The following is a 71,327-nucleotide window of genomic DNA, read 5'->3' as shown; positions in this document are numbered from 1 at the left end:
GGGTTTTGCAGTATTTAAAGAAAAAAAATTTTTTCCCCTCTCTGGGGCCCTTCTAACAGAACTCACAGTGTCTGTCCATATGCCGTCCCATGAGGGAGCCCGGCTCTTCTTGTCCCCTCTGCTCTCCTAGGTGATGGGGAGGGAGAGAGAGGTGGCAGGCCTGATGGAGCCGCTGAAGAGCTTGCAAGGCCTGCCTGCCCTGTGGGGATGACTCAGGCTTTTCTCCACAGCCAGTCTGGCACTGGCATCCCCCCCCCCGCCCCCCCTTTACCCCTCAGCTCTGCCCAGAGGCGGCAGGCTTCTTTGAACTTTATAATCAGGCCCCTGTTACTCTAGGGCCTATAGCAAAAAGGAAAGGGGAAAGCCACCACTGCAAGATGCCATGTCTCCGCTGTGGGCACATGCGCTAGAGCACACCGATTCCAGAGCCTTCTTCAACGGGACCAAGGGCAGGGCAGCCTGATGGGCCTCCTCTGTGGTATGCAGGGCTGGCAGGCGTCCAGAACTACAGCTGCCCAGTGTAAACGTGCCTTTCCTCTGTGGTTCCCTCTTCTCTTGAGGGTGGTTGTTGAGCCCACCTCAAAGCCACCCAGCCCAATCTGCCAAGTGGGCCAGTCTCCAAATCAAGCAGACAAAAAAAAAAAAAAAAGGTAGAGCACTTTTAAGCGTTGCAGTTAGTCAGATCCTGGTTCAAGTCTTGTCCAATTTTGCTACTTGCTAAATTAGGACTCTTGGGAAAATCACATCAGATGCTATCTCATCCAAGAACGAGCTTAATAGTCCACCTCACGGGGCTGTGGTAGGTAAAGACAGGGTTGTAAAGAGCCTTGCACAAGCCCAACAAATCACATGTACTCCAGGGGCTTTGCTCTTCCTGGCTTCCTGGCCAGGCTCTTGGGGCAGAGGAAGACTCCGGACTCATCTTTAGGAGCTGGCCTCTTTGGGGACAGCCATGCTGACTCTGGCTGGCTTCTCAGCCGTTCCTACTTCTTGGGATTATGTGTGTTGTTGGCCCTGGGGGTGTGTTACCTCTTTACCATCATGACCAAGTGTCTGACAGAAACAAGAAAGGAAGGGAGGGATTACTTGTTTTATGGTTTTTGATTCTAAAATTTAGAGAGTTCAGCCTATGGTCATGTGGTCCCATGTGCATGGTGAGACTGGGCAGCACAAGAGCGGTCTACCTCCTGTCCAGGTAGGAAGCAGAGAAAAGGGACAGGAAGTTGGGGACCAAGGATTCAAAACCTACCTCTGAGGGACATTTTGTACTCCCTCGGGAGGGAAGTGCATCCTTTCCTAGGGAGGGGAACTTGTTGGTTTTTTTGTTTTGTTTTTTTGTTTGTTTGAGACAGGGTTTTTCTGTGTAGCCTTGACGATACTGGACTCAGGCTGCCTTCAAACTCACAGCGATCCACCTGCCTCTGCCTCCCGAGCGCTGGCATTAAAGGCGTGCACCACCACCACCCTGCCGTGAACTTGCTCTTTCCCGGGTGAGGGTTCTGATACCGTCCCACTGACCCTCTCTTTTGGCCTCTTGTGGTCAAAAGAGTAAATGTTGAGCATTTCACCTCACCTCAGGTCTAGGAGCCAGACTCCAGGCTGGAGGACCTGGTGGCATTTCTCTGAAACACGCAGACAAGCTTGGCAGCATACTTCCAGGGTACAATGGCTACTTTTATAGACTCGAACAACACATTGATGATAACAACAAAAATAATGATAATAATTTTTGCCGTGTGGCACTCCACAGTTTGGAGGGCACATTCTCGTGCTTTTATTTACTCCTGGCGACAGCAACCCTCTGAGTGATACTATCTCTGTTTGACAAATGACGCCACTTAGTTTCAAAAGGGTGAATGATGAAACAACCGCGGAGCGATTAAACCGTGTCACTTAGCCCCAAATGCTGAAATTAAGTGTGAGACTGTGGGGGTGTAGCTCAGTGGTATAGTGCTTGTCCAGCGTGTATGACACCCTGAGTTTCCATCGTCGGCACTGAAATAAAATCAACCAAAATGAGACGATGTAGTCAGGCATGACGTCACATCCCTGGCACCGGGAGCCGGAAGTCCCTCTACACACTGCCAGCAGTGCCCAAGGCTTTTAGTGGGGCAAGTGAGCTTTTGACAGGAACAGAACTGGGTAGTTTTGACATGGGCTGGGTGCGAGTTGGAGAGGCCTCCGTGCCAAGGGAGGTGGCATGAAAGGGTGGTTGCTTTTCCTGGCTCCACACCTGCACTGTTAGGTTGTTTTCAGCAGGACACAATCCAGTCCTCTCCAAAAGCCAGCCTCAACCTTCGGGACAGAAAACCAAGTCCCTCACCTCATTTCTCTTTGATGTAGCCCAGTCACGGTGAGACAGGGGGAAGAAATCTCAGGAAAGGTTTTTCCGGAAGCAAGATACCGGTTCCAGCCACCTACGCGCAGGAGCACGGGAAGGGAACTCGCTCTTCTGCGTCGAGGCTAAGCCAAGGGACTTTGTTAGCTCCCTGACTAAATGGGAGGCACAGGTGCAGGCTGGCTAAAATCAGAGGGGCTGATGGCCCCCAACTACATATCTCTATGATCCTACCTCAGGGAGCAGTGGCTCAGGACCGCCTGCTTGGGTAGGGGATGGGAGACGGGGAGGGTAGGGAGAAGCAAGGCCAGTGCTGAAAACTTGTTTCAAGAGCTTTTGATTTCCAAATTGTTACGGGGAGGAGTAGCAGGGGGGTGGGGGGGTGGGGTGAGGCGGGGCGGGGCGGGGCGGGGTAGGGTAGGGGTGGGTGTAACCCAACTGTGTGTCCTGAAGCCACCATCAGTTAAATTTTGCCACTGCCCTCCCCTTTGCCTAGAGACCAGCTGTGCAGAGGCACTATTTTCAGCACAAGTGGCAGCAACGCAAATGTCCAGCAGAGCCAGGAAGCTTCCTAATGTGAAACCCTAGCTCCAGGTCTCCTGGGCCCCCAGGGTGCAGCAGGCAGACCCCTCACACAAGCTGCTGAACCGCGGAGCGGACAGCGCTCTCTCTCTCTCTCTCTCTCTCTCTCTCTCTCTCTCTCTTTCTCTCTCTCTCTCTTCCCCCCCTCCCTCTCTCTGCTGGTTCCTATCCTAGCATTACTCCAGTTATAAAATAAATGAACTGCCAGGCACTGTGCAAGGCATGGTAGGGACCTTGCCTTATTAGTTGCCACAGGAGAGGTGTGCTTGTGTAGGGAACAGACAAGTTGCTGAAAACATTAGTTCCTCAAAAACCTTGCTTTCGTGGGGGAGGAGAAATGGATTTTACTTACATGCTTTACAGGGAAACTTGCAGACACCTCAGTCTGAGTCAAGTCTAAGGCAGCCATGTCTACGGTGGCTATAGTGTCTTCAGATTGGCCATCTCTAACTCACAAGTGTCTTTCTGTTGAGCTGTTTTCCCTGTCGAGAATGCTGTGTTTTTATTTTTACTTACTATTTATTTATTTTTATTTTTTGGTTTTTTTGAGACAAGGTTTCTCTTTGTAGCCTTGGCTGTCCTGGACTCACTTTGTAGACCAGGCGGCCTTTGAACTTACAGCGATCCGCCTGCCTCTGCTTCCTGAGTGCTGGGATTACAGGCCTGCGCTACCACGTCCAGCCAATGCTGTGTTTTTAGATGCCTGCTTCCTGGCTTTTCTCTTGCTTGTTCAACTGAGGTCTTTCTTGCCAGGGCCGGAGGGCCGGAGATTTGGGACCAGCTATGGACTGGCTAGCCACCAAAGGCCTGGCAAACATCCCTTCCAGCCAGGGGCTCTGGGCTGTGGGTCCTAGAAGGAGCTGCCAGCAGAGTGCAGGGTTTCGGGGAAGGACCACTGGTGCCAGCAGGGAGGCAGGAGCTGGCTGGCCAGAGGCCTTCTTCACGGCTCAGTGCTGCGCGGTTCTCCCGTTTATGAGCTTTGTGAGATTTCAATCACTTGGTATTAGCCACAGGTTTTGGGGGTCACAGCAGAGGTTAGAAAGAGTTCTTTCTCCATGAATCACACTTCCCCACAATGTAAAACCCCCCAGAGGAGTCAGCTTACTTTATAGAGCTGGCAGCAAGGCAGGGGACAGTGAGAGCTCATAGGGAGCTTTCCTGAAGAAACTTCTGGAAGGATGGACAAAGGAATTTGTGGGTAGGAGAGGAGCCAGAAGACAAAGAGTCTCTGGGACAAGTTAGGTGGACTGGAGCCGGCAAGTAGGCTGCTGCAAGGAGGCTTACAGATTCTGCCGGCCTAGAGGGCAGGGCACGCTGGTTTCCGTAGTACGGGAACCGCCCTGGTGGAGTTTGTTCTTCGACCTTCATTTCTCACTCACCAGCCCTTCGGTCAGCTCCAGAGGATGCCCACAGTCCTGACCAGGCAACACTCTTCCTGGTGGCCTTTAGAATGATGGTATCACGAGGGCTCAGTGCCCTGGAGGGAGCTGCTCACTTCACAGAGGGAATGGCAGAGGAGGTCTGAACAGGGCTAACCTGGGAATGGCAGAACAGGTCTGAACATGGCTAACCTGGGAATGGCCCTCTGTCCCTACCCCTACATTAGATTCTTTTGTTGTTGTTGTTGTTGTTGTTTTGTTGTTTTTCTAGACAGGGTTTCTCTGTGTAGCCTTGGCTGTCGTGGACTCACTTTGTAGACCAGGCTAGCCTCGAACTCACAGCGATCTGCCTGCCTCTGCCTCCCGAGTGCTAGGATTAAAGGCATGCGCCACTACTGCCTGGCTACATTTGATTCTTAAACAGAGCAAGGGTAAGTGCCTACCCCAAGGCCACCCAGCCAGTAATAGACCCCATAACCTCATTTCTCAGATCTCTTTCTGCACCTTAAAGTCAAACCCCTTAAAAAAAAGATTTGTCTATTTCTTTTATGTGCGTTGGCTTTTTTGCCTGTGTGTACGTCTGTGTGAGGTGTCTGTGTGCTCTGCTGAGCTCCTCTCTGGTGCCCTAGGGCTGAAGTAAATTATGACCCTAGGGTGGTTATAAGCCATTGCACCCCCCAGGCTCTTGATTGGCCATTCTAGCCTCTGGGCTGTCACAGACCCTGAGGGCTTTAGTTCTTTCAGGACTAGGCCAGCTCACTACAAGCCTCCTGCTCTGCCTGGGGCCCAAGTAAAGTCCTCTCCTCCTGCAGCCAGTGTCTGTGTACAGTCTCCTCTGCCAGGATGCTTAGACACACCCCCATACTGGGCTCGCCCATCCCTGCCCACTGGGCTAAACTGCCCATTTGACTATGTCCACATAGCCACATGGTTCAACTCCTCTGCCTGGCAGTTCTCAGAGTCCCTTAACCTTCTGCTTACTTTGCTCACCTCAAAAATGATGGCGGTGCTTAAGTTCCTGAGGTAGGCGCTCCAGTGTGGTGAGCACAGACCCCATTCTGCATGTGCACCTTGGCTCTGAAGGGGAGTGGTGTAGTTTAAGTTGCAGCTTTCCCACAGCTAACACCATTTCTGTGAGCCCGAAGTGCCCAGGAAAAGCACAATGTGTTCCCTTTCCCTTCAGGGGAGCAGGGACCCAAAGAACGGCCTGTTCAACTCCGTCCTGAGGCCTGGAGAATCAAACCTGTCCTGTCTTCTTGCTGTTTGCCCAGCTCTAATCTGAAAACCCACCCCCATCACCCACGTGCTGGGGCAGACAGCATCATGCTTGCTGGGCCACAAGAGACCTTTAAGTGAACCGTGCGGAGAACCCTCCAGGCCAGCTGTGTGGACACTGAGGCTCCAACCGCCTTGCTGAACCCCACTTCCCTAGCCTTCTGGGTGCTGCAGAATGCCCTGTGTGGATCTCTGGGAAGGAGGATGCGGGCAGTGGAGATCTTTAGCCTTCAGTCAGTCCGGGTCTGTTCTACCCACAGCCCAGCCCTGGCTGGGGCAGCCCTGTGGCCAGTTGGTGGCGCCACCCAGCCCCTGCCTCAGGCTGCCAAGGTTGGCAGCCTTATGGCCACGCTGCACAACTCCGCGCCTCTCCTCCTCGGTTTATTCCTTCCAGATACACAGTCGCTGCTTTTTATTTGGATCACTTTTCTGTGTTATGGTATTTCGGTTGTTTTTCCATCCCTCCCAGCCCCCGCGGCAGAGTCCTAAGAAGACTAGTTTTTGGAGCCGGCTTTGAGCACATCTGCTCTCTGGCTGTGGCATTCCAGGAGGATCCTGTCAGGGGTCGTAGGTCCCAGGGCTACATATGATGGGCTGTGGAGGCTGTGGGCGGGGTCCAGTGCCTTTGGTGGTGAGGCCTGCCATGGACGTGCTCACCATGGCAGCCAGGGCTAAGCCTCATGGGCCTGAAGGTTGCCAGCCCCCCCCCCCCCCCGCCGCCCCCACGATGCTATTTGCCAAGTCCCTGGCCCTGCTGGCTGTGGCTACTGGCTCTGAGCTCACATATGTGTAGGACAGACTTTGGGCATAGGAGAGGCCAAGGCCCTCTCCAAACACTGTCTCAGTCTCCTTACTGGTGAGATGCTGTGTGTGGCAGGTTCAGAAGTTCCAAGACCTACGTTCCATTCCTGACTTTCCCACTAGTCCTTCACAGGACTGTTTTTATGAGTTAAAACAATTGAATACGAGAAAGTACTTCCTGTGGTGTAGTAAGTGCTCAATAAATGTTTTAATGTGTGTGTGTGTGTGTGTGTGTGTGTGTGTGTGTGTATGAAGGTGTGGAGTCTTAGTTTGGGGTGGGGCTTCTTGGACTCTGGAGTGTGAGAACTGCTCATTGAAAGTGTTGGCTTCCGAACCTCAGCCACAGAAATTGTGACTCAGCATATCTTGGTGGGCTTAGGAATTGGTATTTGAATACAGAATCCTTAGGGATGTTGACAGACAGGTCCAGTCTGATAGGAGTCATCAGAGTTGTGGTGGCAGCTCATGCCTGCATAAGTGAGTGGGTGCTTGCATGCATGGCCTGGAGGAAGGTGGTAGGTGTTTGAATAACCAGGGCTGGGAAGGCCTGAGTTACTTCCTGGACTCTGGTATATCCTTGAGAATTGGCTTTACAAACAGGCTAGAGACATGAAGGGTAGAGTGGCTTAAGGCCAAAAGGGTAGGCAGGAGAGGCTGCTCCAGGCATAGTTTGGGACGGGATGACAGTGAAGAGAGGCTCAAAATTAAAGGACCGATGGGCGCGGTGCAGCTGAGCAGTCCAGGCTGGAGCAGCAGGGTGTCCACACTGAAGGCTCGGTAGATGGCAATACAGACTGGCAGTTAGTGCAAGGCCAGAAAGGCAGAAGGCCTATGCTCTGAGAGCAAGCAGCAGAATCAGGGTCTGGAAGAAACGAGGCCACTCCCAGATAGGGCAGCTGTGCCAGGCCCCAAAGTACCCGACTCAGAGCCTGGCTCAGCCAGATTCAAGGGTTAGGAGCCGGCTCTAGAGATACCCGCCAAGCAGGAGCTGGGAATCACCTGGTTTGTTTTTCTCTGCTTTCTCTCTCGATGAAGGCCTTTTAGAAGCTTTCTTTGTTTTGACTGAGCCACAGAGAGAAGGAAGCACGCTGCACGAAGGTTCGGAGAAGGGCTAGTAGGCCAGTCCTGGCTGCTTGGGAAGGAGAGGCCACATGGGGCTGTTAGCACCAGGTCATCTCCCGGTGGGGACAGCATTGGGAGTGCCCTTCAGGCAGGTTAGATCTACACACGAGTGCATGCAGATGTCCACAGGTGGGGATGAATGCCTCCCCGTGTGCACTCAATGCACTAAGCAAGAACAGTGTTCCAAGCATGTACTGTACACCAGGCCCTGTTTTAGCAGTGTGGGATGCACTCATAAAGAAAACGAAAACCCCAGGGCCTTCTGTTCTGCAGAGGTTTTGCATCGGGAGGGGATGGACATGTGTTTGCACGCGTGGGTCCACTGTACACGCACACACACAGCATGAAGGGGAACATGGGTGTGAACATGCAGACCTGGCTTAGGGACCATCTATCAGCAATCTTCCAGACAGGTGATCTTCGGCAAAGCATCTGCCGAGCGTCAGTAAGCCCTATAGTCAGAAAACAGTCTCCTACTCTCACAAATGTGCAAACATTTAGACACCTCCCAGAAAAATCCCCCGGCTACGGTCATATTTCTTCAGGGTTCCGTCAGAGTCACAGGGGGTACTGTTCTGTGTCTGGGTGAGGTGCCACACAGGTCCAGCAGGTCAGAACGTGTGCACTGTTCTCCAGTGAGAATTTCCTCTCCTCGGGCTACGTATCTTGTGCTGGGGTAATCTCCAAAGTCTGGTTAGGGCTTCCATCCCAAGCAGTGATGGTGGCCGAGGGGCTGGGAAACCACTTACTTCCACTCCCCAGAATGGACCCATTAAAGCCTGGTAAGGGCCTTTGAAGTCCTTCCGGCTGCAAGGAAACTCTGTGACTACCAGTTCTGGTTTTCATTCCCTCAATCGTCCTTGACCACCCCCTCATGGGTTTTTTTTTTTTTTTTTTGGTTGTTGTTGTTGTTTGGTTAGGTTTGGTTTGGTTTTTTGAGACAGGGTCTCTCTCTGTAGCCTTGGCTGTCCTAGACTCACTTTGTAGACCAGGCTGGCCTCGAACTCACATCAATCCGCCTGCCTCTGCCTCCTGAGTGCTGGGATGAAAGGCGTGTGCCACCACCCCCCTGCTGACCACCTCCTTGTTGACGCCTCGCTTTGCCCACTTGTGCAATGGCCTGCCCATGCTGTTGCCTTCTCAGACCTTCTAACCAACTCCCCACCCCCAGCATTTGTAGCTGTGGATCTAGAAGGTGATCTCAGCAGGCAGGGGGCTAGGACCACACTGCTTGATGAGCACCCTGATGTCCCCAAGACCCTTTCTTTCCTCGAGAGCCACAAAGAGAATGGGCCCAGGTCCTCTTCTCCAGCCTCTCGCTCCCTAAGACAGCCATGCTTTGGGCTGTGTCCCCTGGTAAGATGGCTCTGAGCGGTCCCCAGCCCTTAACATCCTTCTTGTCTTATTTATTTATTTATTTATTGGTTCTGTTTTAGGTTTTTCGAGACAGGGTTTCTCTGTGTAGCCTTGGCTGTCCTGGAACTCTCTTTGTAGACCAGGTTGGCCTCGAACTCACAGCGATCCGCCTGCCTCTGCCTCCCGAGTGCTGGGACTAAAGGCATGTGCCACCAAGCCCCGCGTCTTGTCTTATTTCTAAGTGGTCGCTAAATGTCCAGCTGAGCAAGTGAGAGTCGGTGTGCTACAGCTATAGCCACCTCCTTGCCCCCCCCCCCCAAGTTAGCCCTCCCTGGGCGCCGCCTCTTATTAATAACAGCCGCATCCTCACAGTCACCCCGGCTAGGGAATGTTGGGCAGTTACCTCACAGCTCCTCATTTCACTTCCTACACTTGACCAGTTATCAAATCATCTCAAGTAATCTGCAAACCCCTCCTTCCCACATACCAGTCACCCTGGTAATGCTGTCATCTACTTTCCTCTGGACTGCTGCAAAGGTCTCTAGTTGACCTCCAGCCCATCCCTTAGCACATCGACTTCCCTACAGCACCATCAAGTGCCCAGTGCTCTCTTCCTCCACTGCCTCCCAGCTGCTCTCTCCAGCCACAGGCTTGAGGCTCAATCCCGAGGGGTGTCTTCATTGTTTCCAGGACACCAAAAACCCCTGCACCCTAGCTTTAATAGAGAAAGTTGCTTCTCTTGCCTAGAATCTCTTTCCCCCATCTCAGTCTTTTATCTAAATTCTTAGTCTTTAAGCTGCATTTCAGCCCGGACTGAGCCATATCCTGTGGCTTTTTACAGCTTTAGCATTTAGGATGAGGAGCTGCTCCAAGTTGCTAGCAGTATGCTAGAAGTAGCAAGTTCGTTTGCCAGTGAGTTCAGCTCTGAGGCGGGTTGCTTTGTTGTGGGAAAATCGTCCCAAACCCATGACTGAATAGTTACTGTTGGCCTGAACAGACGCTAACTGTTCTGGTTCAGCAAAGCACACAGCCGTGCCTGGGGAGAGGACACTGCCTTCTCTTTTCTTTCCTCTCTCTGAAGTTTGAGAACTGGGAAAGAACCAAACTCTGTCTCCATCAAAATGGCTGTTTTCTGCACAAGTTGAGGGAGTTGCTGCAAGAGACAGCAGGCAGGGACAAGTGGCCTTCCTGAGGAGGTTGGAAGGACCCCAGCACCATTACCTTGGGATCTAGGTGACACACTGTGGCATGGGGTGGGGGTGTGGAGAATACTGTATTCATCTCTGCACAGAACCTAAAATGTCTTTGAATCTTGAATCAGGCACCAAAATCCTAGAAGAGCTTCGTGGTGCCACCAAGGAGGTATCGCCCATAAATGCTGGAGCCTCCTCAAGTGGCGCCCCCAAATCAGAGTGCAGCGCACAGATGATTTTTCGGCACCAAGCAAGCTACGCCATTTGCGAGCTCTGAGAAATCCTGAAAGAATCACCAGTCATGCTAGTCTTAGCACTGAGCAGGTGGAGACAGGTGGCTTAGGAGTTCAAGGTCAGCCTTAGCTACACACACGTTAGAGCCTGGGCTAGGCTATGTGAGACCCTATCTCAAAACCTAAAGAAACAAACCAAACGATAAGCATCAAGAAATCTTGAGAGAATATTCCATGAGGTGACGCTGTGAGCTGGAGCTCATAATTAATACCTCAAATCAAGAGCTGTTGAGATAAGGGACAGTTAAGAGCATTTGTTGCTCTTGAAAGGGACCTGGGTTTGATTCTCAGCACCCGCACAGCAGCTCATGAGAACCTGTGACTCCAGTTCCAGGGGATCCAGTGCCCTCTTCTGGCCTCTGAAGGTACAGCATGCATGTGGTGCACATACAGGCAAAACATTCATATACACAAAATTAAAAATAAGTAAATCTAGGCAGGTGTGATGGCACATGCCTTTAATCCCCAGAACTCGGGAGGCAGAGGCAGGAGGACTGACATGAGTTTGAGGCCAGCCTGGTCTACAAAGTGAGTCCAGGACAGCCAAGGCTACACAGAGAAACCCTGTCTTGGGGGAAAAAAGAAAAGTAAGTCTAAAACACAAACATAAACAAAACAAACCCTACAGGTCATTTATAATCTAGGCAAGTGAAAATAAAGTATATTGGACATGGAAAAGCAGCACATATTGCTAACCATAGCTGTTTCCCACTGCTAGCAGTGGAAATAAACACACACACACACACACCACTACCACTGCTTTCTTTTTGTATTTTTATAAAACCTTCCGATTTTCCCATGATCAATTTTTTATACAACACTGAGACAGGAGATGCTTCAATAGTGCTGACAATGCCCAAATGTCCCCACCGCAACCGGACTGGTTTCTCTGAGCACAGAAATTAGCATCTGAATACACAGTGCACAAACCCAGCCCCCGACACAGAATTGGGAAAGTCTACGCTATAGAGAATACAGCTTCATGACATTCCTCGTAGAGAGAGAGAGTATCTTGTATTGTATGGATGCATCACCTGTCAATGAAAAAAACCTATGGCCTATAGGAAAAGATGGAATAGAAGGTGGGACATCTAGTAGGCAGAAAGGATTCTGGGATAGAGTTGGGTGCAGGAGATTCGGCTGGAAGATGTGAGGACAGACAGACACACGGTACCTGAGCAGAGGTAACCAGCCACGTGGTAAAAATGTAGATTAGCACAAATGGTTATTTTAAGTTATGAGCTAGTCAGAGAAGAATCTAGCTATATGGCCTCAGTATTTGCAAATATATTTTGAGTCTCATGAGTCATTATTCCGGGAGCTTGGGGCAAGGAGTTAAAACACACACACCTTACTGCAATCCCATCCTCTCCAGGCTCAGCAGAAGCTGTGCCTTTAAGGTGGGTCCTACAAGCGCTCTGGGGTCCAAGCTTGGGCCAGCAGTCAGTGCAGACTATTATGCGTCAGCCTTGTCCCCCCTTTAGCTAGAAAACGTCTCCCACCCAATTTTCCCTCTGTTTCCAGACACACCTGGCCTGCTGCTGCCTGGGCCTTCAGGCTTGGTATTTATTCCCTCTGCCAGGGACCCCCACCCCCACCCCCACCCCCTCCTGTAGTTGGCTGCTGCCCCTCCTGCTTGATTTGTGGCCACTTATTGGTGAAGGATTCTCTGACTGAGTTCCCTGAGACTGTGCATCTTCCCTACAACCTCCCAAAGTCCTTACTTCCTCCCGCTCCTTACAACACAGGCCACTGTCGTGCATGCTGTGTAAGCCTCCTGGTTTATTTTCCTTGCTCTAGCACACTAGCTCTCTGAGGGCAAGGATGTTTATCCACTCTGCTCTCTGTTGCAATCTCATCACCTGTGTTGTGTATGCTTGGCCACCTAGAGGTTGCTCAATACATATCTGTCCAGTGAGTGATACAAGCCACGGTAACAGTATTTGCCAGGTAGCAGATACGGGCGGAGCTCCGGTAGCTCCTTCGTAGGTCTAGTCTTCCAGGTAGGTAGCAATGTCTTGGCAAAGACTCCAAAGAGGGAGAAGTTAAAGACCCAGCAGGGGGCCATCTTGTTATCTATAGAAAAAAGTGGGTTTGGGGTTGTCAAGAGCTCCAGGGGCCGGGTCTGCCTTATATTTTGGTTTCCAGTATGGCTCAGGTACTGGATGCTCTCCCCCCCCCCACCGGAACACAGGCTCCAACAGCAGGTCTGGGGATGTCAGGGTGGGGTTAGGGGGGGTGCATCATCCCTCAAAAGTGGGCTTCCCTCTCCAAGTCCTCAACCAGAGAAGCCAACTTGCCAGGTCCCTCATCACCACCCACTGCTTCTGTTTCTCAGCCCAGTCAGGATGCTCAAGTGGAGCTTTAAGATTTCCTTCCCTCTCAGCCCCATTTTGCTTTTTTTCCTTTCTCTTCTTTAGGCAGAGCTATGAAGCCCAGGCATTTAGCTTGAGTATCGAAGAGAGAGAAGGGCAGAAATACTTTGCCGTGGTAGTCTTATGGGATTTTGATGTTGACACTGTGGAATCTGCCTCACAGGGGCTGTTGCGCAGATGCACGAGACCCATGTGGTTATCATTCTCAGCCCCGTGCCTGGCACTTAGCAAATGCTGGCGGCTGTAGCGATGGCTGGGGAGGTGACCAGGCTCTGATTTCAGCTGGTAGACTGGAGTGTGGGGTTTGGATTTCACTGATTCCTACTCCAATGCCCCACTAGACTACTTCCTGGATCCGCACTGAGAACAGGAATCCTTGTCCAAGGTCACATAGCCATGACTCTGAAAAGGCCTTGATCAGGGTGCTTTTCAGGATACCCCACTTCCTTATTATGCTCCTTTCTGCCGGGAGGTAACTGTTGCCATCTTTTTGCTGGGCTGCACAATTTGAGGTATAATTTACATAACTATCAATTGCCACCATGACCAAGGCATGAAAAATAATTACCTCAGGTGGAAACTGGGGTTGGGCCCACGAAGTGAGGCCTGCCTTGTATGAGTTACAAACAAGCTGCCACCTCTGGAGCACTTCGTGGCCTGCTGGATCTCGGGATGGCTGCAATCCACAGGACGCTGTTTCCAAACAAACACCTGCTATCCAAGTTCCTGTCGGTCATGAGTCCTGACTCTGGCATCCAAATCCCTGAAGAGCTGGGTGTTGCACCACATCTGTAAGCCCGTCACGGAGGAGGAGTTTGTGGCCAGCATGGGCTACATAGTAAACTTCAGGCCAGGCTAGGCTGCATATCCGGATACTGTCTCTGTGGGCTGGGAATGTGGTTCAGTGATAGCGTATTTACCCGGCATCCCTAAGATTCTGGGTTCAATCCCCAACACCACTAAATAAATCCCCGTTAAGAGTTCTTACAGTTGGGGCTGGAGAGATGCCTCAGAGGCTAAGAGCACTGCATGCTCTTCCAAAGGTCCTGAGTTCAATTCCCAGCAACCACATGGTGGCTCACAACCATCTGTAATGAAATCTGGTGCCCTCTTCTGGTGTGCAGGCACACATGCAGGCAAGATACTGTATACTTAATACATAAATAAATCTTAAAAAAAAAAAAGGAGTTCTTACAGTTGAGATATCATCCCACTGTCCAACATGAAAGTCTCTGTCTTCACTGCAGGCTTTTTCTTCCCATGCGTGTGAATGAGCTCAAACAGATCTCGCCTCCCGCCCTGATCACGGCTGTGTCTGCTCTGCCCACTGACCCAGAGGCCATACTCAGTACATCTTTAAACTCAACGATGGCATCGATGACATGCGAAGTCTTTCGTCCTGAGGCCAGGGTTCTATCATCTGGAAACAACACTTGGGGATCACATGCGCAGGTCACAAATATTACCTGGGTTGTTCAGTGGCATGAGAGATTAATTTGGGCCAGCTAGAAACGGGAGACTAAAGACTGAGGAAACATGGCCTGCAAGGGCAAAGCCGAGTCTCAGCAAAGCTACACATTCTAAGTGTGATCAACGCTGTTAGAACACTCAAAGTGTCCACAGCTGGGGTCCCCGGGGTCGAAGTTCACCAATAATAACCCAACCTCATAGTGCCTGCTTTTAATCCTCTGTGGACCAGTGTCTTACCGTAATTACCTTTGCTGCAGAGTCTGAAGAGGAATGAATCTGGTGACAAAGACACTCCGAAGACTGGAAGGAGTTTTAAGAAGAAAAGCTACAATGCAAAGGGCAAACTCTTGACCCAGTAAGACTTAGGCTCTAATGCTGTTCTGTCAGGCTACCTGTGAGAGCTCTGTAGTCTCCACATTAATTTGCTTAGTAAAATGGAAGATCCTATCTTCCCTTTAAGATGGTTACAAACATGTAGAACATAGAAGAGCTGGCTCCTTTGCGGGAATTGTGTAAGTGGTATTACCGTCACTAGTGTATCTAAAATGTAGATATTTAGTAATGCTTTGCAGTGTGCTTGTACAAAGTAGAGGAAAACGCCTCCGGCCGGTAACAAACGATTAATGAATGGTGCTTCTGTTAGTCTTGCCTCTGCCATGCCTTTACACGTTTGACCTTGAGCAAAGCCATTTTCTGTCACCAGTGAAGTTCAGAGTGCTTTTATTCTTTCTCAGTCCTTTAAAGACCGAGTGATGACTGAAGGTAATTACACATGACTCACTTGTTCTTGGAGATTTGATAACTGAAATCACTCGCTGCCAGGAACGGGGACACTGTGCTGGAACGGAACACTCTGGAACCGGTGCAAGAGACTTGGGTTCTGTCTTGATACTTTAACTGAGTGACTGAGGCAAAATCAAGTAATCCGACCCTACTCATGCCTCATGCTTCTGCCCTCTGCCTGAGAGGAAGTATTGCTCCCTACCGCAAAGGCATCCCTCCCATTTTAATTAACTTGGTACCCAGCAAGGTCATCTCTGCATACATTACAAACTACCCAGGAGCCATTTTTAATCATTAGTAAACTGCGTATTGACTGACAGATTCTGTTCTGATTTCCGGGACCTGAATTATTGAATCCCTCAGTTTGTATCCTAAATTACGTTCCCTGACAGCCTTACCATACTAAGAAATGTGACTTGAACCTAACTGGTGGCAGGAAAGTCTCGATAAATAGAAAACAGCTTTCCTATTATGGCCACTCTAAGGACACAGTTCCCTAATGCCCATCTCCAGTGGGTTCCACTCTTTTCAGGTGCTCTCTTTATAAAGCATTCCCGCATTGAAGGACAATGGTTCATACTGCAGAGGCCAGGAGCTCATCTCCGTGGGTACTGAGACTGTGACGGTGTCTATGTGTCTTCACCAAGTGAGAAAGCAGCAGACTGAGCCTTGGAACACAAGCTCTGGGCTTCCTGGTGCCGGGGATGGATTTTGAAGTGGCACTTCCTGTCGGTAAGAGAGAATGTGTTCCCACCACCATCTATGTATTTCAAGCTCTATTTGGCTTCTGAAGGCCTTGATAGAAAAAGGACCCTTATAGAGGTTGAGAGAAGGAAGGTAGTGAGGGCCGAACCGATCGTGGTCACAACCATTGTGCAGTGCAACACACTACTGTGAAACAAGAGCTCCCAGTGGCTATTACGGTATTGAATAGGATCAGTGTTACCACATTTTTTTAGTACCACCCCTAATTCCTCCATCTCCTTTTTCCTTCCCCTTGCTTCCCCCAAAGTCTGAGGGGATTTATTAAAGGTAACCTCAAGCCAGCCACATCCAACCACCTCAGCTAGAGGTGGCCCTTTGTGGCCTTTCATTCATTCTACTGCGATTTCCGGTTTATTTACTATTCCTGTCAAACATGAGACATAATCTAATCCCAAATGTCTTTAACCGTGCAGCACAAAACGTAAGCTGCTCAACAAGTTTAAATTTATTACGTGTACCAGGACATGACTACATTTTAACTTTCGTTTGTTTGCTTTTAATTTTTATTTTCTGCATATATTGATATTATTACACATATATACAATAAGAACCACGAAACCACCAGGAATTATATAAATGTTACAGTCATAGTGTTTTGGCTATTTGTGTTTGGCAGCCTTGAAGAATACATCTTCCCCATCGTGGTGTGTCTAAAATTCTGAATGTAAATCAATATCTATAATATTCATCATTAACAACTTAAAACATCTATCTGGACCTAAAAAAAAAAATCTTAATCCCCAAACAACTAAGCTTAATTGTGAAACTAAACTATTTGGTCTTCAACCCCATCAGAGACTTGAGAAGGAATAAAATTAATGATCTGAGTATACAGAAGTACAGGTTAGCATTTTAACTTTTTCTAGATCACTCTAATTGAAGTACATAGTGTGTGTGTGTGTGTGTGTTTTAAATAAAACACACACACAAAAAAAATCAGAAGCTTGGCATCAAATAAGTTTTTCCTCCACCCTCCTGGTACCTGATCAACCTATCGAGTTCCTTCCAGGCAATCAAGGACCAGCAGTACAGTGCTGCACAACGCAGGATCACAGAATAAAATGCAAGGTTTTCCAACTCATTGTACAAAATCAGCAAAAGTCTACAACAAAACTCTGTAGAAAAAATGAATGGTCTCATTTATAAACAGCAATTTTAATATATTAAAAGTAACAAAACCTAACAAGATACAAGATCTAAAAACTAAAGTCCCACAATCTTCTCAGAAAATGAAACTACTTACACCTCAAGACAGTAAGATACCAGCCCGCTAGACCCTCCCTGGCCACTTTTCCTCCCGCCCTCACCAACAGGGGAAGACGGCCCTAGCACTGGCCCCACATAGCCTCAGCTGTGGCTGTTGGCTTCGTACTGCTCAGGACAATACTATGGGTTTTCTTCTGAAGCCTGGCCACGAACCTCAAGACTTTCATCTTGGTGAATTCCAAGTTGCTTTGGGAACTCCAAGAGAATTACTATTCCGATGGATTGGTGAGAGGTGCCTGTCTGTAACTAAGGCATCGCTGCTGAACACAAACTTCCATAATAAGCCTTTTCGGTTATCCAAATAGGATCCTTTGATGGAAGCACCCCACAACCGACTCGACGTCTCCCAGAACTGGTGCTATTACTATTCATGTAGATAAGACCTCTATGATCATCACTAAGCGACCTAATCTGGGGCTATCTCTTCCTTTCCTCCTACAAATGTAACCAGTCGGTCAGGATGTAAGCGCGGTGCTTGCGGTGAAGCTGTCTCAGCTGGAAAGCAAACACGTACCGATGTTCTGCGGCCCTTGGAGGTGATCTTCCGGGGCAGATCCTTCACGTCTCCGGTAGCACGTTTAAAGGACCTGGATGGAGCGTGTGATGAGACCATTTTTCCTGCCTTTCACCAGTAGAATCTGCACCGAATCGCCGATCAGATGGCGCTGGGAGGCGCCGGGGCCTGGGCTCGCCTTTCTGCTCGCCCTCAGCCAGAGGCGGCAAGGGCTGTCCCACTCGCAGGCTCCTGCCACATGCCTTCGGGCAGGCGGTGCCCGGCGCGCCACCCCCGAGACGGTGCAAACAGGCCAGGGAGGACGCCGATGGGAGCATCAGGAGGTCGCAGCGAGCCCCACGCCCGCCCACGGCCGCGCAGCCGCAGTCCGCGCTCGCCGCTTCCGGCCTCCTGGGCCAAGATGGCGGCCGCGGCGTCTCCCGCAGCCCTTCCGGTTCTCCCCAGGCCGCCTGCTGGCCCCGGCTTCTGCAGGTGCGGGCGCCGCAGGGTGTGTGTGTGTTTGTATATGTGCGTGCGTGTCTGTGCCTCGGGGTAAAGGCTGTAAGCATCCACTCAGGGTGAGGAAGGTTCTCTGTGCAAGAAATAGCACAGAAACCGAATTCGGGCACATTCTTTCAGTAAGTGCTTATGTCAGGCTTAAGTGCCGAGTGCATAGAGACAAGGCCGGGATGCTGAGTTAGGGAAGGGCTCCAGCAGGATACCAGGGAACTTAAATTTATCTGGACACCCGGGGAAAGACAGCAGTCTTTGTCTGCGGCCTCGGGCGTGTGGAGAGGACGCTTATTACAGTGCGGAACAGGTTCTTGGCGGCAGTCCGAGATGCTGCTCGGTGGTTAATTGCAAGGTGAGGACAGCTCTTCGTGCGGTGATAAGGGATGCTCTCTCTGAGGAAGCACCCAGCGCGCACGCGGTTCCGCGGTGGTGGGAAGGAAACATTTCCCCCTGATCAAAATTACTCTCCTTCCCCGCCCCCTGCCACCTTTAACCCCTTCTGCCTCCCGTTTCATACTCCTCCTGCTGACTCTAAAATTCCCTCTCTTACCAAGATCCTCATCTTCTCAAATCCTATCCACTCTCTGGGCTAAGCTTAAATGTCACCTTTCCAAAGTCTTACTTGGCGGTCACGCACAGAATTTATTTACTGTTACTTCTGAATCACCACAGCAATTATCTTTATTTAACACCCGAGCATTTGATATTTACTGTTACTTCTGAATCACCATAGCAATTATGTTTATTTAACATCCACGTGCCAGGTTTTGTTCTGAAATGATTTTCTCATATTTCTTTGATTCTCAACACACATTTTACAAATGGTTGCATTTTTCCTGTGGCGTTCGCTATTTGCCAGCTACATAATCGGGTTAACTAAAACTCTTTGCTCTTCCGCTGCATTATTGGTAAAAATGGTTATAATAGTTGGCACAGCATTGTGGAGGTTAAGTAATGCTCATGAACGTTTAACGTTGCGCTTGGCGCACACTGACTATTCAGGACTTTAGCTGTTAATCACTGATTTTTTTTTTCTTTAATGTGATGATACTGGGTCCCTGCTGGGTAAGTGGGCATTATTGTCCACATTAAAAAGTGAGAGCGCTCGCGCTCTCTCTCTCTCTCTCTCTCTCTCTCTCTCTCTCTCTCTCTCTCTCTCTCTCTCTCTCTCTCTCACACACACACACACACACACACACACACACGGGAGTTAAGGAAACCTGCCAAACATTGCACAGCTGGGATTTGAACTTGCATACCACAACTTTAGGGTCCACACTCTTTACTGCATTGATGTATATGTTGCTTTTTATTACGATTATTTTTGGTTTTGCCCTCTCACTCTCCACCAAGAAAACATCCTAAAGGAGGGCTGGTTTTAGTTCTGAAGTTTCTTGAGTTGGCAGTCCATATCTAAAGGACAGACCATGGAAGGCTTTTTCCTCCCCACCTCCTTTAGGAAATAACAGTTACTTATTTAAAGTAGAAATCAGCCAGTCTTATCTAGGCTTAAGTATAAAATGTTTCTTCTAACATTTTTCAAAAATAAAGCCATCTGTAGTGGCTTATGCCTGTAATGCCAGCACATGGGAGCTGAGCAAGGAGGATTAAGAATTCCAATCTATCCTGGGCTACATAGTGGGACCCTGTGTAAAACAAACAAAACAAAAACTTTGAAAAATATACACTCAGTAATATCCTATGACTTACAAGAACTGAAGTGTGTGAATAAGGCAGGAAGATGTTTATTACAGTCTAGCTGGAGGCAATTGTTAGCTAGCATTGCGCCAAACGTTTTATGTACAATATAATTTAGTCCTCCCAAATCCCTATTAGCAAAGTATTATTATCCTCATTTTACAAATGGGAAAACAGTCACAGAGAGGTTAAATTACCTGCCTCAAACCACTCCTGTTCTGTGCTGGACTGGAAACACAAAGCCAACTCCCTGAAGCCTTTCAGTGTTCTTAAGCACTGACTGGATTGCCCTGCTAGTGCCCTTCCTAAAAGGACAGTTGATGAAGCTGGGCGTGGTATTGCTCCCCTTCAATTCCAACACTCTGGGAGGCAGAGGCAGGCGGATCTCTGTGAGTTCGAGGCCAGCCTGGTCTACAAAGAGAGTCCAGGACAGCCAAGGCTACACAGAGAAAATTTGTCTCGAAAAACAACAGCAGCAACAAAAGGACATTGATGACGATAAAATGATCCGCGTGTTACAGCAAGATTGGTCAAGGAAAGATTCGTGAAAATGAGTGTAGAAAGGAGAGTGCAGGAGATAGGGTGAATGGAAAGTACTTTAAAGAGACAAATTAGCAATAATTTCAGATGGCTTAAAAAACAACAATAACAACAACAGCAACAAAACCTAACAAGCTGGGTGAGGTAGCACAAGCCTGTAATCTCACCAAGGCTACACAGAGAAACCCTGTCTCAAACAAACAAACAAACAAACAACCCCCCCAAAAAACAAAAAAACTAACAATACTTATTTTAAGTGAACTATTATTTTTATTAAAATATCAACTAGTTTAAATCTACTTTATGCAAAGCTTCCCAAAGCTCCCCCCTCCACTTTCCAGATTAATATACTGCATCTCTGTGAGTGTTATCCTTGTTGTCTCTCTCAAGTCATTAAAAAAAAATTACTCTTTGAGAATTTCACACTTACATACAGTGAACTATGGTCACGCCCACCTCCCACTTACTTCTTCCGCCTCCCTCTGGATCCCCCTCACTTTCCTCCTCTTCCTCCTTTCCCTCTCTCCTTCCCTTATTAAATAATCACTAAGTCCAATTAGTGTTGCTGTGTGTGTGTGTATGTGTGTGTGTGTGTGCGTGCGTGTGTGCGCACGCGTGCATGGGAATGGGGTTATTCACTAGAACATGGGCAGCCTGCCACTGCCCACACCCCAAAGAACGACTCCCCCTCCTGCAGCAGTTAACAGCTGTCAATAGCAACTCAGGGCTGGGGGCCTCTGAAGTGCCTCCCCATGCATGCTGGGATTGCAGATAACCACAGGTGCTGTAAGTTCACGAATGTACCAGTGTTGCCAAAATTCCTTACCTGTGGGGAGACATAAACACAGTCTCCCCTTTGCCCTAAGATCTCAGCGGTAAACTTAATTCCACAGAGTTCACTCTGGGAAACCCATGAGTTTATTAGGCTTACCTACAGAGCGACACCGCACTGCCACATGTGCATACAACACGGATGATGACTCTTCCACGGTGCCATAATGGAGCGCTCCCTTCCTTCTTCTTCCCATCCTGTGACCGACTAGCCTGTCCCTGAGGCCACATTCAATTAGGGCAGAACTTGTACAGGATAATCCTGTACATGAAATAGAAGTCATGTTCAAGCCGGGCGTGGTGGCGCACGCCTTTAATCCCAGCACTCGGGAAGCAGAGGCAGGTGGATCACTGTGAGTTCCAGGCCAGCTTGGTTTATAAAGCAAGTCCAGGACAGCCAAGGCTACACAGAGAAACCCTGTCTCAAAAAAGCAAGCAAACAAAGAAGTCACGTCCAGAAGTCTGCCCTTCACAGTGCTCTTCCCCATCTTTTGCCTCTTAGCTTCCCCCCACCCTCCTCTTCTGTGCCGCCCTGACTCTTGGGGCTCTCCACTGACTACTGCCCACTGTAAAAAGAAGAGTCACTGATCAGGGGTGAGGGCAGCAAAGGTCTGTGAATAGAGACACAAGTATTCAAAAGTCAGTTTGACAGCAAGACAATTTAGCAAAATAATAACAGCCTACAACCTCTGTAGCCATGGCCTTCTTCTGGCCAGAGTTACAGTAGCAGATACGAACTCTCTCCTGCAGAACAGGCCTCAAGTCCAATTAAAAAAAAAAAATTTCAGGCTGGGGTGGTAGTGGCGCACGCCTTTAATGCCAGCACTTGGGAGGCAGAGGCAGGCGGATCGATGTGAGTTCAAGGCCAGCCTGGTCTACAAAAGCAGTCCAGGAAACTCAAGACTGTTACACAGAGAACCCCTGTCTCAAAAAACTAAAAAAAAAAAAAAAAAAAAAAAATATATATATATATATATATATATATATGGTGAGGGTCCATATACATATATATATATATATATATTTTTTTTTTTTTTTAGTTAGGCTGGGCATGGTGGCCCATGCCTTTAATCCTGGAGACAGAGGCAGGAGGATGTCTGTGAGTTTGAGGCCAGCCTGGTCTACATAGCCACTACCATGTAGAGAGAGACCCTGTCTCAAACATAAAAACAACCAAACCAAACCAAAACAAAACAAAACAAAGCAGTCACCCCATAACAGTCATCCCACCATTGTACCCGTGGCCATATTTTGTCTGGCAAATTGGAATTACAGCGTGCACAGTCTGCTGCTAAAACCATTGATGTCTTTTTTCCTCCAGCAGCCTGCAAAGCCCCTTCCAGCACTGTGAGAGCTGGTCAGCAAGGAGGACGGATCCTGGTTGGTTTGAGATTGATGCTATGTCCTATAGCTACGTATGTTGTGTCTCCAGACAGTAGGGTCTTAGCATATAGTTACTATGGTAATCAAGAGGAAGGCAATAGCTTAAGTTTTTTGTCTTTTTTATTTGTTTTGTTTTGCTGTTGTTTTGTTTTCAAGACCTCTGGGGTCTCCCTGACCAACACCTTCTAGAGAGGTATTTCATGTCCCTTGAATTGCAATTTATATTTAATAGCCCATGGAGTCTGAGAGCAATATTCTCCATCTATGCAGGGTACTTACATCCAAACAGCTTTGTTTGTTTGTTTTGTTTTTTTGTTTTTCAAGACAGGGTTTCTCTATGATAGCCTTGGCTATCCTAGACTCGCTTTGTAGACCAGGCTGGCCTCGAACTCTCAGAGATCCGCCTGCCTCTGCCTCCCAAGTGCTGGGACCAAACAGCTTTCTTAAAATGTATTTTTAAATTAACTTAATATACTAATGGGTTTTCCCAAAGCTTTCCCATACATCCTTAGTTTTGGTTAGCCTCTGTTCTCTCCCTGCACCCCGCCATGTCCTAGTTCAAACCTTAGCCCCTGCTGACACCTCCTATTCTCTCTCCCGTTACATGTGTTCTACTGTCCCCTCCAATTTTAATTGGCTGTGAGATAGTAGGGCTCCACATGGCTTTCTCAAACCCCTTTCCTTTGGGGTACCTGCTCCCAGTCCCCTGATCCACTCCCTGCCTGATCCCTCCCGTCCCCCCAGTATTCCACTCCTCTGCTTTTGTTTTATTTGTAATCTCCCCTTTCCCCCTAAAGCACGCCCAGCGTCCCTGTCTAGTTTCCCAGCTTCTGCGTGTGCCCCGAGTTAGACACACAGGACCGATGACTTGAGACTGGGATCAGCCTATGAGAGAGAATGTGCAGCGTGATTGGTTTGTCTTCCCGGCCTTGGTGACCTCACTCAGTGTAATTTTTTCCAGTTCTGTCCACTTAACCAGAAAATTTCATGATTTCATTTTTTTCAATACTTAACTTTTCGAAAAAGAAGAAACTACTGACACTACCCGGGTGAACTTGGCAGACTTGATGCTAAAGGAAAGCTAGAGAAAGTAGAGATGGTGGGACCCCGTGCACTCAGCCCTGTGGCGGGCCTCTGTGTGTCTAAGGCAGGGTAAACTGACCTGTGTGATATCATTAGGAAAATGGCGGCCAGGGGTGGGTCTGACTGGAAAGGGACGGCAGGAACCTTCTGAGCCAATGAAAATTCTCTGTATTTCCAGTATAGGAATACATTTCTTACAACTTGCCAAACTACATACTTATTACCTATGAGTTTCACAGCTTATAAATTTACACTCCAAAATTATAAAAACAAAGGCTCTCAAAAGTGACATGACTAGGCCTCGAGGTGTGGGCGGCGGAGGGAGCATGGTAAGGTGCAGACTTGGTCTTATCCTTGCCAGCCCCTAGACACTACAGTGTTGTGCGGAAGGGGACATAGCAGCAATCCCGCCCCCCCCCCCCCCAGTTCTTACTGTATCTACTGTGTCAGGCAAACTTTTCAAACTATCTTTATCTGAGCTATGGAAAGAGAGGAAAGGGCTTTCTCTGTGGAAGGGAGGGTGGTGGCAAAGCAAGCATTGGTTACTGCAGAGCAGAATCTTCTTGAGGTCCCATCGTAGCCCTGGGTGCTTAGTGCAGCCCGGTGGGGTGGGGGGGGCGGGGTAAGGAGTCACAGCGGAAGCTGGGCCAGGGCGGTGTCTTCTGGAATATGCCTGGCACTTTGTGGAGGTGTGGGAAAGGTGTCAGTCTGGACTGAGCCAGGTTCTTATCCAGCGTCCTGTGACCTTGTACAGGCCACTGGACGGGAGGCCTGTGTGTTGTGTGTCCCCATCACTGGGCTTGGTGACCCTTGCTTTGTCTACCCCATGGGGTCATTTTGAGGTAAAGATTTTTTTTTTTAAAGAGAAGAAGTAGAAAAATCCCAAGGATGATTGTGTAACTGGCCTCTCATACAGACATTTCCGAATGAGTTTACACATTCCTGGTTCAAAAAAAAAAAAAAATGTCTGGCCAAAAGAGATTAAACAAAGAAATGTCAAGTGCAGACACTGCATCAGGGGCCAGGGAATACTTTGGTGGAGAGCCAGGCTTATCTGGTTGGCCGCCTCCTAAACTCGGGCACAGGAGTCTCGGCCCTCGATTCACACAGGTGCTCGGTGGTAAGTAGCCGCTGAGTGGGACCCCCTGGTGAGCGTGCCTCCCTTGCTCCTCCTGATAGTCTGGACAGCCCTGCAGCAGCTCCAGCACAAATAAAGGTGAGGAAGAGCTTTGTCCGTCCTCAGAGCCCAGGGCAGGACGAAGCCCAGTGCTTTGAGAACGGACCCAGGCAAAGCGTGAGGCTGCGGGCCTGTTTGTGCGGCTGTGATGGAGGCGGGATGGCCAGGCGAATGATTTGATCTGACTTGGGTAATGAAAATTGTTTGTTGCTGTTTGAAGAGCAATTGTGTAAGCAACAGTACTTCTGTGTTTGGCTGCCCGTGACTCACCACTGAGTGTAACATAACCCTGAACTCAGAGGAGGCACGGACTGTGGGTAGGGAGGAGGAGGGGAGAGGAGGGATGCAGGGCAGAGGGCCCCTTCTCATTCACCCCCTCCCTCCCCCGCCCCACCCCCACCCCACCCCCACCCCACTGTCCCGGTCCCTCTCCAAACCTCTCAGGAGCGTTGATGAGAAGGCATTTGCCACCTGGATACAATGAGGCCTAGCTGGAGGGACAGGCTAGAAGCTGGCTGGGAGCCAGCGCGCCCCGGGTTGAATGGCTGTTGCCAAGGGGCTGCCAACAGTCCTGCTCAACCCCCAAGAGGCTGACCCAGGAGGGGGGTGGGGCCACCCCACCACCACCACCTCGGAGGCCACAACTCACACCATTTGTGGGCCAGGCTGTGATCAGAATGTGCAGGACGGGGTGGCTTTGAGTGGCTGAGCAGAGCCTCGCCCCTGCGCTGGCTGTGGGCGCCCTTGGATTGGAGCCTGCTCTGGGAGTCCCGTTGTCGGCTGCTTGTTATTCCGCATGCACCGAGCACTGCGCATTCATCTTTATTAGTTCTAATTGCTTCCCCATTCTAATGGGATCTTGATATTCCCATACAATTGAAAGGAAATGTATTCATTAAAATAATTCTTCTAACTGCCGCTTCCAGCTGCTCCTCTATAGTGACATTGTCTCTCCACACAGCCTGCTGAAGGCTCTTATTAAGACTCTAGTCAAAAGCCAACTTTGGGCAGCAAACTTTCCTTGCAGGAGTTTCCAGACACTGGAAGAGGGTGCTTTTTAATCGGCTCACACAGAAGTTGGAGGCCAGCTGGTGTAATTGGGGCCACTGGTCCTAGCGGATGGGAGAAGGGCTTGCCTCTAGCTCTCTGCGGCCTGTAACAATGACCCTTTCTGCCTAACGGCTCATTTGGAGAGGGCTGTCCCGCCCTCCCCTCCACTTCGGCCCCTCCCCACCCACATCATATCTGTGAAGCTTTTGTTTATAGCACAAGCAGTTACTAGGTGTGTTCTAGGCACAAGGCTGAGTAAGGTGCCATGGGAGGGGGGGGATGGGGCAGCACTCTCAAGGTGTTTATGGCCTTGGTGGGTGGTTCCCTGCCAGCTTCTGCAGAGCTGCTTGTCAGAGCAATGGCTGGGAACACCCTGGATATTGGAAGAGAAATAAGAACCCATGAGGCTCAGTGGGGTAAACGCGTGAGGACCTGAGTTCAGATTCCCAGCGCCCATGTGTAAGGAGTAGATAGCACTGTGTTCCAGTGCCAGAGGAGGCAGAGATTGGCAAGTCCCAGGCAGCTTGCTGGCCAGCCGTTCTGGTTGAAACCTGGAGCCCCCCTCTCTCTCTCTGAAAAGAAAAAAAAAAAAAGAATGATTGAGGAAGACACCTAAAGCTGACCTCTGACCTCTGACCTCTGACTTCCATACATGCATGCAAAGGCAAGTGCACCTGTATATGCATGCATATGCCACACACACTAAATTGATCGATTTTTTTTTCAAGGTCAGTTTTTGCTTTAATTATTTGTTTGTTGGGGAAGGGGACTTCAGGTCACCTGGAGCTGGAGTTACAGGCAGTGGTAAGTAGCCCAAGGTGGGTGCTGAGCTCTGAACTGTGGAAGTGTAGGAGGCACTCTTAACTAGTGGACTATCCCTTCAGCCCCCACGATTAATTGATTATTCTTAAGAGAACGAAAACATTAGTACGGGAAGCTGTTATTTAAAGTTTATCTCATGGCCTGGCATGATGGCGCACACTTTTAATCCCAGCACTCAGGAGGCAGAGGCAGGCAGATCTCTTCAAGCTTCAGGCCAGCCTGTCTACACAGCAAGTTCTAAGATGGTCAGCCAGGGCTACCTAATAGAGAGACCCTGTCTCAAACTACACAGAACCAAACAGACAAAACAAACAAAAAAACAACAAAAAAAAACCAGTCATACAAGTTTATTCCATAATATCCAGATCATGAGATCATAGGTAAAAGTACAAGGAGCTCCTGAGATGAAAGAAGCCACTGATCTATTTGGAGAAAATGTTGGCAGTTGTGGAAGAGTGGCCTAGTGAATACACGTTCAGCATGCATTTGTACATAGAGTGCAACAAGAGCTGGGAGAAGGGTAAAGGAGTCAGCTCACACAATGGACTGCTTGAACCCTACGTCACTCTTGTAACGGCCCTGTGAGGATGTGATGGAGACTTGAGGCAAACATGTCTGGTGTGGAGAATGGCGTCAGGATGCGAACACCAGGCTTCTGTTTCTACAGCACAGGCAGAGCATGGAAGTTGATCGTTGGTTTCCCTCAAGGCTTTTGGGATACTGGGTTGGTTGTCAATAGGTAGACAGTGTCCCCTCAGGACTAGGAGGAAGATGGCATGTCAGAAAAGCGTGAGAGTTCAGGTGGCCCAGTAATGAGTGATAGAAAAAAAAAAAGAAAGAAAAAGAAAGAAAGAAAGAAACAAAAACAGTCCAGGAAGCATTGTAAGGGTCAAACCATAAAAAGCCTTGCTTGGCAGAGCTTGAATTTTACCCCACTGGTGGTCTCCCAAGAGGACACTTGAAGCCTCTGTATTAACACAATTTTCCTTCAGAAGCATTGATTTTCCTGGAGGTGAATAATTTTTAAATGACTTCATATAAAAAAAGAAAGAAATTCAGATATACTGTGCCACAGAATGCAAACATCTCATGAATCCTTAACAGAACATAGGCGTCTTCCAAGAGTGCATGGGCCTGCAGGCTAGAGTCCCCTGGGAGAACTGAGGGGATTTCTTTCTTCTTTTTTGTCTGCTGTGTGGTGGGCATTAGTGGCAGAGGTGCAGAAATACTGTTTTGGACCATATGTTTTGAGCCCATGAGTAAACGAATTAGCTGTATTTCCAGGAGGGTGCTGGGGCTTGGAGAATGATCTGGACAGAGTGGGTGGCATGGAGGGAAGAGGCCAGTTTAGAGGCTGTTGCCATAAAAATCTCAGGAGCAGTGGGGAGCCTGGGAGTTTCGCGGACCTCAGGGCTCACCCCTGGCCTGGTCTTTTTGCCAGGGCTGTGTGGTGGGGGATGGGGATCGGGGGGGTTGTGGATGTCTTACCTTGAGCTGCATTTTCCCCACATTTTTTATTTGTTTGTGTGGGAGGGGGTATGCATGTGTGCAGAAACCGCACTACTAGAGTTCAGAAGACAGGATTTGAGGGTTGGACCCCCTCTTTCTACCATGTTGATCCCAAGAATCAGTTCACCAGTCTTGGTGGCAATCACCTTTATCCTCTGAGCCACTTCTCAGGCTAAACACCCCACCCCACCCCACCCCACCCCAGCCCACCCCCAACTCCAGGCTTTCTTTTAATAAGTTCAGTATAAGACCAGGATGACGAAGCGGGCTGCTGCAGAAGCTGCCAGGGAGCGGCTGGTGGAGGAATGGGTCCTCACAGACAACCTTCGCTGCCTTGGCCCACTCGCTCTCCATGCTCTCCTGGACCCGGCTCCTGGGCCAGCAGGTCTGTAACCTTCCTACCGCCTGGCAAATGGCTGAGCACCTGGCTTTCATGTCCAGGTAGTTTTGCTATATTCAGCATGGTAGCTGATACCCTGGCATTCAGGGCTACTCAAGGAAACAAAAGAGAAGCTGAGCCTGTCCGCTAAGGCTCGTGGCCGTGCTTAGACCAGTGGGTGCAGACAGCACACAGTTAGCCCGTACTTTATGCACACACAGCAGCCTAGGATGGGCAAGTTACAAAGTTTAAAATGTTTATGAGGGATTTAAAAAAATTTTTTTTTAAAGACAATATTGCTTATTGTTGAGACGAGAGATACTTCTGGGAAAGAAAGAAAGAAAGAAAGAGAGAAAGAAAGAGAGAAAGAAAGAAAGAAAGAGGGAGGGCTGGAGAGATGGCTCAGAGGTTAAGAGCACTGGCTGCTCTTCCAAAGGTCCTGAGTTCAATTCCCAGCAACCACATAGCAGCTCACAACCATCTACAGTGAGATCTGGTGCCCTCTTCTGGCAGGCAGGCACACATGCGAGCAGAATATGTATAAATAAATATTTTTTAAAAATAAAAAGAAAGAAAGAAAGAGAAACAAAGACCCATACGGGCACTGACAGGGCACACACAGAGAACAAATACTTAGTAACATACTTCCTGAAATCTTAGTACATCTATTTATCTTAAATTTTAAATTTTTGGTTTTTTGAGACAGTGTTTCTCTGTGTAGTCCTGGCTGTCCTATAACTCACTCTGTAGACCAGATTGGTCTTGAACTCATGGAGATCTACCACCCTCTGCCTCCTGTGTGCTAGGATTAAAAGTGTCCACGACCACCACCCAGCTATTTGCTATTTATTAATATATGTGAGTAAAAGCATATAATATGGTATTTTAATTTGGGGGGAGTTTTGAGACAGGGCCTTTTGTTGCCCATGCTGGCCTGGAACTTGCTGTATAGCCAACACTGACCTGAGCCTTTGATCTTCCTGCCTCTGTGGTGTCCCAGTGCTGGGGCTATAACAGGGTGTGGCCCCATTCCTGGTTTCCGGTGGTGATGGGGAGGGACCGTGAACAGTCTACCAACTCAGCTGCATCCTCAGCCATAAATGCAAAACTTCAAAAGGCAAAATTGGGATTATTTGACGTATAGTTCTGTTCCTGTGACCTACTTTATGCACTAAATGAATCTTGAAAAGCTTCCTGCGGTGACACAAAAGAAGCTGTAGTAATATATTAAATTGATTTTACTTTAAAAAGGCAAAATACTTTCACATAGTTCAAAATTAAAACTCATAAAAGGAAAAAAAAAAAAGCAGGCCTTGACAGCGCTTGCCTTTACTCATGTCCACTTTCCCCTGGCTCTCTCCCCTCAGGCCACCACTTCTCATGGCCCTGGAGCTCCTCTTGGAGAGTACACTCAAAAGCAGACATCTGCTCCCTGTTGGCTTCCTGCCTCCAGGCCTGACTGTCAGAAACCAGAGCCTGGATTTCAGGCGGACACAAAGGACCCAAACCTGTAAAATGCAGCAAGCATTTACAAACTGAGCAGAGCTTGGCTGCTCTCCCTCCCTTCCTCCCTCCCTCTCTCCCTCCCTCCTGCCTTCTTTCCTCCCTCCCTTTCTGACTGGATCACACATATCCCCGTCTGGAAGTTTTGTTTGTTTCACTAAGTTTTGTTTGTTACCTAAGGTGGCCTCAGGCTCAAAGCCCTCTTGCCTTTCCATCTCAAATGTTAGATCACAGGGTTCATTCATTTATTTATTTTTATTTATTGTTTTTTTATTTTTGTTTTTGTTTTTGCTTTTTTTTTTTTTGCCAAGAAAGAATTTTAATATTTTCCTGTAGATGTATCTGTCAGCCTTTTATTTCATCATGTGAATGTCGAATCACTTAGAAATGTCCTCAGTACTAAAGGAATTCTAGGATTCTTCTGGTAATTTTATGGTTTTGTTTTCTGCATTTCTAGCTTTGATTTAGTTGAAGGTTAGCCTTTGTCCTGTTTGAAATATGGGCCCAGGTTTTTCCCAGCTAGCCAAGCTCTGTTTATTTAAAAAGCTGCCTTTGCCTCACTGGTTTATATTTATTGAAAATGAAGAGTCTCAGGCTGGGCATGGTGGCGCACGCCTTTAATCTCAGCACTTGGGAGGCATAGGCAGGTGGATCTCTGTGAGTTCGAGGCCAGGCTGGTCTACAAAGTGAGTCCAGGACAGGCAAGATAGCCAGGGCTGTTACACAGAGAAACCCTGTCTCAAAAAAACAAAAAGGAAAAAAAGAAAATGAGAGTATCAGCTGTATTTGGGTTGCTCAGGGCTGTCTATTCTATCCCATTGGTCTGTCCATCTCACCAGCATCACGTTTGATTGATAACTTCTGTTGGGTGGTATATCACAGTTTACTCAACTAATTCAGCTTTGTCAAACAAACATCCAGCTTCCAGAGTCTTAGGATTCTAAAAAAGATTTCTTGGGGGACTGTTTTGATCGTACATGTGTAGTGGGTCAAATTTGTTCATGGAATACATTTTTTTTAATATGTAGAATTACTACGTCAAAGGTGTATGCCTTCTTGGGCTCTTTTCATACTTTGAGTCAAAATGTCTCCCAGAAACACTGCGGTGACTCCCCTGCCTCCGCTCCTGTGAGAGTGCTAGCTGCCTCCCTCTCTCAGCATTATCATTCTTTTTAATCATTGCCAATCTGATCAGCAAAGAAAAAAAAAATAGTCCCTCATTGCTGTTTTAATTTGCCTTTCTTTGAATGCTAGTGAGGTTGAGTATTTTTTCAATTTATGCTGGTTTTTGATGTACATAAGTTTTTAATTTTTTATGTAGTCAAATCTATCAATCTTTTCCTCTATGGTTTCTGCTTTTGTTGACATGTTTAGAAAGTCCTTCCCCATCCTAAGATTATAAAATATTCACTTATAGTTTCTTCTGGTACCTTGATGGTTTCATTTCCGCCTTTAGCCATCTGGTATCCATTTTTGATGAATGGTGTGAGCTGGGAAATAACTTGTATTATTTATTTATTTCCCAAATGGATACCCAGTTCTCTCATCGCTGTTGAGAAGCACATGTTTATACATGTGTGCTCATGTGCACATGTGTAGCTGTTCTTCAAGTGAACATAGTGTGGGATGGGCATGGAGGATAACTCAGGCCTGGACACTGGGCTGGCGGGAAGGATGTCAGTAACTGCCCAAGACAGACAGGCACATTCAAACAAGTGTGAGCACTGCGCTGAACTAACAGGCTTTCAAACCAGACGGGCCCACGCTTGACATTTTAGCCTCAGATTTGTGCCCTCCATGGTGGCACATCCTGTAAGCCCAGCAAGTCGGGAGCTGGAGGAGGATTGGGAGTTTGGGGCCAGCTTGGGGTATGTTTTGAAACCCTGTTTGAAAAACAATAAAACCAAATGGTATATACTCACTTATATCTGCATACTAGCCCAAGGGGCATGTCCCACGAAAGTCTTCACTTACCAGGAAACTGGGACAGAGGGGAAGACATCCTATTGGGACTCTAGATGAGAGAAGCATGGGAGAATAGCAAAGTAGAAGGATCCAGAGGGTCCAAGACACCTACAAGAAGAACATTATGATAGGCAGGTTTGGGGCCAGGGGTCCCGCTCAAACTAAGGCACCAGCCAAGGTCAATACAGGCCATAAACTTCAAACCCCTACCCAGATCTAGCCAACGGACAGGACATTTTCCACAGTTGAGTGGAGAGCGGGGTATGACTTTCACACATACTCTGGTGCCTCATATTTGACCATGTCCCCTGGATGAGGAGGCCTGGTGGCACTCAGAGGAAGGATAGCAGGCTACCAAGAAGAGACTTGATACCCTATGGGCATATAAAGGGGGAGGAATTCCCCCTCAGTCACAGTCATAGGGGAGGGGAGTAAGGGGAAAATGGGAGGGAGGGAGGAATGGGAGGATACAAGGGATGGGATAACCATTGAGATGTAACAAGAATAAATTAATAAAATAAAAAAAGAAAAACAATAAAACAACAAATTCTGGCTTTAAAGTTCACTGCTGGTTCAAATTTGATCAAGTCAAGGATTCCTTTTAGTTCCTTCACCTGTAAAATATGCTAATATGTGTCTAGGAAGGGTTGTGATGATCAAGAGACGTCTTCTTGGTAGCACCTGTCTATACATGCCTTGCACAGCGCAGACTGTGTGTCACTTGCCCAAGACACTATAATGCTGGCTCTCCTAGCCTCTCCTTGAATGATCTCCTCAGACCCTCCTATAAATAGGCTATACTGGAGTGTGGGTGCTGGGGGCGCTGAATGCTCTGTTTGCTTTTTATGGTTTTCTATCTTTACCTTGTAGTTGGATCCTGCTGTGTTCTGCAGCCTTTCTCTCCTGAATGTACAGCTTTCAGTCTCACAGCAGCTAGAAAGCCAGACAACTAGACTGTTAGGAATATGTTCAAAATGAACGGTAGCCGAGATCTGAACGTGAGGCCGAGGCCGTCTCCTATTGTGATCAAGTGGTTCTCGGCCGTGGCACATAGTAGCATCTCATGGGGGAACTTTAAAGCACACCTGTGCCCTGGGCCTGGCCCAGACCAATTAAACCAAAGTCTCTGGCAGTGGGACCAAGTGTGGGTGTGTAAGTTCTTGGCAGGTGAGTCTCACGTGCATGGAGGGCCTACAGCCACCCGGGAGCACACTGGTTCTGTGAGCTTGATTCACTATGGAGAGGCCTGCCCCTCAGGGTCTCTCTAGAAGTGTGCCACTTGGGGAGGTCACTGTGCAGAGCAGAAGGCCAGCTGGTGGATGTGTTGTGGCTGCTGCTGACTTCGCTGAAGAAAGCAGCCCCTTATCCTTCTGAAAGGCATCTTCCTGGGCCCATTTGGCAATGTCGGTTCCTCTTCAAAAGCTACGACAGTCCTGGGCGCTCTCCTGCTGCCCTTCTTCCTGCCTCCAGGGGCTTGCTGAGACCATGGTGGTGTTGGCTCCTCAGAGAACAGGCCTCAGTGAGAAGTGATGCAGAGTAGACGTCCTCAGCGTTCCTGCTTTGTTTCTTCTGCATTTGTTCTCTCTCTCTCTCTCTCTCTCTCTCTCTCTCTCTCTCTCTCTCTCTCTCTCTCTCTCTCTCTCTCACACACACACACACACACACACCCCTTCCCAACTCCCTAGACACATGCAGGTTGACACACGCCAAGCCTGCTTTACGCCCAGCCTCACCTGATGCGTGGATGGAGCCACTTGCTCCCAAAGACAGGGCTGCCCACACTAGCTGCTGGTGGACCACTTTGCTTCTTGACAAAATGGATACAAAATGTGCTCTGCGGGGCAGTGTGGGATCAGTAAGTCTTCTGAGTTTGGCTCTCATATTCCTCTCAAGGGAGCTTTTAATCCATGAGCCTCAGATTTCTTCTCCATGTCGTTCCTGATTCATCTGAGACTACAGCCTCCCTAGTTAGCTGTGGAGGGCAGAGCCACCTAATTTTACCTAAAGAATTAAACCTGCCTCCACCAAGCAGAACAGAGAAGGGAGAACCTGTGCAAGAGGCCTGATGTGATCTCTCACCCATCATTCCCATCTGACCGCCCCCCCCCCGCCCCACCCCAAACACACAGGGCAGCTAAGTCCAGGCTGGACCCATCAGCCCACCCTTTACCACTGTTGGGGAGAACAAAAGAGCCACAGAGTGAAGGAGAGAGGCAGCCTTATCAGATCTCCTTTACAAGCCATGGCATGGTCCTCATACTCAGGATTGCCCTGCCAGTGTGGGGGCTTGCCCCTGTGTGGTCAGGCTAGCAGCAACCAGGGCCCAGCAATAGAAACTGGGACCCTTAGGGTCAGATAGACCTGCATTTAGTAAACGAATCAAGTGGTAGAGCCTAGAGTTCCCCTGTGGGTGCCAACATTGGCATTCGTTTCCTGTCAAGTGTGTGCCCTTTTCTGGGGTGATTAGGAATGATTGCTCCTTTCTGTGGGAAATAAGATCTGAAATGTAAGCAAGATTTAGTGGATTATTGGGCTGGGTGCCCACCATCTGACCTCTCCACCCAGTGCCTTGACTGGTACTGTCAGAGGTGCACTTTATCTCTACAGAAGACAATAACGTTCCTGCAGATACATTCAGCTGGGAAGGCAGATGCTCTGGCGTTGTGGGATAGCTGGTGCTGTAGGTTTCCAACTGGGAAATTAATGCGGAAAGGGTACTTGCTGTTGGCAGTCCTCTCAAAGGGGTCAGCAACTGCCGAGGGGATCTCCATAGGACCTGCCATTTCTCAGGTGATGCTTTTTTGTATATGTAGGGGAACGGGTCCCAGCTTTGCAGCCAGGGGAGGAGGCTCTTGGACACATTCCCCTCCTCCAGAGACCTCACTAAAAATGTAGCAGGATATATATAAGAAAGAGTGGGAACTTGGAGTGATGTGCTGACAGGTCTCCTAATGCTGACCCCGGGCTGTGTTCCTGGAGGCTGCGTGACTCTCTTAGTATTCTGCCCATGGGAAACCTCTTGAACTCTCTCTTGATGATTATAGTGGGGGCAGTACTGTCCCCTAGAGGCAGCACATCTAGAAGCATGTGGCATATTTACCTTTGAGGCTGGTTGAGGGACCACTTGAGGAGAGAGAGGTAGAGGGGTGTCATAAATGGGACAGTCTCGAGCTGGCTGTGGTGGCACATGCTTTTAATTCCTGTACTCTGGAGACAGAGGCAGAAGGATCTCTACGAATTTGCAGCCATCCTGCTTAATAAAGGGAGTTCCAGGCCAGCCAAGGCTATATAGTGAGACCCTGTCTCAAAAGAACAAACAAAAACCAAAATAAATATATAAAGTGGGGTGACTCTTGCCTTGCACTTCACATGGCATCTTGGTACCTCATCAGTTGTTGAGTAGTTGTTTTATATTGGTCTGTGCCTGGAACCTAATGCCGTTTTGTATGTAAACACACATACTCTTCGTAATTTAAGAGTACACTGACTTTTTATGACTGGAAGTACCTTATAAATCAAGAGAGCACCGTATTGCCAGGCATGGTGGTGCACGCCTTTAATCCCAGCACTCAGGAGGCATAGGCAGTTGAATCACTGTGAGTTCGAGGCCAGCCTGGTCTACAAAGTGAGTCCAAGACAACCAGGGTTACACAGAGAAACCCTATCTCGGGGGGGGGGGGGAGAGAGAGAGAGAGAGAGAGAGAGAGAGAGAGAGAGAGAGAGAGAGAGAGAGAACTGCATTTTGTCTTTACCAGGGTTTGTTCATCATTTCAGAAGACAACACTAACAAAACAAAATGTTCACAGTATTTGTTTCCAAACACCACAACTGCTATCCCTCCATGTGTGGTGAGTAGTAAGGTAACTATCTTTACAAATATACAGTGTTTATGTAGTCTTATTTCAGAGCATAGCCTTGGCTATCCTGGACTCGCTTTGTAGACCAGGCTGGCCTCAAACTCACAACAATCTGCCTGCCTCTGCCTCCCGAGTGCTGGGATTAAAGGTGAGCACCACCATGCCTGGCTTTGTTTCACTCTTATTTTCCTTTTAGTTATTTATGTCCCAGTTGTAATAGTATGTCGATTTTGTAAAGTGTGTATTATGGCACATATATATTTCATTTCTAAATAGTAAAGATGGAGTGTTTGTTTGTTTGTTTGTTTTGTTTTCTGAGACAGGGTTTCTCTGTGTAACAGCCCTGTCCTGGAACTCTCTTTGTAAATCAGGCTGGCCTCGAACTCACAGGGATCCTCCTGCCTCTACCTCCCAAGTGCTGGGATTAAAGGTGTGCACCTGTGAAGGATTCTGAGAAGAAGAGGAGGAGGAGAAAGAGGAGGAGGATGAAGAAGAAGAAGAAGAAGAAGAAGAAGAAGAAGAAGAAGAAGAAGAAGAAGAAGAAGAAGAAGAAGAAGAAGAAGAGAAGAGGGTTCTGTATAAAGGGTCTGGCCTAGCATCGTTGGGACACACTTCTCTAGGTGACCTCCTGGAGAAGATTTTGTTTCATTTGTTTTTACAACTTCCTGAACTGGTCTTATGGTTACCAGCATTTCTCAAAGAAGGAAACTGAGTGTCAGCAGTGTGGTAACTTGCCCAGGCTTCCACCTGTAGAACAGGAGGAAGCCGGCACTCTGGAACCCTCTTGACCCACTGGTGTGTGGTTCTGTTTCCCACCATCACATCTATCTCTTGTGCTGGTTAGTTTTATGTCAACTTGACACAAGCTAGAGTCGTTTTGTAAGAGAAAGCCCCCACCAGATTGACCTGTGGTAAGATTTCTTGATCAGTGATTGACATGGGTGGGCCTGGCTCACCTCTGGGCTGTTGGTCCTGGGTGCTTTAGACAGCAGGCTGAGCAATCCATGAGAGGAAGCAGCATCCTCCATGGCCTCTGCTTCAGTTCCTGTCTCCGGTTCCTGCTGAAGTTCCTGCCCTGCCTTCCTTCAGTGATGGACTGTGATGTGGAAGGGTAAGCAGAGCAAACCCTTTTCTCTCCTGTGATCATGGTGTTCCATCGCAGCCATAGAAACCTAAATAAGACACCTATATGTCCATCTCCCAAGACTTGCCTAGATGCCCCAGAGCCTTCCTGTTGGAAGCCTCTCTACTCTTCTTCAGGGTTCTTTTAGGGCTTGTAGGGAACACAGCTTGGAAAGAGGGAAATAGCCATTTCCTTTTAGACAGAATTTCAATAGAATAAATCAAAGAGAAGTTCTTTGCACAGAGCAGACCCCCAGATAAATTTAGTTGTGTGGATGAATGGGGTTTGGTGGGGCATCGAGCAAAGCTGTTGCTGGGGCCTTCGGAACGGCTCCCGGCCTTTCAGTAATTTGTTTCAATAAGTGAGCTGTTTGCCAGAGTTGAAGCTCAAGGTGGGGCCCTTCCACTATCTCCCCCCTAGCTAAGGGAGGGTGGCCCCATCTCCCAAGAAGCAGTGGTCTTGGAAAAGGGAGTAAAACAGCCCTCTCTACCTCTTCGTCCTTCCTTGTGCCCTGTGGCATGGAAGTGCGCCAAGGCAACAGGCTTCCTCTAGCGCAGCGGCTCTCAACCTTCCTAATGCTGCACCCCTTTAATACAGCCCCTCATGTTGTGATGGCCCCCAACCATACAAGTATTGCTGTTGCTACTACATCACTATTATGAATTGCAGTGTAAATATGATATGCAGGACATCTGACATGTGACCTCTGTGAAAGGGTCGCTCAACCCCCAAAGGGGTCACAACCCACAGGCTGAGAACCTCTGCTCTAGCACTTGCTGAGGGACCTAACAGAATCCCTGCTCTGGGAACACCAGTTTTTCCCACCACCACAAAGGGAGGGTGCAGTGTGCCTCGTGGACCTCCAGCCTCGGCAGGTCCCCCGAAACACAGCTGCCTCTGCTTCCTTTTAGGGCTCTGCTGCACTGGGACCTGGGCCTCTGGTCCTCTCACATGGACTGGAGATGTGTTTTCTTATATTGCTCCTCATTTCAGGAGCAGATGAAGTCCCGCTGAGGAGAGAGCACCAGCAATGACAGCAGAGCAGGGCTCTGCAGGCTGGGGCGAGCCAGAGGCCCGTCCACCCAGCCTCGCTTTCAGCCTCTCTGAAGTAACTTGTTGTAGTAACAGGTTTCCTTCTGGGGAACTCTCTGCCTATAAACCTGCGATACTTTTATTTTTGTATTACGAGGAAATGCTGAGGTAGTTCCTGCTTGTCTTAAGAAGTTGGGTTGTCATGGTAACCCACAGGGTGGAGTGGGTTACCTCTCCACTGTCAGATTACAGAAAGAGAGTCGCTTCGGAGTTTGCCTTATTAAGATGTAGTGGGCGCAGGTTTGGAGGGCTATACTCAGGCTGCCTGCTGCACAGTGCGTTGCCTGCATCCTCCGAGGCTTCCTGAGACTTTCAGCTCAACTGGTGATGATTTTTTTTATGTTCCCATTGGGGACCACATCCTTTCAGCCAAGGGCCAGGGCAAGCCCATTTCTGGCTCCGATGGTGGAATTCTAGGAGCTTGGACAACTTCTGTCTAGGAAGATATTGGAGATAATAAACTGAAACCATTTAACCTAGATCGTGACCTCAAATGCTGTCCCAAAACCGAGTCACATGTATCTCTTGCTTGGGTGATGGGGGCCTCCTCCTCCACAGGAGCTGGCTCCCCCTACCTCCCAGGGCAGCGAGATGCGCAGAGGATTCACTCAACCTTGTTAATGGTACCCACCTGTCAACTCAGATCTTTCCCAAATCCTGTCATTCCTTCCAACTCTCTGCGGTGATTGTTCTTATTAATAATAGCTACCGTGTATAGGACATTTGTTGAGAGGACAAATTCTCACGTGTCACTTAATAGTCTCCGACAACCCCGCATGGCACACACCATTAATTCCATCATAACGGAGGAAGGAACTAGAGAGCCTAAAAGTCAACCTTCTGGATCAATCTGCCCAGCGATTTCATGCCAAGAGACAGGCTCATCCGGGTAGCCGGCACCCTGCCTTCATTCATTCCCCTTGCACAGGGGCTTATCACGCTTTCCGCTTCCTTCTAGCAGCACCTGGCAGTGGGTTGGACTTGCCCGTAGCTCCCTTTCCTTACTGCCCCACCAGGCTGTATTGAAGATGCAGAGGCCACAGCTGTTCGCTTCCCTGTGCCGTCTACCGAGTCTCTTATATAGAAAGTGCTCATGACAGTTGTGCTGGCTAGTTTTATGTCTACTTGATACAAGCAGGTGACTCAATTGATGCCGCCCTAAGATTGGGCTCTAGGCAAGCCTGTAGGGCTATCTCTTAGTTACTGATTGATAGAGGAGGGCCCAGTGTATTGTGGTCCCCCTGGGCTGGTGGGCTAGGTTCTGTAAGAAAGCAGGCCCAGCAAGCCATGAGGAGCAAGGCAGTGAGCGGCGTTGTTGCTGTGTGGCTTTTGCATCAGCTCCTGCCTCTATTCCTGCCATGTTTGAGTTTCTACCCTGACTTCCTTGAGTGATGGACTATGATGTGGAAGTGTAAGTCAAATAAACCCTTTCCTCCCCAAGTCGCTTTTGGTCATGGTGTTGTTGTTGTTTTTTTTTTAATCACAGCAATGGTAACCGTGAGTAAGGCAGCACTCACTTGTTTGCTTACTGAGCAAGTCCCTCCTCCCCTCCCTCCCTCCCTCCCTCCCTCCCTCCCTCCCTCCTTCAGTCCCTCCCATCTGATGTCACTGCTGTTCTTCAACACTAGACATGGCTCACCTGGTTTCTGAGTCAACCCCCTGTGTGCAGGAGGGGTCTGTCAGAGAGCATGTGGGTGAGCCTTGCGGTGGGGGGGGGGCTTTTGTATACCCCCAGATTGGTTGCTGCTACTCCTGTCACTGTAAGGAGGAAAAATGTGTCCATTGCGGGAGCTCTTCAATCGGGAGAGCAGGAGGTGAGTCGCACCCCCCGCCCCCACTTATTCTCTGGTCCCTCAGGGTTCCACCTAGGCCATGGGGTAGCAATTGCCTAAACATCTCCCGGATGGGACTCTGCACAAGTCCTCCCATTGGATCATCAGAGCCACCCTGAAAGGCTACTATCGGTATCACCCCTGGACCGGTGAGAAAACTGAGATTTGAATGACTCACAGCCAGGCAGTGCTGGGGAAAGAGTTGGCATGGAGTTTCTGTGTTGTCACAGCCTTTGGGGTTTTCCCCTTTCTTCCATGGATCAGGCATATGCCACACACTTCCCGGCATGCTTCTGAAGCCCACCCAGGGGTGAGTTACCATGGTTAGAGAAGGCTTGGCCGTGTGGACATGCATACCCTGAGATCGTCACAGTGGCCTCATTCCATGCGCATCCTTGGGAAGGTGTTGCGGTTATGTTCGCTTTTCAGAGAGGAAAGCGGAAGAAGTCACTGCCAATGCCACGCTGTGGTCAGAGTCAGGAGTCCAGCGCCTTCAGGTCCAAACGCCTTCCACCAGAGGCCTGAATCTGTCAACCTTCCACCCCACTTCACTCCAACCAACTGCATCCAGCCACCTACAGAAGCCACACTGCTGCCCTCCTACCCTGATCTTCGGTCCCATGCTCCCCTGGGCCTTCTCAGGTGGCCGGACAGGTTTCAGTGCCACCACCTGGCTTCTGGAGGCTCCACAGAGCTGTGGTCCTGGTGACAGGATGCCTCATCCTGTGACTGGGACCCTGCCTTCCCAGCTAGTCTCAATATGGGGCAGAGTCATGTCCATTTAGCCCTGAGGATCCAGCCTTTTACTGACCTCCCCAAATCCTGCGATTTTCTGTCTGCTCGCACTGACCTTTGTGTAGTACAAACTCCTAAGTCTCAACCCTGTGTCCCAAGCCCTGCCTAGCCCATCCCCCCTCTGAAGGGACACTGTCCTGCCTTTATCCCAACATGTCCTGAAACGAGACTCTACTCCATCTGCAGCAGAACTCCACATGTAAGATATGCATAGGAGGTAATAAAAAATATATGCATAGGGTGGGGCCCCAGATACATTCTGCATACAGACTGACGTCCATGAGCCTTTGTGCCTATTCTGTTTTTGTTTGTTTTTGCCATTTTCTGTGATTCTTTCTGCTATAGCAGGCCTTCCTCCCCGACTCTCACAAGAGTCCCTGAACTGTATGAAGCCAATTTTCGCTGAGGAGGTTTCCTAGTCTATTCTTTTTCTTTTTCTTTTTTGGTTTTTTGAGACAGGGTTTCTCTGTGTAGCCTTGGCTGTCCTGGACTCGCTTTGTAGACCAGGCTGGCCTTGAACTCACAGCAATCTGCCTGCCTCTGCCTCCCGAGTGCTGGGATTAAAGGCATGCACCACCATGCCCAGCTCAGTCTATTCTTTTTAAATCATGGATCCTGGAGGTTCTTGGGGTTCTGGGTCTTCATGTTTGCACATTAAGGGCTCTATTGACTGAGCTATCTCGCCAACCTTTCCTCATGTTCTTATACAACACGGAGGACACACAGAGTTAAATGGAGGACTGCCAGTAGAGCCTAAAGAGTGAATGGAATGCTTGAAGGGCCAGTATCTAGCCTTGGCTCATGGGGTGCCCATCCCTCAAAAAAAAAACCTGTAAGCCCTGAAAATAAAGATATAGCTGTTTCCTTTAATAGGTAGATAAAGTGTGTGATGGGCATGTTGCATGTCAACTCTGTCCTGCTAAGACTGGCAAGCACTACCCCCCATCTTTAGGTAGGGCCAAGGCCTCACAAAGGTTCAGTGCAGTCAATGCTTTATCTGTCCGGACTTCTAACATCATGACAGCTCAGTGGGGTGCCTATTTCAGGGCCCTGAAAGCGCAGCAACCCAGGGAGTTCACAGATGGCTGGACTGCTTTGCTGTACCTTTACCCAGCCTGCCTGCAGGGCTCAGCCACCCCCCATCCCCCCACCCCACCCCACCATTGCCCCCTTTCCGTTTGACTCTCTAGATCTTCTTGGAAGTCCCAGGTGCCTTCCCCAAGGAATAAACCCAAATGCCTTCCCCTATGAGGTCAGAGCCCCGTGTATATGTGTGTGTATATGTGTGTATGTGTATATGTGTGTATGTGTATATGTGTGTATGTATATGTATGTGTGTGTATACGTGTGTGTGTGTGTGTGTGTGTATGTGTGTGTGTGTGTGTGTGTGTGTGTGTTTGGGCAAAGTGGATTGAGCTACCACCAGGGCTTGTAATGGCTGTTTACAGACTCTCTGCCAGGGAGTCTGCATTGATTCCTCGTTCTGTGCCCCAGAACATCCTCTACATCCTGGACTAAGACATCCACGTTGCCTTTGTCAAGATCTTATCCTTATGCCCAGTTCTCTCCACAACCCAAATCCATGAGAGAGGGGACAGGGTGCTGAGGAGGGCGTGCTCTCCCTATAAACACCCCTGCTGCTGCTGTTGTGTCCTGTGCACTGTGGGGTGCTAGGTCACCCCGTTTCTAGGGGGAAATGGGCAGCAGCCGAATTCAGACCCAGCTCCCTGACTCTCCCCTAGTGCTTGCCCCACATTGAAGAGGCCTGGTTCTTTTGGATCTGAGGAAGGGCCTGGCTGCTCCAGCCGGAGGCCCACAGGCTGCCTGAGGACTGCTCTTCTCCCCACCTTCCTGTTTCTCTGGGGGAGGGAGCTAGCGCATCGCCATCTACATATTTTCAGCTGAGTTATATTTTGCATAAAGTAAACTTAGCAAACAGAGAGAGAGAGAGAGAGAGAGAGAGAGAGAGAGAGAGAGAGAGAGAGAGCGCTGCGCGGCCAGTGTACTTGGCTTTGAAGCATCGGCCTGACAGGCATTTCCTATTCGCTATCTCCGAGCCGCCCAGCTTGGCTGGGTTTTGCTTAAGTGGCATAATTCTCCTGCAGTGGAGACAGCTCATTCATTAGTCATCCCAGAAGCCAGATACAAAACACTCTTCCATGAGCCAACTTCGCCAACCAGCTCCACAGCCTTCGGTCTGCCTGCCTATGGGTGCGGCAGTGAGACTGCCGGAGCCTGGCCAGCCTGGCCCAGGTCAGTCAGTCAGTCACCTGTCTCAGGTTTTCAGGGGACAGCCCACATTGCAGCCTTGCCTCCCTTCCTCCCTTCCTTCCTGAATAGGAAGTGCTTGTCTCTTCCCACTAGTAGAGGCTCCTCTGGCCCATGGGGATGGGGGGGGGCACTTTCCCTCCCACCTCACCCCTGAGTCATTGTCACACAATGCACAGCTTCAATGGAGACACCACTTTGCTTTGCTTCTGTTTTTCTAGCTGCAAGTAAGGTGTCCAGTCTCAGAGGAAACAGTCAACTTTGTTCCTGTTCCTCCTGCTGGTGTCTCTCACCAATCCAGCCATGTCTTGATGTTAGGACATACAATGCCTGTACCTAGAGGCCTGGTGGCCCCTCATCTTACAGGTGAGAGTATTGCAGGTAGGAGAAGCGGTCAGGCAAAGGTTACCCAGTCCCGGGTTCAAGCCCTTGACTCCCCAAATGCAGCTCTGGCCTCTGTCAGAACCTTTCCCTAGTCAAGCAAAAGGAAGTGTGCCGCCATATTCCAGGCTCCCAGGGTGGCGGGGGGGGGGGGGGGTTGTGAGGAGGGGGGTAGGGCAGGGGTGAGAGGTGGGGCAGCACAAACCAGGAGGCTTGCTGTCCTGAGAGGGAGAGTAAAGACAATCCGGAGTGCCAGCTGAGAGAGCTGGTAGGACAGGAGCTCAGTCAAACCAGGCGAGAGGCAGGAGGGGATTGCTGTAGCCCTAAGGCCCAGCGTCCTTGAAGCAGCCGTTTAACAGAGCCTGACCCGGTCTGCGCCACAGTGAGAAGACTCCATGCCAGCCACACAGTGAGAAGGGTGGCCAGGGAGTGTGGCAAGGCCCCTGCAGCAGGCAGAGCTTACATTGGTGACCACAGCTGCCACTTAGGGACAGCCTCTCTGGAAGCCTAACTGTAGCCTCAGAAGCACCCGCATGTCCTCAGGTTGGGAGGGGGCAATGCATTGGGGGGTGCGGTAGGGGGAGGGGAGATGCAAATTAGATGTTCCATACAGTGCAGAAGCTAGGAGGACCTCGGGTCCCACTCTTGACTGGTACCTTCCTTGACCCAGCACTTGGCCTCCCTTGGGCTGACTCTCAGCCTACCCTGCAGCATTGGCTCCCACCCACCCCTTTATTTTTCCACACCATCTCCAACTATTTGGGTTGTTCTGGTTTATATTTATTTTTATTGAAGGGTGTGTATGTGACTCTGCGTTTGTACGTGTGCCACACGTGTTCTGGTGTTCACAGAGTCCAGAAGAGGTTGTTGGATTCCCTGGGGCTGGAGATAGGATGTTCTGGAGCCGCTCGGTCTTTTGGGAGCCAAACCTGGGTCGTCCGGAAGTATAGCCAGGATGCTTAGCTGCTGAGCTGTCTCTCAAACTATTTATATTCCCAAATACACAAAACCCACAAAACCCATCCTACCAACTCTACCATGTGCGTTTTCTCTGCATTTACCTCATCTCCTTCATGCATTTTCTATAGAAAACTCCTGTTTACCCTTCAGAGCCCACTTACATGCCGCTGTATCCAGAAGCATTTCTTCTTCTTCTTCTTCTTCTTCTTCTTCTTCTTCTTCTTCTTCTTCTTCTTCTTCTTCTTCTTCTTCTTCTTCTCCTTCTCCTTCTCCTTCTCCTTCTCCTTCTCCTTCTCCTTCTCCTTCTCCTTCTTCTTCTTCTTCTTGTTTTTCTCTAGCCCCGATTACTGGTCTATAGCTCCAGCAAATCATTGATCTAGGATCCTGTCAAGGATCCTGCCATAGTCTGTCTCTGGAATCCCAGGGCCTAATGAAAATCTCAGATTAAAGTACCAGCATCATTAATAAAGCAAGTGTTGCCTGAACAGCCCTGAACTTGAAAGCACTGTGGAGCTGTGCCTCAGCCTGGAAGGAGAGGCTGAGCTTACTCTGTCTCCCCACTTCCTCAGCAAGTGGTAGCAGCCACCACTGTTACTTCTCAATGAATCAGCACGGACACAGGTACCCAGGAGGACCCTAGAGCAGGCATTGGGGCCAGCGCTCTGGCACCGGGCTCTGTCCAGGCTTCACTATCTTGGGCGGCAGATGTGAGACCTTGTTGGCTCTCCCAGCTCCAATCAAAAGCAAACCAGAAACCCAGGAGGGAGAGGTGTGTCTGGTCACTCCCAAAATGCACCTCTGTCCTCTGTCAGAGCCTTCTTTTCCTAGTTAGGCAACCCAGAATAAAGTACCAGGACCCAGCACCAACCCTGCCCGGAGCCTCTCCTTAGCTCTCACCTCATGCAATCTTCCTTTCTCCCCACGCACAAGCTAGGAGGAGCCCTGTCCTCTACTGTGTCCTCGGTGGGGTCTAGTGGTCAGGTGGTTGGGGCTGGGAGCTGCCTCCTGCACCAGCGAGCGTTTTGGGAGCTGGGGCAGGTAAGGGGTAAGAACCATCCTAGCCAGAATCTAGAACAATGGTTCTCAAGCCGTGGGTCGATACCCCCCGTTGGGGTAGCATATCAGATATTTAGTTACATTATGGTTCATAGCAGCAAAATTACAGTTACAAAGGAGCAACCGAAAAATGTATGGCTTGGGGGGGGGGCAGGATCACAATATGAGGAACTGTATTAAAGGGTCACAGCATTAGGAAGTGGAGAACACTGCCGTAGAGGCTTCTCTGGCCAGCAGGGCAGGGCTGGCCCTCTCATGGGCTCCCCACATAGAGGTGCTCACCAGGCCAGGCCTCTTGTTCCCTTGCCCACTCCTCAGAACAAGTCACCGTGTCCCCAGGAGCGAGGGTGACAGTTGCCTCTTGCCTGGATCCTACTGTTACCGCTGCTGCCTCTTGCCTGAAAGCTGGACACCCTGATTCCTCGCCTCTGACGCCCCCTTCCTCCCTTCACTGCAGGCCCCTAAGCCTCCAGGGACCTGGGAATGAATAGGGCCATGAAAAGAAGGGATCCTGGCAGGCAGGTCCTGACAGGCCTCAGAACGCAGACAGTGAGTCACCTCCTGCTGCCTGCTGGACAGGGCAGTAATGAGAGTAATAACAGAGCCTTCTGCCATTAACTCCCACCCTGCCTCCCAGGACCGTATCTCTGTCCATCTCACAGTCCTCAGGGCCAGGGAGGGGCCAAAGGCTGAGATCTCCTTGCTCTGTTTTAAGCAGAAGGAGACGAAGGCTGGCAGCATTCCCAGTAAAGTCTGTGGAGAACAGGGCCACGCCTCCTAATGTCACCCTGATGTCAAGGGAGCTGGGGGGTGTGGGGCGGGGGTCCCAAGCAAAGTTGAAAGGGGTGGGGGGGGAAGACCCACTTTTCTTGACTTTTCAGAGCTTCCTTCCAACCCTTACCTTAGTGGCCACTGCCCCTCAAGGCAGCTATGACTATTGTTTCCACTTCCGGGCCAAGGGATTTAAGGTTTGGTCACCGAGGGGGGTACAGATGCAGGACAGGGCAAACTGGGGTGACTGATCTTCTCAGCATTTCTAGGGAAGACCCCCTGAGGTCTATGATTCCCACGGCAGGGCAGACCCCTCTGGAGTTCAAGATCCTAAAACTCTGATTTTCCAATCCCAGGCCTGGCCTTCTCCATAAGCCTTTCCAGCCTAGCTCACCGCTCTCGCCCCATTAGGGCTCTTCCCCCGGCTCCCTGAGGCGAGCTTTCATTTTCCTCTTTAGGGCAGCCGTGGAAAAGTCAAGACTCCACACTTTAATTTGGGGGTCTTGGTAATTATCTGGCATCCACCACCCACTCAACTCAACCCACTGGTTATTATAATAACAACAATAATAATTTAGAGACGTGATGGCAGTGATCGCGCTCTTCCCCGCCCCGTGGGGACAGCCCCACCCATCCTTTTTATACCCAAATCCTGTGGGACTTGGGGTGGGGGTGGGGCGGGGAGTGGGCTGGGGTAGGTTTCTGGTTAGTTCTAGCTAGGTGAGCCAGCACCAATCCTCCACGCCCCCTTTCTCCTCTTTCCCAAATGGGGTGGACATCCTGCAAGACGAAAAGCTGGCGGCTGGAGGAAGATTAGGAGTTCGAAGCCAGCCTCTTACATGGAGAGGTCCTGTCTCTGACAATCAGCCCCACAGGAGGGTTTGCTTTGCACTTCAAGTCCAACCACGGGACTTTGCCTTTCGCGCAGCCTGTAGTCGGTTTGAAGTTCTGCCTGACGCATCACAGTGTGCCCGCCATGGGCAAAGCCTCACAAACGACAGTCCTTTGGGTGAGATGGCTGGCGGGCTGGGACCTGGCTGAATTCAGGGTGCAGCGGGCACCTCCTTCAGCCCTCTGCACCAGCAGCTGTTGCTGCCAAGCCCTGCAGCCAGAGAAAGCAGCTCCGCCGGCTGAGCCCAGTAAATGCTTTTACGAGTCCGTTTACAAATTTGGGTTAATACGTGGAGAAGCCAGGACAGCAGTTACAGCTAAGGAGACTGACAAGTCCCGTGTCTTCCTGGAACAAACACAGGCTGCCCTCCCGTGTAGTCAGTCTGCCCAGAGGAGGGAGGAGGAGTCACCAAACGCAGTCTTTCCACCCTGACAGCAGGGAGAGTCACTCTGAGCCTGTGATTTTTGTCTGTTTGTCTGTTTGCTGCCTCTGGGCTCTTGGGTTTCCAGCTAGAGCTGCTGCGGCTGCTGCTGCTGTTGGAGGGGGCTAAGAGGGAAGACCTTGAACCATCTGTCTTCAGTCATTATGCGTGCCTATTGGATGGAACAAGCACATTTACAACGTGATGTTCCCACAGTGTTCCAACCGCTACCCAAAGGCTAATTTATTTAATCCTCGTACCATCTCCATAATTATCCTCGCCATGTAGACTAGGAAAAAAAAAAAACGGAGACCAGAGAGGTGAAGTGACTTGCTCAAGGTCACATAGCTCAAAAAGTAATAAAGCCAGGACTTGGACCCAGGTTGTTATCCCCGAGATCTGTGTGCCTTCCCTGAGATTTTGTTTTAATTTTGTATATGTGCATGTTTGAGTGTGTGTGCACATGTGTATATGCCTGTGTGGAATCCAAATGTTGCCGTCCAGAGTTTTTCTTAATCACTCTCCACCTTATTATTATTATTTTTTAGATATATTGTTTATTTTGATTCTATTTTTGTTGTCGTTTTGCCTGCATGGATGTCTGCGTGAGGGGGTAAAAAGACCTGGAACTGGGGTTACAGACAGGTGTGAGCTACAAAGTGGGCCCTGGGAAGTGAGTTCTGGTCCTGAGGAACAGCCAGTGCCCTTAACTGCTGAGCCATCTCTCCAGCCCTCTGCCTTATTTATATATATATATATATATATATATATATATATATATATATGTGTGTGTGTGTGTGTGTGTGTGTGTGTGTGTGTGTGTGTGTGTGTGTGTATATAATTTTTATTTTATTTATTTATTTTTTTTTTGAGATGGAACCTCTCTTGGAGACCAGAATTGACTGATATGGCTATGGCTAATGGCAGCCCAAGGGATCCTCTGTCTTCTTTGTCACTACTATGCCTAGCTTTTTTTAAACTAATTTTTCTTTTCTTTCTTTCTTTCTTTTTTTTAAGATTTATTTATTTATTATTATGTACACGGTACTCTGCCTGCATGTGTGCCTATCTGCCAGAAGAGGGCACCAGACCTTATTATAGATGGTTGTGAGCCACCATGTGGTTGCTGGGAACTGAACTCAGGACCTCTGGAAGAGCAGCCAGTGCTCTTAACCTCTGAGCCATCTCTTCTGCCCCTAAAACTAATTTTTCAAAATTATTATTAACATATGGGTACTGGAGATCAAACTCAGGACTTCATGCTTGCACAGCAAGCCGTTTACCTGCTGATCTACCCTCTCCCATCCTTTACCTGCAATCAATCTTTCTTTCTTTTTTGAGACAGGGTTTCTCAGTACAACCTTGGCTGTCCCTGGAACCCACTCTGTAGACCAGGCTGGCCTCGAACCCACCGAGATCCAGACACTGCCTCCTGAGTGCTAGGATTAAAGATGTGAACTACCTCCCCCAACTCTCTTTCTGGAATCTTAAAGTTTGGTCTAAAACCAGCTCAGAAATACAGGAGCCTTACTGAGTTTCCAAAGAGCATGGAGTGCTCATATGTAGGGCGTCGGATGCTTCTGCGTGGGGAAGACCCAGTGGTAAGGGAGTCTCCTGAATCAGAGTGAGCAAGTGTGCTCTCTGCACCTCATCCCCTGCCCCCTTGCCCTCTGACCCCCTGACCCTGACCCTGCCCCCCTGCCCCCTGCCCACTGCTCTAACGCCACCTGTGCTGGGGGGCTCATTGATCCAGCCACTAGCTCCCCTTTCTCTAATCCCACGGACCTGATTTGTCCTGTAGAGTTGGGCTGCTTTATCTCCAGTACAGGACAGCCCCTCCGGCACTAAAAATAATGTTCATGTTTCCTTTAAATATTTTCTTTGCTTTTAAATTCAGCTTTAAACCTCCTTAGTTCTCTCGTGCCCTGCATTTGTCAGAATTCTCGAGTCCCTAAAACCTCTGCCTCCACCTTCTCCTGCGCTGTTGGGTCATGTGGATGCCACCACGTCGGGTCCAGCAATGCTGAGCATTTGACTTCCCCTCCTTAGTGGGGACACTCCCCCTGTGCCTAGTGTGTGTCGCACTCCTGGCACACACCAAGCTTGTGGTCTTTGAGTTCCATTGTCCTAATACTGAAACCACCCAGCTGTACTGGCAGGGTTTGAGTCTGACAGTGCAAGTTCGTCTTCACTGTTAGCAAACTTCATCTTGCTAATTTCAGATTCTTGCTTCAACCTAAACAAAACTTGAAAACTTACCGTCTGGCCCTATTTAAGGATTCTCTACAATCATTTTTTTTTTAATTGTCCCAAATCTTCCTTTACTTTATTTTGCCGTGCTGAGGATGGGACCTGGGACCTCATGTGCGGAGCTACACACGCCACCCCGTTGGAGTACTGTACCATCTGCGTGCACTTGTAGGTTATCAAAAGTTGCTGTTGTTATTGTTTTAAATTTGGCAGATTTTCTGAGGTCGAGTTTGCACAGAAAGATGAGGGAAAGATAGATGAGCTTCCCAGGGAGCTTCCTGCTGGGATCGATAAAAGTGACCGAGGCTAGGCTTTCTAGTATGTGCGTGCCTGGGTAACCAGGTAAAGACCCACACGGCGGTGTCACCTGTGCGTCAGAGCCTGCCATCCGTGACGAGGCAGGAAGACAAATACTGATAGTGTCCCGGCTGTTAGAACCCATTGTTTTCTGTGCAGCCTCCGTGACAAGGACCCCGGATGTGGACGAGTTATCAAGACTTCCAGGCCAGAGCAAGGCAGCTGATCATGGAGCCTCGAGCCTCGCAGAAACAAGAAAAAGGCCACTGGGAGTCAAGGCTACTCGGAGGAGAGCAGCGCCGGCACTATCTCCACCTCCACCTTGGTTAGAGGCTGCTGGGAGTTTGGGAAAAAAGAACCGGGCTGAAGCTGGGGGTCTCTGAGCCTCACAGCTGATGGCCTTGGTCTATGTCACAGGGCGAGTAAATCTGTTCCAGTTTGGCATGTCTGCTGCAGCACACGGAATACAGTTTTAGCTAAGATCCATCCAAACTCGACTCCGTTCGTGCGCATGCGTTCATCCTCCTCTTCATGTGGTCTCTCCCAACCATTCTTTTTTTTTTCTGCTCCAGGTCACAAGTCCTGATGTTGGGGTACCCCAGGCCCTGGGTGGGATTCAACCACAGGGACTGGGGTGATTTTTGATGCCCAGAGAGGAGACATTGTTAGATTTCTAGGATAGTTGTGAAACAGGCTTAGAGCAGGTACCACATCAGGTAAAGATGAAGCGGAGGGCGGGGCGTGGTGGCGCACGCCTTTAATCCCAGCACTCGGGAGTCAGAGGCAGGCGGATTTCTGTGAGTTCGAGGCCAGCCTGGTCTAAAAATGGAGTCCAGGACAGCCAAGGCTAACACAGAGAGCCCCTGTCTCGGGGCGGGGTGGGGGCGAGGGGGGGGAGATGAAGTAGAGAGCCATTGAGCCATGGATCCGTGGGCACTAGCCACCGATCATCAGCTCCCCAGAGCTGTTCTGGGCTCCGCCTGTGGACATGGCCCAAGCCCTAGGACTCCTTAGCTTCATACCCTAGTCCTGAGGCTGCGTACCACAGACAGTGCCTCATACCTGTCACCACCAAGACCTGCCTCCTCATCTTCCGGACTGAACAAAAGACCTCCTCTTCCCACAAAAGCCCTGTGGTCATGGTCAGAGACACTCTCGCCACCTGCTCGACTACCCAGCAGGTGGGAAGATCTGAAAGCAAACAGGAGACTGACCTTAAAACACTTACCTGGGGCCAGTAAGATGGCTTCAGCCAATAAGGGTGCTTGCCCTGCTAGCCTATGACCTGCGCGCCATCCCCAGAGTCTACATACAGGTCTGAAGTTATCCTCTGACCTCCACATGTGTGCTGTGACACATGGACGCCCCCCCCCCACTCCCCTCGAAATAATAAAAATAAATATAACTTTAAAGCACTGCATAGAGCTCATTTACTTATTTACTTAATTCATTGGACCCTTGCTTGACCGTCTTTACAAAGACATCGTCTTGGTCACTGTTGTATTGCTGTGAAGAGACCATGACCAAGGAAACTCTTATAAAAGAAAGCATTTAATTAGTGCTCGCTTACAGTTTCAGATATCAAGCCATTATCGCTATGGCAGGGAACACGGCAGCAAGCGTGGTGCTGGAGAAGCAGCTGAGAGCTGCATCCTGTTCTATAGGGGGAGAGAGGGGGGCAAAGGAGACAGAGAGCACCAGACACAGAAACCGAGAGACAGACACTTGTCTTGGGCTTTTGAAACCTCAAAGCCCACTCCCAGTGACACACCTCCTCCAATAAGGCCACACCTCCCAATTCTTCTAATCCTTTCAAACGGTGTCACTCCCTGGTGGTTAAGCATTCAAATATATAAGCCCTTGGGTACCATTCTTATTCAAACCACCAAAGATGTGAAAGCAAACAGAATCAGAATTTTCAGTTGCCTGTTTCAGAGGAGCACATAGAAATATTCGCTAATGAGAGTTCTACTTTGCAGTTTCCACAGAGGTCGCAGATGTAGTCTAACCTCTGGTAGGCCTCAGCCAGTAACCTCAATGGCAAAGGCTGTAGCTCCTATTTTAATGATTAGTTTCTATTCTGTTTGTGCATTTGTTTGTTCGTTTGATGCAGGGTCTCATGTAGTCCAGGCTTTATCCCACCAAGTAGCTGAGAGTGACCTTGAGCTCCTCCTGATGCTGCTGCTTCCGCCTCCCAAGTGTGGGCTTACAGACGTGAGCTACTGCACCCAGGATGTATTTCCTTTTCTTCAGCACTCTATTATTTGGCATCAGCTGACCCATTCTGGCCTGTGGGTTCACCTTAGTTATTTTTATTCTGCTTTTTTTGAGACAGGATCATGCTGTGTTGTTCTGGCTGACATGAAACTTGCTACCAAGACCAACGTGGTCTCAAACTTGTGGTAATGCTCCTTCCTGCCTTGGCCTCCTGGATGCTCAGATTGCAGAATACTACCAACCGCTTTCACCTCACCTTCATGTTCGTCTTCAGAGTTGAATTGTTTATCTTATAGTTTTTCTAAACCCCACTAATTTTGGCTAATGCGATGTGAATGCAAATCCTCAGTTGCTGAGAAAACCCCAGGCAGGCGGGTGTCTGAGATTCTCTGGGACTGGCTTCTGTGATGAGCTGCAGTGGGTGGAGCAGCCGCTGCCTTCTCTGTGCCGCCTCAGGAAGCAGTGGCAGAAGGGAAAAAAGCGCTTGGGCCCAGCCCAGCCCGAACCACTCAAAAGGAGGTGTCCTGTCTTCCTGAAATTGAAGGCCCCAAACACAGAAGAGAACTATCCAGCTGCCTGCACTTGGGTGGGAAATTCATAACCCTCCAGAAAGCCTCTGGCACCTTCCCGTCGTCTTTGGCTCTGTTTCCGTCTTTGCTGAGGGTCCCATTTGTCAGAGAAGGGAATTACATCAGGCAGTTTTGAATCAGGCAAAACAAAAAAAATAAGTGGACAGCCTTCTTAGGAAAAAGTATCATAGAGTTTTTCTTTTGTTTTGTTTTGTTTTGTTTTGCCACTCCTGACTTATTAGGCAGAGCCCAGTGAATTAGGGGAGGATGGCCAGGATTTCAAAAGATAGAAAGCAACTAGCTCTTTGCAGACCAGGGGGAGGGGGATGGGCACAGCAGCCCTGGGCCGGGCAGGCCGGGTGGTGCTTCCACGCCCCCTGCAGGTGGGAGAGGCGGAAGCACGGCATCCCCAGAGTCTGCCGGGTGAGGGAGTACAAACCGATGCTGTCACAGAATTAGGCAAAATTGGCCCGGACCACAAAATGTCAGGAAAGGCAATGGGGGTAGAACAAGGAAATACTCCAGGACCTGTAAAGAGTAATAACCAGGGGCAGGTAATGAGGAACACAAACGGAATGCTGTCCGTATCCTGTGCTGAGCAAGATCCCCGAGATCCAGCAGGAAGCAAAACACAGCCCTTGACCTCGTGGCCCTGATGGTTTCTCAACCTGTGGGTCGCAACCCCAAGGGGTGGCATGCTGGATCTTTACATTGTGACCCACAACAGTAGCAAAATTACAGTTATGAGGTAACAACACAAACCATTTTATGGTTGGGGTCATCACAACATGAGGAACTGTATTACAGGGTCACAGCATTAGGAAGGTGGAAACCTGCTGATCTAGGGTAATAACTCCCAGGCATGTTGCGTGCATAGTCTGTTATCTGTCTTGGAGAGGCCTGCTGCTGTCTCCATTCTACAGCTGATAAGACTGAGGTGCAAAGACGGTGGAACAGCTTGGTTGAGTCTCCTGCACTGTGTTTGAACTCAGAGTAGTCTTAGGGGCCCTTACTCCTAACGGATATAGCGTACAACCCACCTCCCTCCCTCTGACACAGGATCAGAGCCTGGATCCCATATTCAGAGAAATGACCACAGAGGGGAATCAGGGCACAGCGATGCTCCAGAGCACCGTGTCCCTGTCACCCTTGCCATAGAGCACCCCTCCCAAAGCTGAGGGGTTCTGTCCCCCACTCGCCTTGGCATTCTGAGTGTCATCTTCCCTGGGCTGTCGTAGCTAGCTCACCGCTCTCCCTGAACCTCAGTCTAGCCACCTGGAAATGAGCGGGTGAAATGTGAGCACTAACACTTCAGAATCGGTAGAGTGCTTGCGTAGGACGCGGCTGCCCTGGGGTTAGCGAATCCATGAGTGCTGGCACACACATAAAATCCTAGCACTGGGGAGAGAGAGGAAGGAAGATCAAAAGAAAGAATTCAAGGTCATCTTGCCTATACCATGAGCTCAAGGCCAGCCTGTGTTACAGGAGCCCCCGTTCAGCACCACCAAAACCACCGTAACTAAAAAGTCAGGCTTGGTGTGGTAGTCGTGCCTGTAACCTCAGCACTGATGAAGGTAAGACAGGAAAGGTGAGCTTGAGGTCAGTCTGGGCTGCACCATATGACTGTCTTGAAAACCATTTTTTAAAAAAGATTTATTTATTTATTTATTTAATATGTATACAATGTTCTGCCTATATGTGTGCCTGCCTGCCAGAAGAGGGCGGCAGATCACATTATAGATGGTTGTGAGCCACCATGTGGTTGCTAGGAATTGAACTCAGGGCCTCTGGAAGAGCAAACAGTGCTCTTAACCTCTGAGCCATCTCTCCAGTCTTTTTTTTTTGTTTTGTTTTTAAAGGGATTTCTTGACACCCGCAATTTCTTTTTGTTCTAGACTCCGGTGACTACTGGTAAAATCCATTTTATCATGGCCCACTGTGTCTACCAAGTACATATTCCAGCTATGAGGTGTGGCAGATACTGAGAAAGGCCAACACCCCAAGGGATGGTCTCACAGACCTCAAGTGGGGCTGACTAAATGAGACAGCTGTGTTCGGTGACTCAGACCCCCTGAGTGCATGCAAGAAGTGCCCTCGGGAATGGTTCCTAAATGGGGGAGCATCTTTAAGGGTCAGTGGGGAGCCTACTGGTCCAGGCAGTGGGCTTTCTTCTCTAAGGTACAGGGAAGTCAGAGGTTCAGGGTAATTCTCATTCAACAACGTTCAGTGCTGTTACTTGGTACACTCAAGGCTAGCCTGGAATATAGGACACAGCAACTGCTTTAGAAGGAGGAGAAAGTTATAGTAGTCTGAGTGTTTGAGGCCATCAGAGGAGGGAGGAAGTGAGCCCCACCTCCCACTGGAACCCCAGACTCAAAGCCAGGAGGGTGGGTAGAGTTCAGGGGGCGCATAGGACTGTGGGTTGGTCTGGCCTGAACAAGGAAAAAGGGGTGACTGAGCAAGGAGACAAGGTCTTAACTTTTCACCTGGACCCCGATTCACCTTGCCAGTGGCTGGCTGACCAGCCAGCCTTTCTAGTGCGACCTTTGTAGACTGAAGGAAGGGTGCAGCACGTCTGGAGCCAGCACAGCCTAGCTGATAAGCCTCTTCGACTCATTAAATTACACAGGAGAAACGGAGGTGGGGACTAGGTTGCATGACCCTCTTTCTCTGCTGGGGAAGCTGCCTTCCTGGGTTTCACTTTTCAAAGGCTGAAATAGATCTGGAGATTTTGTGCATAATTAAAGGAGAATGTCACTTCAAGTCTTTTCACAGCCTTTCGCTTCAGTGCCCTGTGGGGCGAGTGCACAGCTAGTCAGTCACACCTGGCATGAAAAAGGCTAACTTGGAATCTTGGGTCACTTCTAGACATCACAGTCAGAACAAAGAGGGCCAGTTTCTGAGGCCCCTCGCCTGTGCCCCTCCCACTGGTAACTGAGAACACAAGCGTTGACTTCTGGGTATTAAAAAGTATGGCCGCACAAGGTGACCTGCCACGCCAGTGTTTGCTAGCAGCGCAGGTTATCTCTTCGCTCAGCTTGATGGACGTCATGAAAGTCGGGCCACAAGGAACAAATATTTGTAAGCCTTTCTGTCGGTAGCAGATTAGGCACGGAACTGTGAGCAAGGGCAGAGGAGGACGTAGCCATCGCCTCCAAGCCCCGCCCAAGTTCCCATCCTGAGCTCCTGGACTCCGCCTACCTCACTAAGAACATGCCACTCCGCTTGGAGGCTCAGCCCTCTGATCCTTGCTACTCAGGAGGCTGAGGCAGGAGGCTCACAAGGTTGAGGTCTTCCTGAGCTACAGAGTGAGTTCAAGGCCAACCTGGGCCACTTAGTGACACCCTGTCTCAAAGCATAAGACAGAGCCGGGGTGCAGTTTGGCTTTAGAGCATCTGCGCAGCGAGCGAGCGGGAGGGGCTCAGGATTACTCCTCCAGTGCCGGGACAAAAGAAAACAAAAACAGTCTGTGAGGCTGGAATACAGAGCAGTTGGTCACATGCTCGCCTAATGCTTTGAAAGCCTAGGGTCCATTCCCAACACTACATTAAAACCACGCCGCTCGTGTACCACAGGAGGAACAGACCTTCAAAGCAGTGCTCGGCTCCACAGCAAGCTCGGGACCAGTCTGGGCCCGTGTGAGACCTTGTCTCAAAACAACAAAAACAAAGTGCAAAAAGTCCCCTCATTTATAGATTGGCGTGGTTAGGAGGCACTTCACAACCATCGCCTCCCAAGGCCCGTGTTTGCCAGAAGGAGAGAGCTATTTTGCTGAAAACCGAGGTTCAAAGAGGCTAAGTGAGTAGCCCGTTTGACTGTGTAGGATGAGGCCCTTAAAGCCAGGTCTTAAGATTCCATGATGTGTGTCTTCTCCATAGGCCAGACGACTCTTCCTTCAACGGGCAGCTCTCCAGATGCCCCCTTCTTTGATGCCCACTCCTCTGTGCTCGAGTCCTGCCCTCTTAAGAGATGAGACAGGCCAGTCAGTGTCTTACAGAGAGACTAAGCGAGTAGGTTGTGTGTGTGTGTGTGTGTGTGTTACAAGGTGGCCCTTGCATATATCCTTGCACAGTAGGAGGGTTATTTTGTGTGGCTTGAAAGTCATTTCTCCATATCCCCAAGTCTTTCTGCTCACTCACACTCCCTCGGAGAGGTGACTAATGCCAAGATGTGAGAACCCAGGAGCCTGGGCTCTCCTTTCTGCTGAGGGAAGCTCACCTGAAGTCTCCTGGGGTTCTTCTTTTGCTTCATAAGAGGTCCCCTGAGATGCAGAGCCCTCAAGTCTACCTCTCTCAGGCTTTATAAACAGGCAGATGACCTGGAAGCCCTTTCTGCACCTTTTGAGGGGAGGGAGTGGTTGGGGTCGAGAAGCAGCCTGCGCACGCCCTGGAGGTGAGTGGAGCTCTCGGGAATGGACCATGCAGCATGAGCAAAGCTGGGAAGATGGGAAGAAGAGATGGAGACTGTTGTTTTTAAATTACCAGAATTATCAGTATTATCAGTATGTCTGGCTAGCAATCAATCAAGACACAGACACCTGTTATATTTTAAAATAGCCTTAGTTAACCTGGGGCAGGGCAGATATCAATCCTCTAAACTACCTCCCGTAGTGGGACAGGCATGGGATCTCTGTCTCAATTCTATGCCATCTGCTTCCAATAACTTCTATCAAGCTACCTCCCCTCCATAATCTCATATGCTTGCTCATGTTCTTCATCTGGGCCAAATCTCCATCCATGCTGGACATGTGCTTCTCCTCCATCTAACCCATGGTGGCCTTCCTCCCTTCCCTTCAGGTCGCTCTCCTTTTTCCTCGTGGTGGTCTTTCTTCTCCCCAGAATCCATCTCTCTCTCTCTCTCTCTCTCTCTCTCTCTCTCTCTCTCTCTCTCTCTCTCTCTCCCCAAGGTCCATCTATCTCTTTTGCCCTACCCAGGTGGGATGGCTTTTTATTAAGCAAAAGGTGGGTCACAGAGACAGCAAGCAGTAATTAGCATCAAAGTACATCAGATCATGCCCCAGCAGGAGACTGTGGAGAAGCAGGTACCAGACTCCAGAATGCCCTGCTTTGTCAAGAAGCCCTGTTTCCTTGAGTGTGCTTGGGAGCCAGCAAGATGTGATCAGGGAGCAGCCTGACACTATTTGTGGGCTTTTGGTTTTGGTTTTCTTTTCTTTTTCTGTTTTCCCCCTGAGACAGGGTTTCTCTGTGTAGCCTTGGCTGTCCTGGATTCACTTTGTAGACCAGTCTGGCCTCAAACTCACAGTGATCTGCCTGCCTCTGCCTCCCGAGTGCTGAGATTAAAGGTGTGCCCCACCATACCCAGCTTGGTTTTGCTTTTTCTAGACAGGTTTCTCTGTGTAGCCCTGGCTGTCCTGGAACTCACTCTGGAGACCAGGCTGGCCTAGAACTCACAGAGATCCACCTGCCTCTGCTTCCCAGTATGTGCCACCACTGCACGGCCATTATTTGTGCTTTAAAATGTTTTCTGGAGCATGTGTGGAGAATGCATGGGAGGGAGCAGCCAGAAGAGGATAAGAGAGTAGGAGAGACGCCGCCCCTTCCTCAGCCCCAGCCCCGCCGGGTAGTGATCCCTGGGTGTGAGAGCACTGCTAACAGCTAGAGATGTCCATCAGCCTTACAGGGGGACATGCTGGCATGGTCTGTCTCTCTTAAAAATGCCACGAGGAGCTGGGTGTGGTGGTGCACGCTTTTAATCCCAGCCCTCGGGAGGCAGAGGCAGTCAGATCTCTGAGTTCAAGGCCAGTCTGGTCTACAAAGTGAGTCCAAGACAGCCAAGGCTACACAGAGAAACCCTGTCTCGAAAATCCACCCCCCACCCCGAAAAAGAAAGAAAGAAAGAAAGAAAGAAAGAAAGAAAGAAAGAACTCTGCTTTACACGTGTGCGACGAACTAGACTCCAAGAGGTCAGGTGTCTTGCTTTAGGTCGTACAGTGTTAGCTAGCCTAGGGCCTGAGCACAGGTGTGATGGGTTCTAACATTTCTGTCTTAGTCCTGGTTGCACTGTCTCTGAGGTAGTGCTCACCTCACGGTGCCAGCTCAGCAGCAGCACAGTCACAGTGGTCAGCCTCCTGCCCAGAGGAAAATGGAGCAGCCATAGCTGGCTGCAGGTCTATGGTTGGGGCCGCCTTCTAAACTAATGGTAGAAGGGGGCAGGGCGGCGGTGGCATGCCTGGGTTTGCCGGGCTTGGTTCACCTTTGCCTGACGGAGGGACATGGAGCTGGGTCTCAGCTCTGGGTGCTAGTGACCTGCTCCGCCCCGCCCCCCCCCCCAACTCTTCTTATGTGGAAAGGTCTCTCTGTAGTCTGGGGGCTCCAAGAACCATTTCCCAATCCCAGGAACTGACTCTTTCCTAAAGTAGAGAAACCTCCGCTAGTTGTATCACACTTGCATTTTCCGGAAGGGAAGCTGAATCTGGTGTCCGGGTTGAAGGAAGGCTGGAGGAGAGGCAGTGTCCATCGAGGGCTGGGATGAAGATGGACAGATACCCTACCCATCACCCTGGCTCCTAGAGACCCTTGGATGGAGTGGTAATTAATATCCAGCCATTCCCAGGCAGCTGAGGAACAGCAAAGCAACCTTGCTGAGAGCCAAAATACAGCCATTGGTTTGAACTCTACTTTAGGGAGCTGGGAACCTTGAAAAGCTCCCGGGACTTCCTGCACACCAGACAGCAGTCAGGCTAGAGAAGGCTACGGTCCCTCAGCCCGCCTATTCTCGTAGAACTGCTCTCTGAGCCTAGCTTGGTAGTCGGCTGCCCTTTGGGCCACCCACACAGCTCGAACCACATCCTCACCTTGCCAGCAACAAGCTAACACCCTGCCCTGCCCCCACCCCCACTCTAAGGGCCACTAGCTGGCTAGGTTGTTCTGCCAGTGGGAGGAAGGTAGGGGCTGGCTGACACCTGCACTAGGGCATACTGATTAATTTATTCTGCATCCTTTTTACATTACCTGGCTCCAGGGCCTCCAGCTTGACATGCAGATTTATGTAAAAGAGACCCAACATGCAAATGAGCCAGGCCCAACACTTGTTTTAGTAACAGTCAGGGTTGCTTCACTGGTTCCCCCAGCTTAGCTCTTCTTCCCGAGGCCCAAGGTTCCCAGCACATCGGCGGGCCTTGGGGACCTTTTCAACCTTGTGATGTCTACAGCTTGGGCCCAGAGCCCAGGCCTGTGCAAACACAGCCGGCTTGGAAATGGGTTACGCATTCTCCCTCTCCAGAGAGAGTTCCTGGTTCACGGACTTGTGGAGAGACATAAATGTGCCAGTGGGGGAGAGACTTGCAGGGCTCTACATAAAATGGGCCCACAAGTCGGACCGGTGAGATGGGCAATGCGCGCAGAGGAGGGAAAGTGAAAAGCGAAGAAAGGCAGAGATCAGGAGACAGGGGGACATGGAAAGAGATGGGACATGGGTGGGTGGGTGGGAATGCTAATGGAGGAGGCGGAGACCAAGAAAGGAACAGATTTCAGAGTTGCTGCTCCTGCTGCGGAGGAAGAGCGAGGAAATAGCACCAGCCTGGTTGCAGGGAGGAGTCTGTGAACGTGACAGCTTGATGCTGGGGAGTGGGGAGGGGGGAGCAGTTACAGGAGGAAGGGACAAACCAAATCTTCTAGGAGAGACGCCCGCTGGGGAGGACAGTGTGGCTTAGCTGCTGACCAGTAGCATCGTGGTCCATGACCCATTGAGTGTCTCTGTCTACACCCATCTACATCCCTAGGATGTATTGTATACTCATGCGTGTGTACAAACCACACCCCGACATATCCAGGAGAAAAAACAAACAAACATCCTGGACCTCTCCATTGAAAGACCCCACTTCTAAATGTTGTTTAGTCAAGGCTTGCTATTTTGTAAATGATTCTATTTTGTAAGGCTTGTACAATGGTTAAGGGAGGTCACCTGAAAGGCTCAGTCAGACTGGAAAAATACCACCATGTCACAAGGCTCGCAGACGTCACAAGGTTCATGGTCACCCACCATTTCACAAGGTCTACACAAGCGGTTCTGGCCAAGTTATTGAAAAAACAGGATGTATGGTCAGTAAATAGGCTAGCCTAAACATTTCCTGATTCCAAAGCCCTAACCAGAGCTAAATCTAGCCGCATTAAGTTAGCCAATCAAGACCCTGTAACTATGCTTCTCGCTTCTGTAACCCCCGCTTCCTGCTTCTCACCCTATAAAAGGGTCTCCTCCCCTTCACTCGGCGCGCCAGTCATCCGATAGACTGTGTCGCCCGGGTACCCGTGTAATCAATAAAGCCTCTTGCATTTGCAACCGGACTTTGGTTTCGCTGGTTCTTGGGGAGGGTCTCCCTGACGAAGAACACTCCGTGAGGAGGGTCTTTCATTTGGGGGCTCGTCCGGGATAGAGACCCCCGCCCAGGGACCACCGACCCAAAATCGGGAGGTAAGTTCTCTGCTGCTGGCATTGTGGGTATTGTGTGTCTTGTTTGTCTCCTGGTTGTCCTCCATCTCTGTGCTACTCTGAGACTCAATTGGGTCATTAGTATCTGGTGGAGGCTAGAAGGAGTTGACGAACTCGGACTTCTCCTCCACACCCCTGGGAGACGTCCCACGGGGGTATCCGGGGTCCTTAGGACCCATCTGAGAGGACGATCCGACTCGGCTTGGTTGGGGCTTCGCCCCTGGTCAACGGATACGCTCCTCATCTGGGAGACGGGGAAACCGGAACCCCAACGCAGTCTCCAATTGGTTTACTTTCATTTTGGTGCCGGCACCGCGCAGCGCGATCCATCTCTTTTGATTTGTTGTTAATCTTTCTTGTCACTCTGTGTACACTCCCTTTCTCTGCAGACATGGGCCAGACAGTTACCACCCCGCTGACCTTAACCCTTAAACATTTCAGGGAAGTCCGGACCATCGCACACAACCAATCTGTGGAGGTCCGTAAGGACCGATGGCAAACGTTCTGTGCCTCCGAATGGCCAACCTTCAATGTTAACTGGCCACCGGAGGGCTCTTTTAACCTGACTCTCATTTTACAGGTTAAGGCAAAGGTGATGGACCCAGGCCCTCATGGCCACCCTGACCAAGTCCCATACATCATTACTTGGGAGACTCTGGTCCGCGACCCACCCCCTTGGGTTAAGCCTTTCCTTTCCTCGCCACCTCCGTCGGCTCCACCGGCCTTACCACCCCCTTTGACTCCCACACCCACTCCCCAGACGGGACTATACCCCGCGGTCCTCAGACCCCCTCCCAAGGTCCTTCCCCCCGAGGACAGGACCCTCCTAGACCTCCTGTCCGAGGAACCACTCCCTCCACCTTACCAGGGCCCTCAGCCCCCGGCGGGTGCTGCACCTCCCGCCGCTCCGGAGGCACCTCCCCAATCCCAAGCAGCCGCTTCCTCCCCTGTGGCGGGCCGCTTGCGGAACCGCCGGGAACAAACCCCGGACGCCACCTCCCAGGCTTTTCCCTTGCGAGCAGGCAATGGAGGACAAATTCAATATTGGCCTTTCTCTGCCTCAGACCTCTACAACTGGAAAAATAATAACCCTCCTTTTTCTAAGGATCCCACTAGACTTACTTCCTTGATCGAGTCTATTTTAGTGACTCACCAGCCTACCTGGGACGACTGCCAGCAACTCCTGCAGACGCTCCTGACCACCGAGGAATACCAGCGAGTCATTCAAGAGGCACGGAAAAATGTCCCAGGAGAGAACGGGCGCCCAACCCAGCTGCTCAACGAGATTAATAGCGCTTTTCCCTTAGAACGCCCTGAATGGGACTTCAATACACAGGAGGGTAAGAATCACCTACGCCTCTATCGCCAGTTGCTTATAGCGGGTCTCCAAAAGGCTGCTAGGCGGCCCACGAATTTGGCACAGGTCAAGATGGTTACACAAAAATCTGATGAAACCCCTTCCGCCTTCTTAGAAAGACTGAAGGAAGCTTATAGGGTCTATACACCATATGACCCTGAGGACCCCCTCCAGGCTACCACTCTGGCCATGTCGTTTGTTTGGCAGTCAGCCCCAGATATAAGGCGGAAGCTAGAGAGATTAGAAGAGTTGAAAGAGAGCACAGTACAGGATTTGCTGAAGGAAGCTGAGAAAGTGTATAATAAGAGAGAGACTCCAGAAGAAAGAGAGGATCGGATCAGGAGAGAGAGTGAGGAAAGGGAAGAAAAACTGAGAAAAGAGGCAGAGGAAAGAGAAAATATTCGGGACAGAAAAAGGAACAGGGAAATGAGCAGATTGCTGGCCACCGTTGTAACAGGACAGACACAGGGTAGACAGGAACCTGGAGAGCGGAGGGGGCCACGGGTGGATAAAGACCAATGCGCCTATTGTAAGGAAAAAGGCCATTGGGTCCGAGACTGCCCCAGACGGCCAAAGGGAACCAGAAGACCCCGGACCTCTACCACTCTCTTGAACTTGGAAGATTAGGGCCGTCAGGGCCAGGAGCCTCCCCCTGAGCCCAGGTTAACCCTTAATGTGGGGGGGCAACCAGTGACCTTTTTGGTTGACACGGGGGCACAGCACTCAGTCCTTACATCTACACCGGGGCCTTTGACCAACAAAACTGCCTGGGTGCAAGGCGCAACCGGCACAAAGACATACCGATGGACCACCGAAAGAAAGATCCAGCTTGCGACCGGTAAGGTCTTGCATTCTTTCCTACATGTCCCTGACTGCCCCTATCCTCTTCTGGGCAGAGACCTTCTGACTAAGTTAAAAGCGCAAATTTACTTTGAGGATGGGAAGGCCCATGTAACCGGGCCACAAGGGAAACCAATCCATGTCTTGGCCTTGGATGTGGAGGAAGAATATAGGCTCTACGAGGCTGAATCCGAAAAGCAGCCACCCTTAACATGGCTGGAGCATTTTCCCTCGGCCTGGGCTGAAACTGGTGGAATGGGGCTGGCATCTAACCAGCCCCCCCTGATGGTCACTCTAAAAGCTACGGCAACCCCAGTTTCTATAAAGCAGTATCCCATGTCTCAGGAAGCCTACCAAGGCATACGGCCCCATATTCAGAGATTGCTGGACCAAGGGATACTGGTGCCATGCCAATCCCCCTGGAACACCCCCTTACTTCCTGTTAAGAAGCCCGGGACTAATGACTATCGCCCTGTCCAGGACTTAAGGGAAGTTAATAGGCGGGTTGAGGACATCCACCCAACTGTGCCAAATCCCTATAACCTCCTGACCAGCCTGCCCCCATCACACATCTGGTATACAGTCCTAGATTTAAAGGATGCCTTCTTCAGCCTAAGGCTCCACCCGGACAGCCAACCCATCTTTGCCTTCGAATGGAAGGACCCAGAAAAGGGACTGTCCGGGCAGCTAACTTGGACTAGACTACCCCAAGGATTTAAAAACAGCCCTACCCTGTTCGATGAAGCCTTGCATAGAGACCTGGCGGACTTCCGAGTCCAACACCCAACCTTAATCTTGTTGCAATATGTTGATGACCTTTTATTGGCCGCCCAGACTGAGGATGATTGTCGGGCTGGGACAGAGGCCCTCTTGAAGACTCTTGGACACTTGGGATATCGGGCCTCATTTAAAAAGGCCCAAATCTGTCAGCCCCAGGTGACTTATTTGGGATACCAGATCAGAGAGGGGAAAAGGTGGCTAACCCAGGCAAGAAAGCAAGCAATCCTCCAGATCCCCGTGCCCAAGACCCAGAGACAACTCCGGGAATTCCTGGGTACAGCAGGCTTCTGCCGGCTCTGGATCCCAGGATTCGCAGAGATGGCAGCCCCTTTATACCCCCTCACCAAGCAAAGTACTCTCTTTACCTGGGAAGAACCCCAGCAGCAGGCATTCGATGCCATCAAAGAAGCCTTACTTTCCTCCCCAGCCCTGGGACTTCCAGACCTGACCAAACCCTTTGAACTGTACGTTGACGAAAGGTCTGGGTATGCAAAAGGAGTGCTCACGCAAAAGCTCGGGCCATGGCGGCGTCCCATCGCTTATCTATCCAAAAAGTTAGATCCAGTAGCCTCAGGATGGCCACCATGTCTCCGCATGGTGGCAGCAGTGGCCATCCTGGTCAAAGACTCTGGCAAGTTGACAATGGGACAGCCTCTCACCATCCTGGCTCCTCATGCCATGGAAGCCTTAATCAGGCAGCCGCCTGACAGATGGTTGTCTAATGCCCGGATGACCCATTATCAGACTCTTTTGCTGGACCCTGAAAAAGTCACTTTCGGACCCCCTGTGACTCTGAACCCTGCCTCCCTACTTCCCTCGCCCGAGCCCCCCGATAACCATGATTGTCTGCAGATACTGGCTGAGACTCACGGGACCCGCCCTGATCTAACCGACCAGCCCCTCCGGAATGCTGACTGCACCTGGTTTACGGACGGCAGCAGTTTCCTGGAAAATGGAGAACGGCGAGCAGGAGCCGCCGTAACAACCACCAAGGATGTAATTTGGTCCAGCCCTCTCCCCCCGGGGACATCAGCCCAGCGTGCCGAGCTGATAGCTCTGACCAAAGCACTGCAGCTGGCCAGCGGTAAACGCCTCAACGTATACACCGACAGCAGGTATGCCTTTGCCACAGCCCATATCCATGGAGAAATTTACCGGAGGAGGGGCCTACTGACCTCGGAGGGCAAAGAAATTAAAAATAAGACTGAGATACTGGCCCTGCTAAAAGCCCTACACTTGCCCCGTGAACTCAGCATCATACACTGCCCCGGGCACCAGAAAGGAACTTCCCTGGAGGCAGAGGGAAACAGGATGGCCGATAAAGCCGCTCGCTTGGCAGCACTCTCCGGGAAAAGGGCTAGCAAACTTCTGGTCACCGCCGACCAAACCTCCGAAGGCTCCCAGTCAGATTCCCAAGCCCGCCGAGGCTGGGAATAGACGGAAAAAGACATTCACCTGCTACAGAAAATGGGGGCCACCTGTGCTACCCCTGATCAATGGACCTACCAGGGCAAGGTCGTGGCCCCGCTCAAGGCCACTGCCTACTTGATTGATTTTTTCCACAAGCTAACCCATCTGAGTGCACGGAAAATGAGCATACTCCTGAAGAGGGAAGAGACTGGATTATTCCTATTAGGAAAGGAGGAGGCCATCAAACGGGCAACAGACTCCTGCGTGGCCTGTGCCCAGGTCAACGCTAGTAAAAACCCTCTTGCGCAAGGGGCTAGACTGAGGGGGCACCGCCCCGGCACCCATTGGGAGATCGACTTCACTGAGATCAAGCCCGGTATGTATGGCTATAAGTACCTACTAGTTTTTATAGATACCTTCTCTGGATGGATTGAAGCCTTCCCCACCAAGCATGAGACAGCTAAGGTGGTCTCGAAGAAGCTCCTGGATGACATCTTTCCCCGGTACGGAATGCCCCAGGTAATAGGGTCGGACAACGGCCCCGCCTTCATCTCCCAGGTAAGTCAGTTGGTGGTCCAGCTATTGGGGATCGATTGGAAATTACATTGTGCCTACCGCCCCCAGAGTTCAGGTCAGGTAGAACGAGCTAATAGAACCATCAAGGAGACTTTAACTAAATTAACGCTTGCAACTGGCACTAGAGACTGGGTGACCCTCCTCCCCTTAGCATTATATCGTGCCCGTAACACCCCAGGGCCACACGGACTCACACCCTTTGAAATCATGTATGGCTCACCCCCTCCTATTGTTAATTTCCTAGATTCTGAAGTTGCCGATTATGCCAACAGTCCCTCCCTATGGGCCCACCTAAAGGCTCTACAGATGGTCCAGAAAGAGGTATGGAAACCTCTAGCAGCAGCATATAGAGAACAGCTTAACAAACCTTTGGTTCCTCACCCCTACCAGGTGGGGGACTCTGTATGGGTCAGACGACACAATTCCAAGACCCTGGAACCACGTTGGAAAGGACCCTACTCGGTTCTCCTGACCACTCCCACCGCACTCAAAGTAGACGGGATCGCCGCCTGGATCCACGCTTCCCACGTAAAGGCAGCTCAAACCAGCCCGGACAACCCGGCCCCCGGGGAACCAACTGAAGAGAGATGGCATCTCCAGCGGACTCCAAACCCGCTCAAGATAAGACTCACTCGTTCTTAATCCTCCTCTATATTGTCTTGTGGATCCCAGGGGCCTTAGCTGGCCCGCACGTGCCCAAGTCCCAAACCTGGGAAGTTCTAAACAACCAGGGAGATGTCATATGGTCCACTTCTGGAACTCACGCCCTATGGACTTGGTGGCCGGATTTGACCCCAGACCTCTGTAAAATGGCAGGCGAGTCACCTGTCTGGTTCCCTGGCCCTAATCTCCCTGAACTCAGTGAGACTTCATGCTCTAAGGACAGCCCTCCATCAGGCAACCTCCCCATCCGTATACCATCCGATCTGTATGGATGTTCAAATCATTACACCCGGACTAACCTCCGGTCTGCTGAGTTCTATGTATGTCCAGGGCAAGGTCAATCCCGACAGTTTAGACGTCAATGTGGAGGGATTACTAATTTCTATTGTGCTTCATGGGGATGCGAAACTACAGGCGAGGCCTCCTGGAACCCTTCCTCTAGCTGGGACTTAATTGTAGTAAAGAAAAATCACACCAATGACCCTAACTGCCCTCAACCTTGCTGGAATAGCTATTGCAACCCTTTGGTCATTAAGTTTACAGACAAAGGAAGACAAAATCGTCACTGGCTCCAGGGAAACAAGTGGGGACTGCGATTATATGCCCCGGGAAAAGACCCTGGATTGACTTTTATAATCAAATTATCCCTAACTACAGCTTCCACTCTGGCTATAGGCCCGAATCCCGTCCTCACTGAGCCGCGTCAGGCCCAGCCAAAACCACAGGTACTACCCCAACCCACACCATCAAGGTCATATTCAGTACCTGATTCCTCTCCTGTACCTAACTCCTCTCCTATGTCCACCCCCTACCCAGGGACAGGGGATCGCCTCCTGCAGGTCTTAGAAGGGGCCTTTTTAACCCTAAACTTTTCTGACCCTCGTAGAACCCAAGAATGCTGGCTGTGTTTGAGCTCAGCCCCACCTTATTACGAGGGAATTGCGGTAACAGGAAATTACTCCAATTACACCTCGGCCCCCTCAAGCTGCTCTCAGAACAGCAGACACAAGTTAACCCTACCCGAAGTTACTGGAAAAGGGCTCTGCTTAGGAAAAGTGCCCCACTCCCATCAGGCCCTATGCAACAAAACCCTCACGATCTATCCCGGCAAATATTGGCTCACCGGGCCTACTGGGACTCAATGGGCCTGCAACTCGGGACTAACCCCCTGTGTGTCAGCCACAGTGCTTAACCAAACCAGTGACTTCTGTGTTCTGGTCGAAGTCTGGCCCAGGGTTACCTACCATCACCCTAGTTATATATACTCTCATTATGAAGGAATGACCAGACATCCCAGAGAACCTGTCTCCCTCACCCTAGCCTTGTTGTTAGGTGGTCTCACCGTGGGAGGAATAGCTGCAGGAATAGGAACAGGAGCCACCGCCCTAGCTGAAACATACCAGTTCAGACAGCTCCAGCAGGCCATGCACACCGATCTTGTGGCATTAGAAGAATCTATATCGGCCCTAGAAAAATCATTAACCTCACTCTCTGAGGTGGTCCTCCAGAACAGGAGAGGACTGGACATTCTGTTCCTTCAAGAAGGTGGACTCTGTGCAGCTCTGAAGGAGGAATGCTGTTTCTATGCGGATCATACTGGGCTAGTCAGAGATAGTATGAGCAAATTAAGAGAGAGACTAAAGCAGAGACAGCGTCTCTTTGAGTCAGGCCAGTCATGGTACGAGAGATGGTTTAATGGGTCCCCCTGGTTTACCACCCTAATCTCCTCCCTGCTAGGACCAATTATTATTATACTGTTGATTCTCCTATTTGGACCCTGCATCCTCAACAGATTGGTCCAATTCATGAAAGATAGGTTATCCATAATCCAAGCGATGGTCCTCACCCAGCAATACCATCGCCTGAAGCAGGAAATGGAAACTGAAATAGAATGAAAGATTCCATTCTAGTTCATAGAAAAAGAGGGGAATGAAAGACCCCACTTCTAAATGTTGTTTAGTCAAGGCTTGCTATTTTGTAAATGATTCTATTTTGTAAGGCTTGTACAATGGTTAAGGGAGGTCACCTGAAAGGCTCAGTCAGACTGGAAAAATACCACCATGTCACAAGGCTCGCAGACGTCACAAGGTTCATGGTCACCCACCATTTCACAAGGTCTACACAAGCGGTTCTGGCCAAGTTATTGAAAAAACAGGATGTATGGTCAGTAAATAGGCTAGCCTAAACATTTCCTGATTCCAAAGCCCTAACCAGAGCTAAATCTAGCCGCATTAAGTTAGCCAATCAAGACCCTGTAACTATGCTTCTCGCTTCTGTAACCCCCGCTTCCTGCTTCTCACCCTATAAAAGGGTCTCCTCCCCTTCACTCGGCGCGCCAGTCATCCGATAGACTGTGTCGCCCGGGTACCCGTGTAATCAATAAAGCCTCTTGCATTTGCAACCGGACTTTGGTTTCGCTGGTTCTTGGGGAGGGTCTCCCTGACGAAGAACACTCCGTGAGGAGGGTCTTTCACCATGAAAGCAGTGTCTGTCTCTGCCTTAGACCATAGAGGGTTCGGAGGAGGGCGCAGCTCCGTGTGCTTCTCCTCAGATGCTCCTCCACATCTCAATGAGTCGGGCTGCTCCACGGAAGCATCCAGTGAGGCAGGCAAACCACCAAGCCCAGAGGCAAAAAGGACCTTTCCTGTGTCTCTTGTTTCCTTTCCTGTAGCTTACTCCTGAGGGCATTGACTTGGGGGAGGAAGGAACCCACTCCAAGTTCTGGGTGGGTGGTCTTGGAAAATAGCTCAGAGAGAGCTGGAGAGGCTCCCAGGGTTTTGAGATCCTGCACAACATGATCTCCAGAGAGATCAAATGAAGGATGTTTCTTAAAATGTAAGACAACAGCACCAAAGGGCCCTCCAGGCCCTCTGGGGTCTTCTAGTTCGAGAGGAAACTGGGTCCCAGAACATGGCTGCCAAGCTGATTCGCTCTTCTCCTCATCACCCCCTGGCATTGATGGTGTCCCAGAACTCCCCTGAGGTCCCCATGTAGGCATTGGGCATAAGCATAGCCTGTTGGAAAGCGGGTCATGTTTTCACTCTGACACTAATGAACCATGTGTACGCTCGGAAAGATGCAGGCCCTGGCCCACTGCGCACACGGCTCCGATGTCCCAGAAGACACAGGCTCCACTTATCCTTGCTGTCCCCTCTCCCTGGGGAATAAGGTGAGTGCCAGCGCCCAGCAGATAACTCCAACAAGCCCCCCGGGGTCCCTGTGACCACATCATGTGTTGTAGGATCCAGTCTCCAAAAACCAGGTCACCTCTAGTGCACAAGCACATGTGAAGGCCGGACCCTCAGTCATGCCGTATTGCCCAAGCCTGATTCAGCCTATTCCACTCTGGCCAGCCGCAGGTGCCCCTCTCCCCGTGCCCCTGTGAAGCCCTGGCTGTCCTGCACTCGCTCTGTAGACCAGGCTGGCCTCCAACTCACAGAGATCCTCCTGCCTCTGCCTCCCTGAGTGCTGGGATTAAAAGTGTGCGCCACTGCTGCCCACCTAAGTGTCCCCTTTGTGTTAACTTTTAGCTCAGCCATTTTTAGCCTGGGACGACCCTTGAGAGGACAGAGGACCACCACGGAGACTTTCCCTTGCAAGAATTTTGCTTACAGTGCTGGAAAACTCGTGGACTCCCTGAATTCCTCAGTCTAAGACAGACTAAATTATCTTTCTGGAATCTGCAGGCTTTGGAAAGCCAGGGTCCATGTGTGGGAGGCCAGGGCCACACCCACAGTTGTGGGCCATTCCAGGACACTTACAGCAGGAGGCCCTCTTTCTCTCAGTGGTTTCTTTCTAGGCAACTCTTTCTCCCAGTTTGGACGTCAGTGCTAAGCTATCATAGCCTGGCTTTATATCCAGGTCCAAATGACACCTTGCCCAAAACTTATTTCTTCTGTTTTTTTGGAAGCTGTTTCTGAGCCTTCCTCAGCGGCATTCTCCTCCTCAGTTCCCAAACTGGCTCGGTTTGTGCTATTAGCTGGACTGAGCTGAACGTTCCTCCTCCCCCCCCACCCCCCGCCCCTGCCCCAACTAAGGGGACCCCAGCAAATATAGAGCCACAGCAGAGTCTGAGAGCAGACTGCTGGTGAATCCTGGCGCCCGCCTCCCCGCCCCCCCATCATTAGAGGAGGTGACACTGAGTGGCATCATGTCTCCAAAAGAACCTGTGAGGGCAAGAGTGAGAGGAAGGGGCAAAGAAGCAGAGGAGAAACACACTGGGGCGTGGGAGCCCCCAACCAAGCGCTCTACAGACAGTGGACCCTACCCACGGTTCCCTTGAAGCTGGTAACACAGGAAGCTGTGGACCCCCCACCCTGGGCCCAGCTGGAGACACTGGAGGCCTCTGTGTGAGGAGAATGATAGAGGCTGGACTGTGCAGAGTCACAGCAGGGTAGAACTCAGTAGAGTAAGAGCTGCCTCCTCCACCACCCCCCTGCACCCCCACCCCCTACTTCACCCCCCACCCCCCTACGTCACCCCCCACCCCCACCTCCCCTCCTTGCACACAAACTAGAGAGGGGTTGAG

The 71,327-nt window shown here is 50.1% G+C and overlaps 1 long non-coding RNA gene across 5 annotated transcripts; it reads left to right on the top strand.

Annotated features, from left to right (window-relative positions):
• The first annotated feature begins 13,987 nt into the window (after positions 1 to 13,987).
• LOC311608581 lies at positions 13,988 to 39,456 on the top strand. Of its 5 annotated transcripts, none has more exons than XR_014783026.1 (2): positions 13,988 to 17,983; positions 36,173 to 39,456. It is a non-coding gene; the product is annotated as an uncharacterized lncRNA (long non-coding RNA). The 5 variants fall into 5 exon arrangements; XR_014783027.1 differs by having other exon boundaries at positions 35,719 to 39,456; XR_014783028.1 differs by having other exon boundaries at positions 35,700 to 39,456.
• The last annotated feature ends 31,871 nt before the right edge of the window (positions 39,457 to 71,327 follow it).

Source organism: Acomys minous, assembly GCF_964271855.1.
Source record: "Acomys minous genome assembly, chromosome: 11".
Classification (NCBI taxonomy): Eukaryota; Metazoa; Chordata; class Mammalia; order Rodentia; family Muridae; genus Acomys; species Acomys minous.
The sequence above is the reverse complement of the archived record's forward strand: the minus strand, read 5'-3'. Positions and strand labels throughout refer to the sequence as shown.